Source organism: Telopea speciosissima, chromosome 1 (assembly GCF_018873765.1).
Source record: "Telopea speciosissima isolate NSW1024214 ecotype Mountain lineage chromosome 1, Tspe_v1, whole genome shotgun sequence".
NCBI classification, from domain to species: Eukaryota; Viridiplantae; Streptophyta; class Magnoliopsida; order Proteales; family Proteaceae; genus Telopea; species Telopea speciosissima.
The window spans coordinates 56,635,129-56,707,217 of record NC_057916.1 but is presented as its reverse complement, the minus strand read 5'-3'; the positions used below and the strand labels follow the sequence as shown (position 1 = coordinate 56,707,217).

The 72,089-nt window shown below is 38.9% G+C and overlaps 1 protein-coding gene and 1 long non-coding RNA gene across 3 annotated transcripts; one reads left to right on the top strand and one right to left on the bottom strand.

Annotated features, from left to right (window-relative positions):
• Positions 1-32,629: 32,629 nt before the first annotated feature.
• On the top strand, positions 32,630-43,003 carry LOC122646210. The gene is made up of 4 exons (XR_006330573.1): positions 32,630-32,642; positions 36,462-36,464; positions 42,286-42,354; positions 42,766-43,003. It is a non-coding gene; the product is annotated as an uncharacterized LOC122646210 (long non-coding RNA).
• A 2,376-nt stretch (positions 43,004-45,379) lies between these two features.
• On the bottom strand, positions 45,380-68,061 carry LOC122648634 (14-3-3-like protein). 2 transcript variants are annotated; one of them, XM_043841847.1, is made up of 6 exons: positions 67,993-68,061; positions 66,981-67,506; positions 66,759-66,881; positions 45,836-45,952; positions 45,612-45,712; positions 45,380-45,564 (listed from the first exon to the last, which is right to left on the bottom strand). In XM_043841847.1, exons 2-5 carry the CDS (start codon positions 67,464-67,466, stop codon positions 45,653-45,655), a joined length of 786 nt encoding a protein of 261 aa, XP_043697782.1. In that variant the 5' UTR covers positions 67,467-67,506; positions 67,993-68,061; the 3' UTR covers positions 45,380-45,564; positions 45,612-45,652. The 2 variants fall into 2 exon arrangements, with proteins under 2 accessions (XP_043697782.1, XP_043697781.1); XM_043841846.1 differs by having other exon boundaries at positions 66,981-67,505; positions 67,989-68,042.
• Between the last annotated feature and the right edge of the window lie 4,028 nt (positions 68,062-72,089).

Sequence of the window (72,089 nt, the reverse complement as noted above, 5' to 3'; positions counted from 1 at the left end):
TTCTCTTTGCTCTTTCTCCTTTTTTTTTTTTTTTTTTGATTCTTTTCACTGGGTCTTAATCGAAGTTTCAGAGGAAGAAAAAAAAAAAAGGGTGGTGGGTGTTTTCGTTGGGAATCGACAGTGGGTTTTTTTTTTGTTTTTTTTTGTTTTAAGTCAAATGGGTGGGGTGATTTTCGGTGAAAATTGAAGATGGCGTTGTTCAACAGCACGATACTGTATGCAAGAGCTTGTACAAACGTCTTTGGGGATTTTCTTATCTGGTTTCAGGGACAGACTGAGCACTTCTAGGGAGAAAGATCTCTGTAACACGGTGAGCATTGTTTGAGTTGGATGTTATTTCTGGTTTGTTCCCTCTTTCTAGCATTTGATTTTTTATTTTCTTGCTCTAATGTTGGTAGATGTATGAGATTATTTTAATTTGGGTTTTGATCAGACTTTGATCTTCGTCTAAGATCATTGTGTATATGAGAGGGCATGTTGGTCTTTGGCTATTTTGAAGAAGTTAATATGTTTTCAGAGATGGGAATTTTGGTGACTTTGAATCCTTTTGGTATATCTAACTCCTTTAGTTGCTATTCCAAAGGAGGAGGAACAACTCAAGGTGTTCAAGGGGCCCCAGAGGACCTTTCAAAAGCTTGTGATTTGAAACCAGTAATAGGAGCCCAAGTACAAAACAATTAGCTAAACATGCCTGAACTTTCAAAAGATGTTTCCATATCTATTGAGTATTGGGGCAGCTGAAGGGAATCCAAACAAGAACAATAGAAAAATTGGGAGTTTTGTGAGTCTCCTGCTTGTTTTGTAGATCAATGAAGATGAAGATGAATTGCTGATTCCGATTTTAAAACCCTGATTAAAATGTTCCTTATTTTCAAAAAAAAATTAAATTAAAGTCAAGGGTAGTTCAGGGACAGGGTCAATCAGGGCCAACTCGACCCTGCCCGACCCTATCAGGGTCCGGTCGGGCCAGGCCGGGCCAGAGAAAACCGTTGCAGGGTTGGGTCAGGGTCAGGGTTTAGGTTAAGGCTTCTAGGGTCAGGGTCAGGGTTTAGGCAGGCCTGGCCCAACCCGACCCATTGACACCCCTACCTCTAACCTTCTTCCATCTTCCCTTTCTCTTTCATATTTCTTCTAAATGTTCTATTGATTTCCGACATCCTTTCTCTCTAACCTTAATATTTTAGGCACTTAGCCTATCCATTAAAGCCTCTAATCATTCCAAGTTCAACCCCATCGATTGTAGCCTCTTTTTTTCATGGGTTGTTTTTTACGCCTCCCATTCTTGTTTCTTGCGATAAATGTCTATGATAAGCATGCTTAGTAATGTTGCAATGGGACCCCTCCAACAAGACGATTTAAGATGAGGTTATGTTTGGGGCTTTAATTTGTTATGATAGTACTCATATGAAGAATACAATGTGAACATTTGTTATATATAGAACATATGGCTGCTAGTAGCATTGACAATGTTAAGTGGACACAAGTTGAGTTAAAACTTATGTTCATGGGTGACTCATAGGGGTTGGTTAGAGGACACTCGTTATATACGTGTTGATGAACAAATTACAATGTTCCTTTGGATTGTTGGTAAAGGTACAAGCAATAGGGATGTACAGAATAAGTTCCAACATTCGGGAGAAACAATTAGCCATATTTTTCAGAATGTATTGGTTGCAATGCGGAGGTTGGCTAAGGAGAAGATCAGACCACCAAATTTTAATCGAGTATCCAAAGAGATTGAACACAATCCCAAATACTATCCGTATTTTAAGGTAAACTTGGATAGTATATATATGCTCAAATTCCAGACATTGCTTCTTATATTGATATGTAATTTTTTCTTTCACTTTTTCATTTTGCTTCTGTCTTAGGATTGCATTGGTGCCATAGATGGTACTCACATTCATGCGATAGTCCCACAGAAAGATCAAATCCGATATAGAAATCGGAAGGGGATCACTACACAAAATGTGATGTGTGTATGTAGTTTTGACATGCGATTCACATTTGTATATACGGGATGGGAAGGAAGTGCGAATGATTGCAGAGTCTTTGAAGCAGCAATGAGCAATCTAGATTTTAATTTTCCTCAACCACCTCCAGGTATTTTTTAGGAACCATTTCAGTCATACACAATACATTTGTGTATATTGTGTAATAATATAAATACTTCTATTTGTAGGGAAGTATTATGTTGTCGATTCCGGGTATGCAAGTCAAACCGGATATCTAACACCATTTAGAGGTGAGAGATACCATTTACCAGACTACAAAGGGTATAGGAGAAGACCAAGAACAACAAAGGAATTATTCAATTATAGGCATTCATCTCTTAGGAATGTCATTAAACGTACATTTGGAGTTTTGAAGAACAAATTCAAGTTGTTAAGACAAATGAATGGTTACTCCTTGCAAGACCAAGCTCACATTGTGGTAGCATGTTGTGGACTGCATAACTTCATTAGAGATTTGCATTTTAAAGATGAAGAATTTATGAGACTAGGCAATGATCTAGCAAAAGTAGATCCTGATGAACTTAACCCCCCTCAGCAAGACTATATCCCTCCAGTATCACAGACAAGTCAGCGTAACCGGGCTAGAGAGATTAATGAAACTAGAATTCGAATTGCCAATGTACTGGCAAGGAAAGTTGGAATGTCAAAGTTAGTAGATGGATGATTGTCTTATGTAATAGGAAGTTTAACAATACTTTCTATGGATATGATAATTTTTTTTTTATTTTGTCTTAATCATGGGAGTTTATATTTCATTTCAATATTAACTTGGGAGTTTATTTTATGAATTCAATATGCTATATTTATCTTTAATTTTATATAGTTTGTTTTAACATGATACAATTATATACAGATGACTTCTGAAGTGTCATCACACGTATTAGCAAAATACGAAATATGCAGTAACGATTGTGTTGTTTATAAAACAAAGCAAGGGAAGAATATGGGAAGGAATTTTTTCAAATGTCCAAGGCGCTGTGATTTTTTCATGTGGGTTGACCAACTAACACTTTGTAAATGTGGAAAAAGTCAATGTAAGGTTCGAACTGCGAAAACAATTTCAAATAATGGACGATGGTTTTGGTGTTGTCCTAAATCGGATGGGGTAATGTTTTGTCCTTAATAAGTAAACTTCGTAGTTCTACTTTCATATATATTCAACTATGTTAATCATGTTTAATTTTTCAACAGCCTAACAACCGTGGGTGTGGTATGTTCGAATGGATAGATGAAACAACGCCTAGCTCTTCCATACAACATACTCCTCCTACGCCACCATGTTCGGAAGATCAACATCTACGATTTCTTTCCCTGCATCATATTATATGAAAGGATATCTTGAAGGTAGAATTAAAGGGGCAGAGGAAAATATGAAGAGCTTGAAAAACGTTCTTAGTGCTATGAAGAAGTTGGAGTTAAACAAGAAAGAAGATTGATGCAATTCATGTGATTTTGTAATAAATTGGAAATACTTTTTAAAGATTTTTTGAAATATTTTTTAGTTTTAAAAATGATGTTTTTTTTTCTTAGGTTTTAAATTGTTGTATGTAATGCACCTCCGGATATTGTCATACGGTGGATGTTTTCATTTTTTATTTTAAGTAAGTTTAGTCAAGTAATGGTATTTCTGTAATAATTTATTAGTTTGGTAAAAGGTGTTTCAGAACAGATTTTACCAAACAGATTTGTGTTGTTTTTCTGTTCTAAAAATATTTCTGGAACAAGTTTACCAAACACCATTTTATCATCCAGAAACATGTTTCTAGCAAAGAAATAGAAAAAAATGATAAAGGTAAAAAACACCTGTTCTGGAACAGAAGTGTTACCAAATGGGCTCATTGTTTTAGTTATTGTTTCCGTTAGGGTCTGTTTGTTTGGCGGAAGAAAAGGGGTGGGAGCCATTCCCCTTCTTCTTCTTAAAGATTCCCAGAGAGCGACAAACTTTATATATAAAATCTAAGACCTAAAATTAAGTACCGAAAAGATTCACAGAGAGCGTCAAACCTTATATATGAAATCTAAAGACCTAAAATTAGGTACGATTAATAGAGTTATGTTTCTGGCGTTTCATGTGTTTTTTGTACCATAAATCAAAATTTATGGTAATTTATACTAACAGAAATAAATTTGTAGAAACATGTGCCCATTTGATAACCTTACGGGTGTTTCTGTTCTGGTTATGTGCTGAGAAATAGCAAACAGTTTTTTCATTTTATGTGCTGAGAAACCGTTTGTGACCCGCTTGTTAAACCTATTCTTGAAAACAAGCAAAATCCTTTTTTTTTTTTTTTTTTAAATTAACAAAAGGATATGTTTGGCACACTTTTCCAATTTTATAAAAAAGCATAGTGAACGAATATAGGAGTTTTTATCGGGCACACTTTTCCAATTTTTAGCCAAGAAACGACAGAACATGGGACATGTTCTGTCAAAAGTCTTACAGGGAGCATAAATTTTGATTTATGTTTTCAAAAACAGTTACAAAAAACACTTCGTTATCTAGCGATTTTTAGATGTTTTTCCGTTTCTCATAACAGAAAAATACCAATAACTGTTTCTCGTAAGGTTATTCAACAGGCTCATTGTTTTTACCATTTTGTTAGCAATTGTAAGAAACTGTTGCCCGATAAAAATCTCTATCACGCCCTTCTCTCAACCTCCTTCTTGAAGAAACCCTGAGAAAACCTCGCCCTTCTCTCCACCTCCTTCTCCTTAGCCCCAAATAACCAGTGAGACGAAAGTGCGAAAGTGAACTGTTTCTTCAACCCTTTGGTTTTGGGCAACTCGGTATTTCAGTTCTCCGACGATCTGTCCTTCTCGTTCAGAGGAAGCTTCAGTTTGTGCAACGACATAAGGTTAGTTTTCCTATCGATTCCACGATCTAGAACTTTTATTATCTGTGATTATTCAGTTTGACTCGTCTTAGGGATTTAGATTTGAAGCATTTATTTATAGTATGCTAGAAACCCTATTGTAATAAACAGTCAAGAAACCTATTTTCTCCCTAATCTTCTTAAGATAGATTTCAGTATCTTTTTAATTTTATGTTGTTATGTTTGGAATTGATACTCCAAGACAAATTTTTGGGAGTTCAATCTATTGGAGAAACACTCTTTAACTTGTGATTGTTATCATTGGAAACAAATGCAAACGTTTTAGAATTGTAATTTGGAACTGACAACTAATTTTTGCTAATGTTGTTATTTGATTTCCCCATGGGTTTTGTGGACATTCCCCAAAGCTTATTTATTTATTTATTTCGTGGAATTTTATAGAGGTCTTCTGAATCGTTATCGTCTACGGTTCCTTAACCGGTGCGGTTCCCTAGTGCCTCTCACAAGAGGGGGTGGGACCCACCCGGGGCACCTGACCAAACATTCTGCCCGGGTGGGGTCCACCCTCCTCTTGTAGGAGGTAGTAGGGAACCGCACCGGTCAAGGAACTGCATACGATAAAAATTCCATCTTCTGGGGATTCTTACATGGTTTAGGAGGAATTTCTGAAACTTTAGTTTGGGATATTGGGATTTTGTAGCCTTTTATATACTTTGGTTGCTTCTGGTGTGAGTGATCTCGATCATTTCGCTTTTGTAGTTTGGCATGAAATGGGTCAGCAAACCATTTTACTTTGGCAGATTGGATTCTTCTTGGCTATGGAGATCATGAATTGGTGATTAGTTGTATTTAGTATGCTGTGTTTGTAGTGCTTGATGGATTTACATTATGTGATATCTGAGTAGACATATTTCATGCTTTTACTATTTGGTTTGCTAGAAATACAACAAGTACAAAAGGGAAGAGAAGAAATAAAGAATTGGTGTACACATATATACCTTACAAACCATTAATGGGGGTGTTTTAATTACCCATTATAGATGAAGGATACCGGATACAACAAACAAAATATCCGGCAGCCAATAGACAACCATACTGATAAGAGGGATCGATAGCACCAGCAAGGGGCAACTCTGGCTAGTAAATAACAGTAACCAGAAGTGTAGAATAACCTTTGCTGATGGGTCCCCAATACTAGTCAGGTACAATAGGTAGATAGGGGAGAAGAACCCCATGATTCTAAACAGATCTAATGAAGAGATAATTTCCAGCAATAATATAAAGAAAATTTGAAATGATAGACCAGAATTTGGGTGATTTTAGACATCAGAATATCAACATGACAGATTGAGATCAAACCAAGGTTGAAGAGGCCTTTTAGACGGGCCGATAATGCCCAAAAATATCAGACAAATCTCTAAAATAGTTTCATAATTGATTCTGTCCAGAAACCCCAAAAAAACAGGGTATATCTAGCTTCTTGGAGATTTTTATTTCACCACATCAAAGGATTGGATCAGCTTCAAATCTAGGTCGAAGAACCTAAACAGGGGGACATTTAATGCCCCCAAAATATCAAGCAAATCTAATGGACAGATCTCAAATAATTTCATATGCCTATTCTGCCCAGAAAACTCAAAATAAAAAAAGGGGTACCTCCACCCTTATGAAATCAGTAAAATTCTGCTGGAAAACTCAAACCCGATGAATGGAAAACACCAAGGACTTACTGTTGCACATAATAACCTTCATATAGTTGATAAAAGAGATTAATGGCGATGCAGGGGAGCTGTTAAATTGGAACTCCAATGTCCTAAAACATTAATGGTGTAGAAGTAGATCGACAACCAAATTGGAGCTTGGATTCACTCACATTAGAATTGAATTCCCTGCAACTCAATGCCTCTTCCTTGCATCATGTGCCTTTTACTAAATCAAGAATCCGACATGCGCTTGTTGCTTTCTTTATCTGTTCTTTTGCTAAGTAGATAAGTCATACAAGATGTACCTGAGTGGGAAAGAATGTTGTAGTGGAACACTTCACATATACATTGTGCTTATGATTTAATGAAAATTTGGCACTAGATAAGGTGCTGGACAGGGTTAGATTAGTTGAGTTCTGGATGGTGTACTTGTTGCTCATCAGTGACTTGTTATCTAATGAAGAAACAATTGATTTTGATCTTCCCATGTAACAAAACAGGAAAAAATTATTGAAGAGGAAGATCAAAATCAATTGTTTCCTGTTTTGTTACATGATCTCTTATTTTGTTCAATACATGTGAGAACATTAGGAAGGGTTGTGGCAAGGTCCCCAGTGGGTATTATCATTGAAGCATGGTTTGTGGCATGGTCTCATGGTTACTTGTAAATTTCAAACTTTACTTGTTGGGTCTTTAGCTCAAATGGGTAGAGCACTTGGAACACGAGGGTGTCTCAAGCATGTTCCAGGGGGGTGGTGGTTCGAATCCACCAAGACCCTTTTTAATCAACTGTTCATAGAAGACAATCATGAGCATCATACAATGTCTACTTCTCTGTGTTTTTTTCTTCTTTTTTTGTTGATAGTTTGAATGAATTTTGTTGCTTCTCTGGTTTTGAAGATGCAAAACTGAATGAGACATTTCCTATTTGTATTCTTTAAAACTTTTGTATGTCTAATCAATCCATAAACTTTTGTAATTTATATTGTTAATGGCATTTTTGTAATTTATAGTAACCTAGTAGTGCATCTCTGTCTCTTTTTTTTAATATACACTTTATATGGATTTTTAATCGTTTTTAATGTTCTAACATCACTGCTTTTGTATGGATTATAGTATTAATGGTATTTCTATAATTTATAGTAACCATTACAAAACTGTTGCAGAAACAGGTTTTATCACATACCTTTACAGTACTAAAAGGGTTCTGGATACATTCCTGTAACAGGTTTATCAAACATCATTTTATAACCCACAAACATGTTTCTGCAAACAATAACACCAAAATATGTTTTTGGTGAGAAACGAAACAAAAACACACGTAACGTTATCAAACGATACCTTAAATCATGTAATCTTATCTTGAAACTTTAATTCATCGAACCCCATTCCGAAGGTAAAATTGAATTGTGAATCAAGTCGAAGGGAGAGGGAGAGGAGAGTTCATTGGTAAACTGCAACTTTTAAATTGAACCCCATTTTGGATAGGATTAGAGTACTTTGATCATTTGAAAGCAAAACACACCTACAATTGGATCCAAAATATGAAGAAACCTTTAGTTTTCAAATGTCTGTAATGTAAAGGGTAGAAAATTGTCTTCTAGAGTGTTCATGCAAGGGTCACATCTTTTCTTCTCCGTGAGATGGAAATTTTTGAATATCCTATACCTATTCGGCCGTGATCTAGACCTAGCGTGGTTAGATAATTTTCTTAAAAAACTTCCATCATAAGTTTTTTCCCTCATCCTTGTGAGTAAAATCATTATAACCATTGGAAATCATCCAAGCGAAGGCAAAGGTGAGGGCGAAATGAGAGCGAAAACAAAGACAAAGACAGAAGACTATTGGAACTCCTTACCGAACGTCAACCACCAATAATAGGTATAGTATTTAGATCTTGATGATATTTTCAAGGATAGAAATGATATAAAAGTTAGCGTTGCCCAAGCATGGGAGAATTGCAACGCCCCAATCCCAGGATAAGCGAAAGAGCAATCCTCATGACCGGTGATCGTAAGATCATAGTAACATTACAGCAATTATAGGCATATGGATCAATAAATAGAACATATCAGCTCTTCACTGAAATCAAAATAAACTGTCAGAGTATACAAGTCAGCAAAAATAAACTTCTGTGAATTTCTTACATGGTCTCACTCCCATGATGGCATTTACAAAAGTTACATGAATATCCCTTCCCATGTACAAAACAATAAATGCCCTTACAAGCATATACATCACTTGTACAAAATCATAAAAAGAAATCTTCATGTGTCTCCCTTCACCTAGCGAAGTCGCCACCTTCCAGTTCTAAAGACTCAGAAAAATAAGGTTTCCACGAGGAGTGAGCAACTACCGTCCAATGAGTAGAAAATTCTCTAAATATTCTACCAGATACACATAAGCAACCAAGAATAAATTTAATAACAGGATAATTACTTGGGAATTTAGAACATGATCAAGTCAAGCACATATTAACCTTTTATCATTCAATTATTCTCAAAGTGACTTGTTTAGCATTCATTCAAGCAAATCAACATCATCATCCAGAGGAGTATTCAACCCAAATTTTAGCATCATTCATGGAGTTTTTTTTTTTGACAAAATTCAGTTTTCTTCCTTATGGTCAATTTCTACAACTATCAACCTTTATTTTTCTGGTTCCTATGTTGCTGGCTGCATTACTTACTATTGGATCTGTTGAGTTATTTTTCTTATACTTGCTGGTTCTATTGAGCTTTACTACATCACTTGCTGGTTCTATTGCTTGGCTTCTGTAAGCATGACTAGTTAACATGTTACTGCTGCCCTGCTCTTGAGACTGAGTATCCTATTATTGGAGCTCGAAGTTCTTCCACAGTATTGAAGATCAAATCTCCTACCCTGGAGATCAGTTCATTTTGGATTACAACAATATGTTCATGGTTATTGGTTGCGACTACGAATCTATTCAGTTGTGTGAAGCTTTTCTATTGGTTCATAACCAGCTTACTTTGAGAGCTTGATCTTAGCATAGTTCTCTAACTTAGGTTTGATCCAAGTTTTTTTTTTAAGGTTATTATGTCAATTCTACCCAGATATCTTCATCAGTTCTATTAAGCATATGGGAGTCTATACATTGGAGTTTTGCACACTGGTTCTTCCTAGTTTAACGATTGATCAAGCCTTAAAGATTAGAGCCTTTCCTTGCTTCAAATCAGATCTTTTTTTCTTATATTAGATCAGATCTGAATATTGGAGTTTGGTGTTTCTCCCCTGTAGGAGTTTCCATCTAAGGAGTTTGTTTAATCTTTTGAAGATGGTTGAAAATTTATATGTTACATTGTTTTTCTCCATGATTCTTTATCCCATTGCCTTTTCCGTTACCCATCTCCCATACCATACCTTTGGCTTTTACCCAGAACCACTTTGGAAGTTCATGGTATACTCTAATTTGTCATTCCTTCTTTTTCAATTCCCATAGCACATTTGGAAAATTTTAGAACATTATACTGTTGGCATTACCTCTTATAAAATCTCTATTATATCTATGTGTGCTACTACACGTGAGGGGGAGATTATGTACAATACAATTGCAGACATTACAGTAACAGAACTTGCAGGAACATTTGTGGCAAAACATAGAAGACCAGATTTTTCCACCATTGCTAGTGGGTATTTTTTGTTATTATGTTGCACTTGTCGTAAGGGGGAGTTTGAAGTTTTGAAGCATATTGAAGATATTTTGTTGTTGTCTGCCTATTTGAGGATTTACAGTTTGGTCGATTTAGTTGTTTCGCTGTTTGATTAAAGTTATTCCGCTGCTTGCTGTCCTAGTTTTTCCTTCAAGATTTTGTGTCACTATGACAATCTGAGATTCATCGCTGGACAACTATTGAAGATTGGTGAAAGCTACCTTTTTTGGAAGACATTCCAGTCCCAGTTTACTGGTCAAGTCTGCCCAAGTTTTGAAGATCTATTTTTCAAGTTCTTGAAGGTTTATTTGGGAGCTTCATTCATCTGTCAAGCTGGACTCTGCTGCAACTCTATTTCTTCCTATTTTGTTCAAGTTAGGCATTAGTACTTTATATGCACCAACTTGAGGGGGAGTGTTAGAATGTTGGAGTTTTTTTTCTTATTAATTCAAGCTGGATCTTCTTTTTACTTATTTGTATAATCCAGCTTGAGGGGGAGTGTTGGAATATGTAATCCAGAATACCGTGGGGGTATTCTGGTCCTGTTGGGGGTAGTTTAATTCTTATGTCATTAGGTTTAAGTTGCTGCTCTTATAGAGTCAGTTAGTAAAGGGTATTTCTGTCCCTTTGTAATTTTCCCCTCTATTATAAATAGAGGAGTTACCTATCAATGAAGCTATTCTATTCTCTCATTCTCTCTTTCTAACTCACGGTTCTGCTAATACAATCATGAAGGCACCATCCACCAGGACTCAAACTAAAAATAATAGATGAATCCCACAGCGTCCCATACTACTAGGACAATTCATACATTAGATTCAGTTTATAGTCATGCAAAGATATATTGAGTTCATTTTATTATTATCCACCTAACAAACAGAATGCCTAAGTCTTTGGGGGTAAAGTTCTACTGCAACATCCCTTAGGTAGCATCCCTGGAGAATCAAACACGGTGACAATTCGACAATAGCAACCCGAGTTGCGATTAGAAGTCTGCGAGACCAGACCCCTTCATTGGATTATCCACAAGCCCCCAAGATAACCCTAACTCTCACCCAAATCTGGTGGTCTGTTGAGAATGACACTCCAGTCCGTCGAAAGTCACCATCGGTTACCCAACATCTTCCCCCTATTGGTAAGGGGTGTAGCACTAGGGGAAATATAATCCTAACCATGCATCTAAAAAGAAGGGTGCACGCTCATGTATAAGCTAGAGGTCGAGTCCATAGTAACGAATAACAGTCGGCCCAACTATCCTCTCGCCCCCTCTAGCTTACACGTGCCCATGCAAGGGTACGGTGGATGTTGTCACTCCCAAACCACCTCCTAGGAGGATTGAGTGGGTACCTGGATGTCAAACCACATCCGCTACTTCTCCAGGATCTAGAAGCTAACACCACTGACAAACATACACACACACACATGCACAATATAGGATAGCATAAACAAAGTACAACGGAAACTAAAGTTTTATACATAAAGAGCCACCAGTTACATTGTTCAGAAGTAGCTCACAAGCCTACAGTTCCATGTGTTACATTCATGACATTTTCTAAGCTTTACATCAATGTCAAAAGGTTAAATAAAAGATGCATCTATAAGCTTTACAAAAAGAAATGCCATCAAGCTATCCACAAAAAGAATGCTCAAAGAACAACAAAATAAGGATAACCCTCGATCAGATCTCTACCCCCAGCTCCACTCTAAGCACCCACATCAGAGGGATCACCTCCGTCGGGGTCTAACCAAGAAAGTCACAATCACCATCAACATCCTAACCGAAATGATTCTCCCATTCAGGGAAATATCTACCTGCAAAATCATCTAAAAGAAATATTCCACGAGGGATGAGCTCCACTGAGCCCAGTAAGTGAATAATAAATCATGCATGCAGATGCAACACAGCATCATTAATTTATATGCTTGGATTCAATTTTATTACTCTAGTCCACCTAGCATCACAACTAAGTCACTAAGTTGATGCTACTTGCAATAACTCGAGTAACAACCTGCGCCGCTTCACTTTTTCACTTTGGTTGTGGCCTCAATCACTGTGAATGGAACCCACGCTGGGATTAGGAGCACCAACTCCCTCCCTCGGCAGATAACCATGACAACCTATCCCGAATTCTGTCCTCCTCGGCTTTCAGGAGGCCATGATCACCCAACACATGTACCCCTATTGGTAAGGGTTGTGACATAAGGGTATGTTCAACCTAACCATATGATCTACTTGGCAAGCATGAGTCGAGTGGTGTCAACCATATCCCATTCTACGGGCTACCACACTCCCCATTTCTAAGTATTAAGTGTACAGTGCTCCCGTAGCCCATACTATGACTCACCATACCATTCATTTCCAAGCTGATAATGGCATCTAGTCTAGCAGTTCAATATCATGCATTCATCATAATGCAGCATTTCAATCATAAATGAATCAATTCCACATTTATATCCTTGGTTTCATAATTTCAAAGTAAATTTAAAGGAAAGAAACACATTTAATTATCTTTACAGTGTTTAGCAGCATTACACCTATAAGAATGATTCATCTCCACTCACCTTGGCTAGGATCTACTTGTTCGATAGACTGTTGGTTCTCAAAAGCACTCTGATACGCATCATTGGGCAAGTTGTTATAGCTTATTGTTAATTGAACCAAAAGTAAACATTAATAAGTGTTTAAATGGTCAAAGAGTCCAAGGGTACCCTTGGTCTAAGTTTTAGACTAAGGCCAGACTCAATTCTGGAATGACAACAGTAGTGGTCGATTTCAATGGTCAATCTAATCGACCTATGGGAATCGACAAGTAGTGCTGGCAGCAGCAAAACTGAATAGGGTTTATAGAATTTTACATGCTTTCTCACCATAGGGCTTTCAGGTGATTTGCTAAGGACTGCTGCATAGTTTGGTCAGGTTTTCATTAAAAGGTTTTGCACTGGTTGATCCAATCTACCCAAGGGAATCAACCTGTTACCAAAAGGTAGTAACAAGGCTAGATGATCATGGGTTTCCTAGTTAGTTTTCACAAATAGCCTTCTAGAAGGTGTCTCAGGCCATAGGATTGACCAGGTTCAGATCTGGTTCAAGTTTCTGGTAGTGGTCAATTCCTAGTGGTCGATCCAATTGACCTGTGTGAATCGACCAGTAACTGTACAACCTGAGAAATTTGAAAGCTTTCAGTGTTTAAGCTTGATTCTACTAATCTATGGCTAATAGGAATGATCAAGGAGCACAAGTAGGTTACTTCTATGGCAAACATCATATTCCAAAGGAAAGATTAATCGTGCATAGGGTTTTTGGGATTTATGGCCCACATAGCCAACATGCATGGATTTATACACATGAATCTATAGAAATCAGTCAAAGAAGAGTTTGATTAACTCAAAAATAGTACTGCCATACATGTTTGGTCATGGAATTGGCATGCTTTCAAAGAAGGATATGTCCTACACCATTAGCTAAAGTCTAGACTTATTATATGGCATGGCAACTTGCTATTCCTAAGCTAGAACAACTTCCATGGTAATCTGAGTTTAAAGAAAAATAGAGATGGGGTGTAAAGGGGTAGATCTTCACATGCATGCAAGAGTTTCTAGCACCTAAGCAAGAAAATCCAAGGAAATTCATATGTAGGCATGATGGGTCATGAGTGCATAGCAAGGTCATGAAGTTGGTTGTAGTCAACATCAAGGATAACATGGAGGTTAAGGAAAACCGGCCTAGGAGTGTTACCTTAAGTGTGCTATGCTCAAGGATGGGTTCCTAGCTCCTTCCTCTTTCTCTTCTCTTTCTCTCCTTCGTCCTCTCCTCCTTTTCTCCTTCTTCTCCAACAAAATGAATAGGGCTAAATTCTGACTTTTGAGTTAGCTTATATAGGGGGTCAGGCTTAGGGTCTGTTTGGCTAGTGTAGGTTTTATGAAAAACGTATTCTTTAGCTCATTTTATAGCATATAGGCCTATAAGTGGGCCCCGCATGGTCACATTGTCTGGGAAATATTTCCACGGGTTAGTTGGAATGTGGGCAGATAATTCAGGGTGCGAGATATTGGGCCCCACATGACAGAAGTGAAATTTACACACTTCAGCTGCACTGGTTGATCCAAGTGGTCGATTCAATCGACCAGTAGGTGATCTTCTATTATTTTTGTATCCGAACATAACAGAAGCTTAGGCCATTGTTTGGGCACTTGCCAAACATGATAATAAAGCTACTAAGAGTGTTCAATTATTTAGAAATCCTAATTCAAATAAAAGGAAAGGTTTACCTCAGGTTGTAAATCAATTGATGCACAGAACAACTGCATGGGGGTGGTGGTTTGCCTCCTAATTGGTATGTAAGATGTTACTATGGGACTTCCTTCCTCTCGAATTATTACCCGGTCAGTGCACCACAGGTTGCTGGTGGGCATGACCTTGGATTCGCCGGGTTTCGGACCTACATTCAGAGTTCGGGTTAGGGTTCGGGTACAGATATAACAAATGTGATACCGAATAACGATCGATCCGGTCACATACCCGTACAACTCATGGTGATCCCAAGTCTGGCGCCTACTCACGGCACTTGGATCTCATCACTCACACTCATCACATAAACATCGCATATAGAACACATAGCCAATATCCACTTTTATATTGCATCGCATAACTGTTGAAAAAAAACCACATCTCATATTCATGTCTCAATGCAAATCCAATTTTCACATTCATGATAACAGTTCAAGTATAATTGTAAATCCCTAAGCATCTAGCATTCAACATGATATACAACTTAAATCATCCAGTCCCACTCTAGCATTCAATAAAGTTACATAGCCAATCCCATCATTCATAATGATCGATCATGATAGGCACAAATAATATAACACATGCATGAATAGCATTCACAAGTTAAACACTCCATAAAATTCCAAGTATCTAATCCACTCACAATTATCATAAAGTATGCAATCTCGGGTTCTGTAAACTATATGCCTTCATCATAGATGTAAGTTATCCTATAAAGTTAAATCACAAGTGCACAATTGGTGAGAGAAGGCCTAGGAGTCAAGCCCTAAGTCAAAACTCCAAGACAACACTGATTTAGTCCTTGCGGATGATCCATTGTGGACTGTGTATCCATCATCCATAGTTTGTGGACTATGCAGGCAGTGCCTGCCAAGAAATAAAGCAGACTATCCTGCGGACTGTGTCTCATCGTCCATAGGCTATGGAGTCCCATCGTCCATAGGAGCCATTTCTGCTATTTTTCAGCAAGGCTCGAGTACATCCTTGTCCTATTGCCTTGGGGCTTGCAAGGGGGTCAATAGGGGGTATTCTAGCCTCCTAAAATGCTATTAAACATGGAGGTTCAATCCCATAATAGTCTCTATACACAAGGTTAGGTTCTAGCATCAAGATTCCTCAATTTTGGGGTTCTTCAAGTGGGTTTCATGGTGGTTTGGTCATGGACTTGGGAATCAGTCATTAGAGATCATCAATTGGTATTAATAATATTGAATATAAGGCTTAAATACAATAGAGCAAGAAATCCTATGATTTGACTAAAGATTGGATAGGTTCCAACATCAAGAATCTCCAAATTGGAGGTTCTACATGGGGCTTCATGGCAACTAGGCCATGGGGCTGTTGATGGTTGATTCTAGGCCAATAGTTGATGTCTTTAACATCAAATGGAAGGTCTCATTACAGTAGAGTAAGAATTCCAAAGGTTTAGTTAAGGCCTAGGTAGGGTTTCAATCAAATCCAAATGAAAATCACCTAGAATTTGCTTGAATTAGCTTACTTACAATAAGGTTAGTTTAGGACAGCAAAGGTGGCAAGCTTCTAGGCTGTAATGGGGCTGCAACTCTTCTTTCCCATGAGCTCTAAGGTCCAAGGGTAGGTTCTTAGCTGGATAAGGTGAGGGATGAAGTCCAAGAGCAGCTCCAATCGATGTTGGGGGCAACTATGGAGTCTCCTTCATCTTCTTCTGCTTCCTCCTTCTTTTTCTTCTTGCCTCCCACATTTTCCCTCCTCTCTCAGGTGTTGTAGATGGGGGAAATGAGAGGGAGGCTGAGGTTTACCTAATTTGTCTAAGGATTTAAGGGTTTGTTTCGTTGGGGCTTAGTTTAAGGTTTAATAGGTGTGAAAAACCTCAGAGTCTAAATAGGTCTTAGGTTAGTGGTCTTAGGGTTTGGTTAGGTCATTTAGGTCATAGATGGTCTAAAATAAGCTGGGGTTAAGCCCAAGCTTAGACATGAGGGAACCATAATCTAAATCCCAATTCTGGGCAATTTTTTGTCTCTGCGGATCATGCTGTGGCTCATGCATGCTGTTGTATCATCTGCAGGCTGCCAAGCATGATCTGTAGGGGCTAAATGCTGCTGACCTCTACCCACTATTTTGGCCATAACTCGGTCAATACCTAATGAAATAACACGATTCAAAATGCATTGTAAACTAGACGTAAAGGGCTATAATTTTCATGAAGAAACCTTTGACCCAAATTAGAAGGGATGACCCTAGAAAGTGGGTTCAAAGATGGCTGTAATGCATTGACAGCATACCAGAATCGAATTGACTCCGGATGGCATGCAGTTTTCCTCCGGGGTGTTTGTACATGGAAAGAGGGCATGCAAGAGCATTATCAATACAAATAGAAGCTAAGATAATGGTTAAGAACCAATTATATAAGATTTAATTACAAAGTCTAAGTCTATAGCTTACCTAGTCAAAATCTTCCTCCAGGACTCTGAAGGGCTGCCCAAGCTATGCTACAACATGCACACAAGTACCATAAGTATAGATTGGGGCACATGTATAAAATTCCCCACACCTTATAAGAACTTTGTCCTTCAAATTTGGCTATTCGGATGGGATGAAGAATTATAGGAATGTCGCCTGCAATTCGACCTCAAACTCTCGAGACGCTTCCTTATTGGAATGACTGTTCCAATGCACCTTCACCTAGGTAAACAGACGGTTGTGAAGGTGGAGTTTCTTTTGGTTTAAGTCCTTGGCTGGTTGCTTCTCATGAGTTAAGCCGGTTGAAAGTTTGGACTTCTCTTGAGTCAAGATACGAGTTGGGTCTACGAGGTACTTCTGCAACATTGATATGTGGAAGACATCGCGAACTCTTGCCAATGAGGGGGCAGTGTCAAATTGTACGCTACCTGTCTACTGCGCGCCAAAGCCTCATATGGTCCAAAGAATCTTGGGCTTAACTTTCCTTTCTCCGCACACTTCATCACCCATTTAGTGGGTGATACACGAAGAAAATACATGGTCTCCAAGTACATACTCTAGGTTTTTCCATCTAACATTGGCATAGCTCTTCTGTCGTGGCTGAGCCGTCTTGATACGATCCCTCATCAAATCTATCTTCTCACAGGTAGCCTAGATCATCTCAGGTCCCAATATACGTCGCTTGCCGGTCTCATCCTAATTTATTTCTTTAGGAGGATGGGCAACTGATTGACTCATCCACGATAAACCTGAGGAGGGTCCTCAAGTATCCAAGGTATGATACTCAAGTACTCATATCAACTCCAATTGACTTGCGATTTTCTCCAGTACACTTCACAAGCATCTCATGCCATTACTTAACAATCATGGTTAGGTGAAATTACTTACCATCACTCACCCGAAAGGGGCTTCAAGTATTTCCAACGGTCTTCCTCACACCACATCACGTACATGAGGAGTTGTTATTACTTCCCATTGATCTCTTGACTGTAACATCACACGAATCATTGGCTTCAACAGTCACTGGGACAACACCCACTATGAAAGTTCAAATTAGCCCCGGATTTTGGGCATGAATGTAACAATGATTATGAAATACGACCTTTAGTATAACATAATACGTAAATCATATTCAATGACGAATTAACCTTTGTCATCTCAGAGTTTAAATCGCAACGGAAGATAACATACACATAAATCACTAATTCAACCACACTCTAGGTAACCTCAGAGTATTCAACATAACGGAAGTAATGAAAACATAATTACATCTTAACAGTAACCCATCGACATGCTACACATATTTTTATTTATTGTAAGATTCAGTTATTAAATGAATGACATTGGTCTTTGTAGCAAAAGCTCTAACAGTCCAACAATGGTAAGTCCTTGAGGCAAGTCCTGCACAATACTAAAAAGAAAGGTCCCTGAGGTGTAAGCAACACAGCCTAGTGAGCAAAGCCTACTCTAAGACCCACTCACCAATCTAAACATTAACCAAAAATACCAGATGATTTAAAATAACCTCATGCTATTTTTTCTTTCAAAAACCATAATTTAAAATATCATTCTCACACCGAAAACCAAGTCTTTTGAAATCTCTTTTTCTTTCTTAAATTAACACCAACCCCACACTCACTGTGAGGTGGTCACACACTATAAATTTCTCACACATTTAAAACCTTTTCAAAATTAAGATAAACTCATTGCTCCATCTCCACACATTCATGGTGGAGGGAGGTCACATTGAACTCATTCTCAACCAATACACAACAGGCCATCACTTGCCATTCTCACATGGCTACACACAATCATAACCTCTACACCGTGAGGTGAATTGTTAACTTCCATCATACTTCACAACTTCTGTCGACGATCACGCAACCTCGATCCACTGTACCCACCATCCCATAACTTCCTCCGCTGGATGCGGTACATCATGGACATCATCTCATTCCATAACTTCCCCTACTAAATGAGGTATCCAAATAGTACTCCTCTCATCCCATAACTTTCCCCGTTGGATGAGATATCCACATTAACATCTCATCCCGTAACTTCCCCCGTTGTATTAGGTATCCTATAGTAACATCTCATTCCATAACTTCCCCCACTGGATGAGGTAGCATTTGTTACACATTGTATACATTTTCATCATTTTCATTCTCACTCCCTGAGTTAGATAAACCCACAATAACAATCATATCATCCACAAACATAAACAATAACACAATGCACACTTGCTGCCAGTCACAATACATTTGATACCTTCATAACCCTAATTCATTCACAACCATAAATAATTTATTTAATTTTCACCTTATAGTTCCCATCACATTTCCATACAATCCAACAATTGGCAAGATTTGAATAACTCACATGTTCTACCTCATAACAATATCATTCATACAACATATGCCCACAGTTGCTACACAGTATATCATACACAACATCAATTAACTCTTAAGGATTTGTACCATAAGAAGATAAATCACAAGATATAATCGTCAAGTATAGAGAAAAATCAATATGAAGGATTTTCTAAAATGAACATGACCACAATACAACATTTCATGATATTAAGTATTCTCACAACTGCATACTACTTACAAGTTAAAAACCTATAATCAAACTCACAGTATCTTGGTTAAGGATTCACATAGTTTATACATAACAAGATTGGGAAGTAACTCTCAAAGTAGAGTCTACTCACATTGGTTCCATCGCACTATCCGTGCCATTGCCATCTGTTCATAGAAAGAGTCCTTATGGGTGTCACCCACACCATTCCCATTAGGTTCTGCTTGAGAAAACAAGCAAAAACAGCATTCAGGTTCATAACGGACTCACCTGTAGCCTATCAGACTCGTCGATATGGCTAACGGACTCGCTAGTATGCGATCCATTAATCTTGTTTAGTTGGTGATCTACATACTTAAAATTCCAGAGGCTAACAGAGACCTCTGTTATCCTATCAGACTCACCGGTAGAGATACTGAACTCACCTTTAGAGCCCAGAAAGTGAATTCGTGCTGATTTTCAGCTCGAACTCCAGTAGGGTTTGAAGTGGGTTTTCTTCCCCAACCACGATGCGAGATTTCTACTACTCAAAGACTACTCTAGTATTCTAACAACTATTAAAATACATCCTAACCTCTAATTGAACACCTATCAAATAAACAACAAGGAAGCATCAAGATCAAGAAGAAATACCTTAGAACTCAGATTTTTATGCACAACTCACTTCAACCCCGATTCCAGGTACCTAAACATTTGAAGAATGGCCCTAAATGGTGATTTGATCATGCATGCAACACTTCCTTAACAAGGAGACTTGAAAATGCTAGATGCTAGCCTAGAAACTCCAAAGCTTTGGATCCGCTACACCCTTTTCTACAATAATCTTCTACCTCCTCTTGTTCTGCAACTACAACAACTTCAAGCCTCTAACCGAGCTGAACCCATGGTGAGAATATCTCAACACCAATATCACCCAGTGCTTTCCTTTCTTTTTCTAGTATGTGTGAGCACCTACAACAACTTGCACAACCCAAATCTCTCTATCCCTTTCTTATTCTTCACTTCCCTCTCTTACTCTCTTCTTCTTCTTCTTCTTCTTCTTTCTTTCTTGAAGAGAATCTTTTCTTAGGTAAATCCCCAACAGATCCATATATAGGAATAAGGTAAAACTCTAATTAGTGCTCTAATGATCCTAATTAGCCTACTAACTAACCCAACTAACTCAACTGAAATGGCACATGATGTAATTTCTCATATCCTCACAAATTTCTCAGATTTACCCATGGTGAATAGTACTCTCAATAGTGCCCCCACTCACACTCCCACCAACAGGCTCTTATGCAGCCTCACCTAACTCTTTCACTCTTAGTCCTACTCTTGGTCAACAGCCCCATTTACACATCCAACAAATGTCACTTAATTGAACCCAAATGAACCCAATTTACCCTTCACTCAAATTTAACCAAACAACTTCTAAGTTTTAAGTGAAGTAAATCCATTGTTGGACCAGTTCCATTGGTTGAACCATCCATAACTTAAATGGACCCGTTTCATTATCTACATCGGACATACTAAACTAAAAAGAACTAGAAGAAGAAATGGCCTCAGACTCGGACTTGGAATTGGAACTAGAAACAATGCTATTGAAACTAGGACTAGAACTAGAACTAGAACTGTCAATGTCTTCGTAGAGTGGTACTCTGAAAACTGGGTCCAATTGGGTATGGCTCCTTCAGTTGGGTAGATAATTACTTGCAGGTTTCGATTCCAATCTTCAATACCGTCCAGTGCAGCGATCACTCTTTCGAATAGGTCTTCAATATGGAAAGAAGCCGCTTTATCTTGCCAGTCTTTGTTGGAGTCCACATAATCTTCTTGAAAGACCTCCAACCAGTCCATTTGATCTGTAAAGAAGATTTCAAGACCTGGCATTAGTTTTTGGGAAATTTCATTGTACCATGGTTTGTTAAATCCACAATAAGGGAGGGTATCCCCTTCTTTGATGAAATACCCATTGAGGGTTTTGAGATAAGGTGTGATGACTCTTACCTTAGCCTTTGTATTCTTTTGATCTTTTCTCCCTCTTGTTCCCCTGTGGGTCCTCCTGTTGCAATTTCTTCAAGTAAGCTTCGCGCTTCTTCTGTTTCTCTTTCTGAACCCGCTTGAAGAGATCCTCTTTAGTAGGGTTGTAACCTAGGCCATAGTACTCGTTGGCGGAGGGTAGTAAGAGTTATGACATTCATTGGTGAGACTTTCCAAGGCCCATGTCCAAAAAGTACCCCATTTTCTTGAGCATGTTAGGGACTGCTATAATGTGACTGCTCAAGTGCATGAGAGGAAGCTTTTCCCTAAGGGGTTGTGTTAGGTATGTGGCACACACTGCATCGAACTTAAATCTTACTAGTTGAAGGTTTGTTCCTTTGCTGGCTTCTACATTAGCCAACATGCTTATCACCTCAGGGTAGACCAAAGTGGTGATGACCTTGTCATCGACTATGAATTTAAGTTTTTGATGGAGAGAAGATGCAACTGCCCCTGCAGCATGAATCCATAGCCTCCTAAGGAGCATATTGATGGATGATGGGATGTCAATGACTAGGAACTCGACTTGGAACTTGGTAGGACCCATAGTGATCTCAGTATTTAGGATCCCTATCACATTCCTTCTAGTGTTGTCATAGGCTCTTACTCCTTGTGTGGAGGGTTGTAGGTTCTTTGGGTCGATCCCTATATGCTTGATTGTTCGTACCGGGCAAACATTCAGGGCTGAGCCATTGTCCACTAAGACTTGTGGGATTCAGCTCCCATTGTAATCAATGATGACATAAAGTGCCTTTGTATGGTTAGATCCTTCAGGTGGGAGATCCTTGTCTGAGAACATGACAACCTTGACTACATAGAGGGCCCTTACTATGTTGGCTAGTTGGGCTGGCTCAGTTTCAATTGGTACAAGTATACTGAAAAATGCTTTTTGGACTACCTCTCTATGGATTTGAGAACCGGTTAACATACCCTAAATTGAGATTTTGTCCTGGGTTTTCTTGAGTTGCTTGAGAACCTCATTTTCTGGTTCAATGATCGCATGATTCTGGTTCTTTTGTCTTGTCAACTCTACAGGGTTGTCAACATTGAGCTGGGCTAGTTTGAAATTCTTCCCACTTCTAGTGTTTACATTGTTACCCTCCTCGTCATACGAAATTATAATTTTGAATCGCACTGGACTAGAAGGTGATCAACATCCTGATCTGATTTGTCCGATTCCCCATCACTTATGATGATCATGTTGATTTCGGGTTCATCGGTCATTGCTCTAAGCTCTTGTAACTTGTCATAAAGCCCCACCACTAAGGCTTTAATTGTTCATGTCTCTTCATCGAGATCACGAAGCTGGTCAAAGATGTCATCTTCCTAGTTAGGGAATGGTAGGCTAGCTTCTCGCCTCATGCCTAGGTTCAATCTATCGGGCACGTTTATGCAAATGTAGGCATTGGCTCCCTATACCAGCTAATTGATGGCATTAACTTGATCACGAACACTGTTCTAGAGGTCAGTATGCCGGTCCCAAAGTCTCCAATATCACTCATCTATCCTCTGATTCTTGTTCCGTAGGGTTTCGATCTGCTCCTTTTGAGCTGCGATTATGTTTTGACCTAATGGACTTATGTTCCTTTTTTTATCCCGTTGCTCTTTTTGGATTTCCTGCATGTGTGGCTGCACATTAAGCATGTCCATGGCACATTAAGCATGTCCATGGCATGTCCCCTGATGAATTGGGCCAAGTTCTTGAGTTCTTATGCTATCCCTGGCAAAAATGTCATGTCTTCTACACGCTCATATTATCTGTATGCACGTCGACTGTGGGGTCCAAATGGGTTAGGACTCCATGTAAGATAAGTCCGAATGGAAGCGTCTGCTTCTTTCATAACTTGATAGGTTTCCTCCCGAGTGATGTACAACCTTTTATCTTGGTCTTGATGATTGTGCCCAAGTGTTGTGATAATGTTTCTTCATTGTTGGACGATTGAATCAAGTTTGTCCCTTTCTTGGATATGGTGGTGATTCACTCCCAAACATGCTAGTAGTTAGGCTGTCAAGCTGGTCATTGTGTTGTTCATCAATGACTATGTCTACAAAGTCGTGGTCCTGATTCTCTTCTTCTTACAAAACTTTAGGTATGGATTCAACTCGAATCTCATTCTCGTGATCGGAGTGATCATTGTTTGATTCATGAGAGTCTTTGTCCACATCAACTCTTATGTTTATCATGATGACATCATTGAAAAGTGCTTCCCCTAGAACGATGGCGGTTAAAGCTTGGACCATCTCTTCAGTCCATTCTGTGACAGGGGGATCATGTTGACCCTCAACCGATGTGATCAAGACTTGTAGATTAGTGGGCGATCCTCCTCTTTGAGGTTGTTAATGGACTTAGATCTTCCATCGTGTGGTGGAAGGGGATTAGTCTTTACATTAGGTTGGTTTGGTTGGACTGCAAACTTTTCTTCATCCAGTAGGTCTTGGACTGCATGCTTGTTTGAGTTAAAATAATACCGCAAGCGTACGGGTCAATCGTAGCTACGGGTCGAACACGAGGAGATGTATGCCACTCTATTTCACTACCTTTAATGCAATGCAAAGTGAACCAAATTAATTAAAGTACTAAATTAAACTAATGATGATTAAACTAACACGTCCTAACTCACAAACTTCTAACAAAATTACGCATCTAAGGGATTAAATTGGCGTCCTAACACATGAGCATCTAACCTATCAAACTAATGCGAATTGGAAGGAATAAAAAATGCAGCCACAAACCACAACCATAAAAATAAAAAAAAACAAAAGAAGAAGAAGGAGAATGAGTTAGAAGAAGAGAGAATGAGATAGAAGAGAGGGAGAACGAGTTTAAGAGTTTAGAGAGTAAAAACCTGGATACTTGAACAAACCTTGCATGGCTTCCTCTTCTAAATCTCCAAGTCTTGTCATCAACTTAGGAACTTAGACTAGAAAGCTTGAAACTTAACTAGAATTATTACAACCATATTGAAGACATAAAATTAAAGCATGAATCAAAAGCATTACAACCATGAAATTGAAAGCATGAAATCAGCTAGAACTTAGAAAGCCAAAAATTAGAAGAAGAGAAGAAGATATTTCACTAAAAAACTGAATTAAAACTAACTAAAGTTGAACTAAAATTAAACTAGAACTAACTTCTTACAACCCAAAGGGCAAGGGGTATTTATAAGGGGAAGGGAGAAGAGAGAAGAGGGAAGTGGTAGGAGAAATATTCCCTAAGAAAAGAGAATATTCTCTTCTCCTTCCTCCTTTACATTGCCTTGAATCCCAAGAAAAAAGAAAAAAAATAGAAAGAGGGAGAGAAAAGAATCCTAGATACATAAACCTTCTATTTATTAAAAAGTAACTTTCTAATTCTAACTTGTGCTTCCTTTTATTTGTAGGTGTCTTCTCCAAGCAATGAGATCAAGGCATCTTTGACTTTTCAACCTTCCATAGATGAGAGAATATCTTTCAAAAAAAATCTATCCCAAGTAGAATTTCAAAAGTGCCCTTGAAAAGTTGGAGGAGAGAGAGAGCAAGGGTGATGTCTAGGATTCCACTCACAATTAATGAAATGTCAAATCTGTCCTTCAAAAAACATGAAGCATGGGATGCTTATATAGGCCTCACTGTTGTATTCCTTATGAAAAATCACCCAAAATACACCCAAATTTCGTCCAATTTGGAGTTCAGGAGCCCAAGATATCTCAAGTTGAAGTTGGACTACTCTAGAGCTTTCCAAATGGAATCTTTCTGTTGACAGAAAGATAACTTCTGACAATTGCACTAAGGCCCTAGGAATCCAAACTTTCGCTTTACTTTGTCCCTGACCGACTGTCAATAATTACAAACAAACCCCTACAGACCATTTTCGCGATTCGTTACGAAAACGACCGTAACTTCTCCGTTCAATTTCAAAAGTGCCCTTGAAAAGTTGGAGGAGAGAGAGAGCAAGGGTGATGTCTAGGATTCCACTCACAATTAATGAAATATCAAATCTGTCTTTCAAAAAACGTGGAGCATGAGATGCTTATATAGACCTCACTGTTGTATTCCTTACGAAAAATCACCCAAAATAGACCCAAATTTCGTCCAATTTGGAGTTCGAGAGCCCAAGATATCTCAAGTTGAAGTTGGACTGCTATAGAGCTTTCCAAATGGAATCTTTCGGCTGACATAAAGATAACTTCTAATAATTGCACTAAGACCCTTGGAATCCAAACTTTCGCTTTACTTTGTCCCTGGTCGACTATCAATAATTACAAACAAACCCCTACAGACCATTTTCGCGCGTCGTTACAAAAACGACCGTAACTTCTTCGTTTCAACTCAGAATCAAGTGTCATTTGAACCGTTGCAAAGTTAACTCACTGGGCTACGTATCCATACTATTAACACCTCAAAGTTATGCTAAGGGGCCCAATGTAATTACATTCAAATTTGATTGATTGGCGTGATTCTTTCAGTGCTCAATTCAGACTTGATTTTCTCAACTCCTGGGCGCTTCTTGCTATTCTTAGCATCTTTTTCTCTATTTTTACAAGAATTCACCTAAAACCTGAAAAGCACAAGAGAGCACCAAAGTAACTCTGTCCCATGTGGTAAATTGTATGCTTTATGCCCTAAGATTTCACACATAAATGTGCTCATCAATGCTTCAATTGGAAACACTCATCGGTTGTATGCCCATTTTGCTGATGGTACTCACAGTAGAGGTTAAGTTTGAACTGTTTTGGTAATGGGTTTGACAAATTTGTTGGCTGAATCTTGGTTGAAAGTCTTTTTGGATTAATTTCTTAAGGACTAGACTCAATGGCATGCCTAAGTTCGTGAACTACCTTTTTTACTGATTTGCCTCTACCCTTGGTGCATTGTTCTCCATCAGAAGTGGAGTCTCTATGTGTAATACCCCAATCCTAGAGCTGTCTATTTTAATTGATTGGGTTGAATTCACAAAATGATTGGACTGGACGAAAAGGGACCAATCCTTATGTACAATGTTGCTAGATTATGGTAAAATTCTCATGTATTTATGATTTTACATGTTTTATGATGATTTTTGGACATACATATGATTGAAGGTTCTATATAGACATTTATGTTATTTCATAGTCCATGATTTTATTTTATAGACTATGATGTGATTTTATACACTATGGTTGTATTTTTATACACTATGATTAATGATAAGAAATATGTAATTGGGTGACCTAGGTATATGTTATATATTTTTGGGTTCACTTATGATTATGGTTCAATGATTGGTTCATGTCTTGGTTCATTTTAAGTTATTTTGGTCTAGTTCAACATTAGACTAAAGAACCAAGGGCATAATAGAAAAGATCCTAGCTGGATATCCTATAGTGATTCACTATTGGTTGGGAGGCTTAGGGTAAGGATTATTGGATTAGTTTTATGGACATTCTCTTAAGAAGCCTAAGTATTTACAAGTTTGCCATTAACTATAAATATTATTTATGGAGAGCTATAGCCTCATAACAAAGTTTCTTCTCCACACTACCAAATTAGAATTAGAGAGTGAGAAGAGAGGGAAATGGTTTCAAGATGATGGAATGAAGCTAAAATTAAGAGATTGAAGGCTAATGACTGAAGATGTATATGATTAATGAAGGATTAGAGCAAAGGATTGAAGAGGTAAAGTCATTCAAGGGATTTTGAGGTAATCGAACCTTAATTTTCGTTTGGTTTTACCATAGGTCTAAATTATGATTTAGTTTCATAGATTGCTATTAGAATAGTTTAAGAAGGTTATTGGTTGTATTTGATAGGTATTGCAATCTAAGAAGAATTTATCCCATTTTTGGGAGGTTTTTGAAGTATTTCTTAAGGTAAAAGTCATGGAAGTGATTTGGTTTTGCAATCAAGTGAGAGTTCATTCTATTAATGGTTTGGATGTCTTATTTAGGTTGTATTGAAGTCAGAACTATATTAGATTGAAAAGATTCTACATTTTGATTGAGGATTCAAGTGAAGAACCCTAAGATTTGGGGGTTTTTTATTGAGGAAGAAGGTATAATCAATTTGGTTTCTTAAATTGATCATGCATGAGTTAATTGAGCATTCTAGGATCTTTAAAATGCATGTATTAATGGGTTTATGCTTTGAAATTCGTGTATGAAGGTTTGAAAATGAAACCCCCAAGTTTGGGTTGAGTTTCTATGGATTCTCAGACTTCCCGAGCAGGTTTTTGTAGGAAGCGATCGACCGATATGATTCAACGGTCGATCGGTTCCTGGTGGTCTATCTGGGGGTTGATCGGATATCTACCGTTTGCTTACTATTTCTGTCGGACGATGAAGTGGTCAACCGGTTAGGAAAAAAATGAATTTTTCAAAAATATTTTGCATGGTTTTGTTCCATAATTTGGTCAGTCCTTAGACATCAAAAACCACGTATTGATTTGATGTTTTAGTGACCCTTAGGACCACTCGAAGTTGACTAAAAGTTGAAAGATTGGAAAGCGTTTGAAAGGTGAGTAACGATACTCAATCATGTTCGGACATGTAGCTATTAAGCTAAGCATGTATGAATGATAAATGAAATGAATGAATGCTATAAATTAAGCTAACTATGAACCATGCACACATAATAGATTTAAAGTATGCATGTTAGAATGTAAGTTTGAGAATTCATTTTGGAAAGAAACGCTAATTATAAGTTTATGCACATGTTAAGTGGTTAGAATAACAAGAATGCAAATCGGAATGGATGAATACTATGAATTATGCTAACTACGAATGATGCACACATGATAAATTTAAAGTATGTATGTTAGAAAGTGAGTATGAGAACTCAAAATGAGAAGAGATGCTTACTATAAGTTATAAATTATAAGAATGAACGAATGATGATTGAAATACATAAATGCGATGATTCATGCTAACTCTGAATGATGCACGTATGATAGATATAAAAGATATATGTTAGAATGTAAGTATGAAGGCTTAATGCGATAAGAGATGCTAATTATGCATTACTTGTATGAAGAATGGTTAGAATGATAAAAATGTAAGAATGATGATTGGAACGAATGAATGCTATGATTCATGTCAATTATAAACTAAGCATGCATGTTAGAATGTAAGTATGATGGCTCAACGTCATAAGAGATACTAATTAAGTATTATATGTTTGATGAATGGCTAGAATGATAAGAATATATGATAGATTGACTATGAGTGGGAAGCTAAATGCTAAGTTATGATGATGATGATATAATATTTATCCCATATATATATATATATATTATAATGAGAATGATTGAATGGATGTCTGATTACATAGAACTATGAATGAACTAAGGAATTGAATGAATGTATGTGCCTTTGTTGTGCATACAATTATGATATGCTCCCTATGTATCATGTACATATTTATGGTAATGTTAAGGTTGATTATGAAATGGTACTTTTAGTACACAATAAATGTTCAAGGATAAAGAAAGAAAGTCATCCTAAGTCAATAGACGACTCGGGATAGTATGAAATGATATCATAAGAGGCATTGAGGCTAAGGCCAAAACATAACTCGACACAAATGATATGAGAGGCATCAAGGCTAAGGCTAGGTAATGACTCGATATAAATGCTATGAGGGGTGTTGAGGCTTTTGTCAAGACACAATCCAATATGAAAGGATACCACTCCCAAGGAAAGTTGAGACTAAGGCCAAGAATGGAATTGGGTAACATATGAATGATCTAAAGAAAGAAGGAAAGGATGCAAGATGCATGTTGTCCTAGGAATGGTTATGGATTATGTATATGTATACTTATGCATGATTGATTATCTTGCTCACTGGGCTTTAAAACTCATCGCATTATTGTTAAATATTTTTACAGAGTAAGGAGTTAAGGACAAAGGAAAAGGAACTGTGATCGAACAGGATCACTTGGACTGAGGAAGACCTTTCTATTCTTTGAAGTTTAGTTAAGGTTGATGTTATGGATGTTTAGATTTATGTTTGAACTATGTTTTAAGAATGTTTTAAAGGATGACTGTAAATATTGTGGATAGATGCCAACAGTGTTATTACCCAATGGATAGGTATTGGGGTTCATAAATGTTTATATGCTTTAATAGTTCTAAGTTTTATTACCCTTAACCCATGGATGTTTCTGCTAAGACTCTACACATTTTTATGTTCTGGATCTTAATTGAATATATACGATGGTAGCGGAGCTTTTGACTCCATGAATGTTTATGATCCAGGCATATTATGTAATTAAATGTGAATGCTTAAGTTTAACTTGCACGAACCCCAGCTAGATCTGGTGTCATGGGCCCCACTAGGTCTAGGCGTTCCGGGGGCATGACACTATGGTTGGTGCCACCACATTCACTTCAGTGTTCTTGTTTGGAAAGGTATTTTTTCCAGCCCCAGTTCCCTGTGTGACACCCTAGTTAGGGTTCCCTTGAATCAGATCGGGAGGGTTCAATGCATCTTCAACTTATTAGCCTGCTTCAAATAAGACCTCAAAAGTAGTCAAGGGTTGGGCAAACAAAGGAGTTTTGTAAGCCATCTGTAGGTTCTTGATTATCATCTTGAGTTGTTCTTTCTCCGTGGGCCGGTCCCACAGTAGTGTGACCTTTGATATGAACCTCACCAAGTATTGAGTGAACCTTTTAGTAGCTTCTTGCTTAGAGGTTTCCAAGTCTCGGCGGGTTAATTCCATCTTAGTGTTATATGAGTATTGGTTCTTAAAGGCCTTCACCATGTTGTCCCAAGTACGGATTTGTGAGGAATGTAAGGACATAAGCCATCTTAATGGGGGCCCAATCAAAGATATCTGAAATGCCTAGCCCATTTACGGTTCTAAAAAGTTTTTGATTCTCATATAGCCTACGTATACCCTAAGGTGGGCTCGTGGGTCACCAATTCGATCAAACTTCTCGAATTTCCACTTGAAACCCTAGGGTAAACACACTTTAGGAAAGAAACACAGTCCTTCAGAGTCGATCATCTGGTCTTCTATCCCTTTCACGTTCTTCATAGCATGCTCTAGTTTCTCGACCTTCTGCTTTAGGAGTCGGGTCTTAGTTGAATCAACCGATGGTTATAGTCCTGTAGTAATGACCTCATCATCAAGGGCTAGGTTGGGGTTAAGCAAGGAACTTCTATGGAGTTGTGCAAGACTCTAGTCCAAACTAGCTTGCGGTGCCAATGACGTAGTAATGCTCGATACTAACTTAGTCACTAGGCTAACTAGAAGTTGCATCTAGGCCTTCAACTCCTCCATGTTTGTACGATTGTTCTCTGTATCGCCTATTTTCTATTCAAAGGAACTCAAAACACGAACTAACCTTCTCCCAATCCTAGTCCAACTAGTTCTAGAACCAGTATTGTTACACCCCACTTTTGAGGACCAGGGTGGTGTGACTAGGATGCACACATGCACCCCAACAACCCCAAGATCACAAAAGTAGTAGTCAACTCTCACAATCCCTAACCCAACACATCTATAATCAAAGTAGCGGAAACAGAATATATAGGAATAAATCAAAACATGAAAGCTGAATTCGTGATAAAATATACATAACCATGTGTGAGTTATTCTTTAAACATCCAAGGTTTTCAAACAAACATAAGTAATAATTGAATACAAGTTATTACATTCAAGGTAAAACTAAAAATAAGGTTAGGCCAAGCCCACCAATACATCACAAAACTAGAAATAGATAGAAAGAGTCCTTGAGGATCATATCCTCGATTATAGTGTCACATAGGCATGCTCATTACATCCTCAATCATCTCTATGTCCCTCGGACTTTGGAACCCACCCATTGTCTCCATGATTGAATGTAACCATACCATCGACAGCGCCTATTGGCACAACATGCCTTGCATCAAAATCTAAAAAAAGATTCCTCAAGGGATGAGTTTCACCAAGCCCCACAAGAGAATTAGACTACACAAGCATACACGAAAATTCATGAATGCTAGCACATGATGCATGAATTCATTTTAATTATTATCCATCTTACAACAAATGCCTAAGTCTGGGTGAAGTGCTACTGCAACATCCCTTAAGTAGCATCCCTGGTCCCAAAACGGTGGAACCCAACGATGTAACCCGATATGCAGTTGGGAGCCTGTCATACATGTGTACATCCTATACAGCAAACCCCTGAAGGTAACCCTACTGCACCTCCCATTCCGACATTCCCATCAAACCTGGGAGTGCATTGAATGACATTCCGACATTCCCATCAAACCTGCCATGGGTTATCTAACACCTTACCCCCTATTGGTAAGGGGTGTAGCAATAGGGATAATCCAACCTAACCATCATGCATCTAACCTAAATGTGTCGCATGAATATATATATGTATAGGGGCCAAGATCATAGTACTGGCATTCTTGTCGGCCATACCATTCTCCCGTCTCCCCTAACATAGACATATACATACAAGATGGCACATGTGAATGTGTATGCCCATAGGCCGAAATCATAATACTAGTACTCCCGTCGACCACAACATCCTCCCATCTCCTATGGCATGCACAACCACATACAAGTACGACCAATGTGGCACCGAAGGCACAGCCGGTCCATCACAAACCTATATGCAGCTTAATGCAAGATACAATTATAGATACCATATGGCAAATCATGAGACCGGTATTACCCTCAGCTCCCAGATCCCATTGCACATGCATGATGCTCTACTATCAATGATAACATCAAACAATATACAAACAACCAATAAAATCCTTCCATGTACCTTGAACATATATTTGAAATAGAGTAAAACAATGATATGTAATGATACATGATTTTTATTCAATAAAAAATCCTAAGTATGCATGATGAGGAATTTTGTCGAACACTATGCAAGCATGTATCAATCATAACTAAAAATAGCATAAACATTCCATGAATTAAGTCAATGTCCAATCCACTTACAATTCTTTATCTTTGGTGATTTAATCCCGTACTTCACCTCTCAATAGCACCCGCTAGGTCTCATCGGAAGTTGAATTGGATCCTAATTAATAATTATAGAAGTATCATTTAGTTAACAACATTCTTAAGTTATTAATTCAAGATCATGCCCCCAAAAATCCCAAAATCGATCAAGGGTTTGGTCCCTCAAGGTGTGGGGATTGATAAGGACACAATGGACATTACATAGGGGTAGCAATGCACCAAAATGGGGAGGCGGCAAATGGGAGGTGGTTGATGGCCATCTGCCTCCAAAGTTTGAGTACCATGGATCAGCTTTGCTGTATTTTCAGCTTAGCTTGGTTGCAAACCATCTCAAGCTTTATGGAAGCTCTAATAATGATTCCTACACCTTCTATTGGGTCTAGATACACCTAAGAACTAAACAAATTGATGGGAAAGGGTTCAGGTGAAGGATTTAAGGCTTAGAACCCCCAAATAGGTAGAGGATCTCAATTGGTTTATAGATGAGGCATACCTACAGCTAGAAGAAGTAGAGAGGAGTATAAATCTACAATTAGATTACTAAATAGATCAACTATGGAAGCAATCAAGTTATTCTTCAAGAAATCCCCAATTAAAAACCCAAGGAAGAAATGAAAGAGTAGGGTGAATCTAACAAACCTTAGAGATCTAGGTCAAGAGGGCATAAGAAACCCTCAGACCAAAATTTAGTACCCTAATACCCATACATAACTACTAATTGGAATAATGGAAATTCATAGGAAACCCTAAGACCAAATTCTAGTACCCTAATACCCATACACAACCATGGTTTGAGGTATCGGATCGGATCGGCCGATTTTGGCCAGATTGGATCAGTATCGACTGAGACCGAGCCCGATACCGATTCGATCCAGCTGTACGGACAGGGGTAAAAATGTAAAAAATTTAGGTTTTTTTTATAAGAAAACAGGGACAAGAGTGTCATATTTGGCCGAGTTTGGGCCATCCCGATCCAATCCCAATCCGATCCGATCCAGCCAATACCGAGATCACGAACCATGTACACAACTATTAATTGTTCCATAGGAAAAACCCTAAGAACCCTAAGAATAAATACAATACACCTAACACCCATACACAACTACTAAGTACTAAGTACATATTGGAAGAATTCATAAGAAACCCTATGATTAGATTCCAAAAACCCTAATACCCATACAATTACTATAATTGTTCCATACAAAAAACCCTAAGAAACCCTTCAAAAAAATACAAGACACCTAACACCCATACACAACTTAATTGTTAACTACATAATGAAAATTAATAAGAAACCATGCGATCAAATTCTAGCACCCTAATATCCATTCACAACTACTGATTACGACCAACTATTGGTAGACTAGTTATCATAAATGGTCGACTGTTGACCAATTATGGATCGACTTATTACTTACTATATTGTTAACCGATAGACTGATTACGATCAATGGTTGACTATTTAGGAAATAGTAGAATATTCACTAACAGCAGTCGACTGTATTCCAACACCGGGTGACTATTTACCAAATTGGTGGATTGTTTACCAAGAACGGTCGACTGATGAGGACATAGTAGACTGTATATTTTTCTTTAAAACATAAATGTATGAATATGTACTGATCACGAGTGATAGTAAGGGTTTGGAACTATGAAGTGGTTCATTGAGATTTGAGAAGAAGAAAAAACAACTTTTTATTGGTTTGACCAAAGAAAGTTGAACTGACTATACATGTCAAGAAATCTTCAGCTTTAAACCCTTGTTAAAATGACTCTTGTCTATCGTTTAGATATCCTCCAGATATTACAATTAATTACAAACTACTATTTATGAAGCATTTGGACTCGGAAATTTCGGCCATATCCCAAAAAGTTATCGGCGTTGTGAAAGATGAGAGAGAATGGTTTAGGTTAGGGTTCGGGTTGGGTTAAGGTTGGATCTCTAATGACTGTTGGATTAAAAGTCTTCAAATTGAGAGGACAATAATCCCAAATGTTGTGTGGTCAAGTGACATCCTGACCGTTAGATTAACTGATAGGGTTTCACTAGTTTAGAGTCTAAATGAGACTCGTACGCAAATTCAACAAACAAGGATGCTTTTGGAATCTTATTCAAAGTAGAGACTGTATTATCTCCCAAAGATTGGTACAGGATTTACGGTTTCAATGTTTGGGAAAAATAAAAATTTTGGGTACCATCGTGCCAACCAGGGATTTTGTTTCTCTCAATTTGGAGATCTGTGATTTTTTTGGTAGTCCTACCCAAAAAAAAATTCCGTTCAGAGTACTCCCTTGCTGAGTGACATGTGGCAGAGACTAATCCGACGGCCATGATAGTATCCAACCTTAACCCAACCCCAACCCTAACCTAACCAATTCTCTCTCTTCTCTCACTGCTCCCCATCCCTCCCTAACCTTAACTTGACGTTGCTTTTAAACGTCAAGCAAGACGCCGTTCCAATGTGTCAATCAATTTCATAAATTCAAGGGGGTAAAGTTGCCTTTTCAAATGAAGGTGTCACCGATTCACTATCCATTCCCTGTTTTTTTTTATGTTTGTATATAAGTAGTATGTTTCCACTACCTAGTTTGCATAATTCTAGCTCCTTCTAAGTTTTTAGTTTCACTTTCCCTTTACTATTTCTTTTTTTCAATGGCTTCTTTCTCCTTGGTCTATCATTTCTATTGTGGTCTTCTTTGTGCGGATCTGTTTTAAATTGTGTCTGTGTTGTCTCGTTTTTGTACTTCTAAACTCCTCTCCATTTTGTTCATTATTTTTGCGTTTGACAGTTGGACTATCATTATATGTTTATTGTTTCGTATTCAGGGATGATCTTTATGCGACGTTGCTGCCTCAAGTCTGATCTGCATGCAACGTAGCGTGTCGTCTCATGAAGATCATAATAAATAATACTTCTTTTTACAATAGTTGAAGAAGGAAGGCGTTGTACAAATTGGTGCAGTAGATAATGAAGCCCAAAATCCATATGTTTCTGTAGCTCTTACATAGGTTGAAATGGTACCTCACCCCGGCCCTTGCCCACACCCATGCCCACGCCCATCACCAACGGATGCTCTGACTATGTTGATTTTCATTTACAAAGGAAATTTCACCTTCAATGTAGTCATCAATGTGTTCAACGTGTCCATGTTAATGAAGTATGTTTCCGATCCAACCCATGTGCTATCTCAAGAATTATCGGAGCTCACGGAAGATCTAACCTACAAGGAACAACCAATTACAGTTTTAGATTGGAAGGTACTTCACCTCTGCAACCGTCCTATCACTTATGTGAAGGTGAAGTGGAGCAACCATTCCGATAAGGAAGCATATTGGGAGATTGAATCTGAAATGCAGGCGAGGTTTTCAGAATTCTTCAGCCTATCAGGTACATTAATTTCGAGGAAAAAATTCTTATAAGGTGGGGGGAATGTTACACGCATACCCCATTTGGAGTGGAATTGGCCTGGATTTGCTCTCAGCGGATGATACAACAAGATCCAACGGATGATGCACATCGTCTGCTAGATGTAAAATACCCAGAATTTGTGTGGCTTGGTCTTGGATCATTATGGCTTGAGCCTAGGGCTCCACCCTGGGTTAGCCTAACCTACTTATGACCTAATGTGACCATCTAAGGCCTAAGACTAAAACCCTACACCCCATTTGGGATCCGAAGCATCGAAAACTCTATTTTGGCCTTAAATCAACTTCCCAACCAAACACACCCCAACTTCCTTAGCTAAGCTGAGCCAAACCCTACCCCTCCTCTCATTTCTCTCATTTCTAAACCCTAAGGAAGAGAGGAAAACGTGAGCATAGCTTGAAGGAAGGAAGGAGGAGGAGAACAGAAGGATTCCAAACCCATTTTGAGCTGCCCTTGAGCTCATCTCACTCCCTCCACTTAGCCTAACACCTATCTTTGACTTAGAGCTCGTGGGAGAGTTGGATTGAAGCCCAAATCCAACTTAAAAGCTTGTTCTGTTGCTGTACCAAGCTCACCTCATTGTAAGCAAGCTAAACTATGAAGCTCTAGTCTAATCTCTTAGCATTTGACTGAAATGTCACTTAATCTCTAACCTAAGCTTAGGGCTTCTAGTTCTACAGTAGATGGAACTTCTATTACACTATTTTAATGTCAATAGATGACCGCATGTGGCTGGTTCTCTAATCCATAGCCAAGCCACCATGAAACCCCAAGCTAGAACCTCCCAAATTGGGGATTCTTGTTGATTGGAACCCAAACCCTTTAGGGAACTCTAATTGGATCAAATCCCTAGAAATAGTAGCTTCTTTGGAGGCTAAGGACTCCCCCTCATGGACTTCTGCTAGCCCCACGACCATTGATCAAGGACTGGTTCGAGCTAAAGAGTTTTGGCTTGAGCGGACGATACAGTCAGCACATGATATATCGTCTGCTTAGTAAACAGAGCATCGTCCGCTCTATCTCAATGGACTTGCTGACTGCATAGTCCGCTGGCTTGCGGACAATGCACATAGTCCGCTCTGTCCCATCGTTTGCTCAGGCCAATGGAAGCTGACTTGGTACCCAAACCTTCTCTCACATATTGTATGCTTGTGTAATGACCTGTTAGGGTAACGTACACCTACGGTGGAGGGCGTGCACTACATGGGACCCATGATTGTTTACGCTTCGATGATTGTGAGTGGATTAAACATTTGAACTATTTTATGGAATGTTTCTCATTAAGCATGTGATTAGGATATGCATAATGATGTGATGTGCTTATTATGCATGCTATGCCTTATGGAATGATGCGAACATGATGAGATACAATTATGTTAGATGATACTAGGCTGAAATTTTATTTTGAATGTTATGTGATTGATGGTATGAATGATATGGAACGTGAATGAGTTATGGAATCCAAGTACCGTGAGTGGGCTCCAGACTTGGGATTGCCATGAGAGTGTTGTGAGGAGAGTGATGTGATATATATTGATTATGATTCATGTATGATGGATTGGGTTGGGTTGTGCCCGGTTGACCGGTATTTCGGCATCACACTCGACATATTACTATTATCTAGCGTGTGTGTGTAAGCTAGAGGGACGAGATGGTAGCCGGGCCACCGTGATTGGCACTACGGACTCGACCTCTAGGCTACACATGTGCGCACCTATGCATCTCAATAGTTGTTTGCTGGTTAGGATATAATTTATCTAGTACTACGACCCTTACTGATAGGGGTTTAGGTGTCGTACAATCCCATGGGTCCCGACCGTGTTTTTAGGGTAGCCCATTACGAAATCCAAGCACCGATAGTGGTTCAGGCTGGGCATTAGGATGGGGTTTGTATCGGGGTTAGCGGACAACCTAGGGGAGAGGCCTGGTCTCGCTGGTTTCCATTATAGTATGGGTTTGACATTGTCAGAATAGCATCCGGATTATGACACTATTTATCGATGATGCTATCTGTGCTATAGTAGTACTTGACCTAACTTAGAATCTTATTATTAGGGAAAAAATGAACAAAAGCATTCATGCATCATATGTGATGTGCATATTTTAGCATGCATTACTGATGTATCTATTGACGTATGTTTATGTATGTTTTAATCGCTCACTGGGTTGTGGAAGCTCATCCTTTGGGAACCTTTATTTTTAGATGATGGTACAGGAATTGCTATGGAGACTGATGAGGAGTCCCAATGGCCATACTTGGTTGGACTGGACATCTGGGGAGTTCCTGGTTGGACACTTATGCCCGGTGATGATATTTGCAGCAGGCCGACTGAGGAGGGGCATGATGGAGGGCAGACTTGTGAGATGGGTACTCAGGGAGCATAGTAGTTTGGGCTTGAAGCCCTGTGGTTCTGAAACTTTATTTTGTTTTGTCTTGAGAGGACTTGTTGGATGACTGTAATTAATGTTAGATGATACATTGTGGAGTTCTTTATATTTTATCTTACTTGTTTATATGATATTATGGGATTTGAAAACATTTGGAATGCTTGGGATAAAATGCCACATATTTATTTATGATATCATTTAGAATTCCAATAGTATCGTAATATTATTATCCTCATTTGCTTCCGTTGTAACTCTGATTCTACCGTTGATTTTACCTGTGGATTTACGGTGAACATGACACTGCAAAGTATCGATCCTGTGGTTTGGTGTGGAATATAGGGGTATTCTCATCACATTGTCCTTGTTTGGGATAGGGGTGTGACACACTGCCTAAATTCACGGGGCAAGTGGGCCCCATAAATTCTACTCTCTTTGGAGCCTTATAGTATAGGTGGTTGCATGGGCGGTTGCATCAACAGCTGTAACTGCTTGATCAACCACCCCTGCTAAAAAGGGCCTTTTCCACATCCAACTCTTCTAGGCCTTGGCTCAAACTTCAAGGGCTTCAAAGAGAACATGTATACAATACATTTAGAGTGTGTTTGGTAACGTTCAGAACAGCGTTCTGAACAGTTCTTTTGTTCAAAAAGAACAAAAAAACATGAAAAAGTGTTTGGCTTTGCAGTTCATTTTTTCGTTCTTTTAGAACGAACCGGAGGTCTTGAGCACCAAAGAACAAAGAACGACGCGCGACAGACAAAAGTCACAAAACCAGTGATTTTTTTAGAGAAACCACGAAACTCATCTCTCGTTTTGCTAGCACCAATTTGGGAGACGACGAATGAACTTTGGAGACGATGAAACTCATCTCTCGCTTTTGCCCGTGGAAGTTTGGAGACGAAGAAGAAGCAGATCTCGCTCTGCAACCCTAAGGTGAGATGTCTCTCTCTCGCTCTCTCTCCCTCTCTATCTCTCGTAGTCTCTGCATCTCTCTCTCGCTTCCTCTTCCTCTCTCTCTCGCTATCTCTTTCTATCTGTCTCGCTCTTTCCCTCTCTCTCTCTGTTGTAGTCTTGGTAGGGTTAAAATCGCAGCCTCTGCAACTCTCTCTCTCTCTCTCTCTGCAACTTTGGGTTTTTTTGCTCCTTAGCCAAAGTGGATCGATTTTTTGGATTAAAATGCTGGCTACAGTAGAGACCTTCTCACAGGTATTTACCACTTTCTTTGGATTTATGTTTGATTTGTATCGTTGAAGCGTTTGATTGGTAGAAGGAGATCTTTTGAATAGGGTTTTTTTTTTGTAGGATTAGAGTGATGTATATTTTTTTCTTTCGATTTCCTGTTTCCCTCTCTCTGTTTCTCTCTCTCCCTCTCTATCTCTCGCACTCTCAGCACCTCTCCCTCGCTCTTTCCCTTGCTCTGTCTCTCTCTGTCCTTCTCATACTCTCTGTGTCATTTTTTGGCTCTTTTCCTCTCTCTGTCTCTCTCTCTCTCCCTCTCACCGTCTCTGTGTGGAGATTATGGAAGATTGATCCAATTTGTTTCAGATTTTGTCTCAGGAAGTGGATCAGCACCCCTTTAATCAACAACCTACAAGCGAAAAGGTATGGAGAACAACCCCTTTGTTTCCCATTTTGTCTCATGTAATTTTATATCTCAGATCTAAAACTCAAAACGGCACCAGATCTTTGTATGCAGTTTGGTTCCTTGCTTGAATGTGTTTCCAATTTTTTTTTTTAATGAACTCATGGATTAGAGCCTATTGGACGACATACCAATTTGTTTTCTGTTTTCATCATGTCAAGAAGATGGATAAATGACCTGATGAATATTCCATCTTGGCATAGTTCCCTTTTGGTTTGTTTGGTCCCTATCACATACAGCAAACAGTATGTGGTTGAAGATTTGTAAAAAACAATCTTTGTCATGTCACTTTTTCAAGAAATCAAGGAAGCAATCATCAGAAAATCTGCAAAAGTTTGATATATATATATATGTAAGAGAGTTCTATATCCTAGCCATTTCTTTCATCTTTAGCATTTGCAACTCACATGAATCAATCTAAGATCTAAAAGGTTGAATAAGGGTTATTTTGAGGCGGACTTGGTGGTTTGGATTTTCATCTCCTTAGAATTCAAAGAATTTTCGAAATGTTTCCCTTGCAATTGCTTTAAGATCGTCCCCCTTTTGGTCACTGCATGTGCTTCTTCTTCTAAAACTTTGATTTGCTGTTATTAAATTTATTTTTAAATCTGGTTTCTAAATCTGTCACTATGAAAACCATCCAAGAGAATTTGAAACAGGTCAGATTTTAATAAGATATTGATCATGAGATGTGATCTTCAGCCCAAAAGGACTTGATTGGATGATATTGATCTGGGTATGACAGGGGAGAATGGTTCAAAAAAAATTATAAGTTGATTCAACTTTCATATCCATACCTTTTCTTCCTTTACTTTTTTCCACTCACGTAGGAGAAAGGGGATTGGGGAAGACAAAGACATTACTGAGAAAGGAAGCAATGAATGGCAAGTAAGAGCAGGGCCCATCTATGTTATCTCTTAGGACGAATTTCAAAAGGTTCTGGCATTGGCACCACCATTTTTCTGTTTGTACTAATTGCCTTTTCTTTGAAAAACAAAAAATTTCTTTACTTCTCATGTCCAAAATAGCCAAGTGCTTCAGTTAGTTAAGATCATTCAGTCTATGGAATCTCTTGGCTTTCTAGAATCCAAAAGAATGGAGAATATAATTTGGTTTAGTCTGTTGTGTTAATTCATTGACAACTTGATGGGCTTTTAGCTCAAATTGGTAGAGCACTTGGAACATGAGCATGTTCCAAGAGGATGGTAGTTCGAGTCCACCAAGGCCCTCTTTATTCAACTGTTCATAGCATAGTTAGTTATGCCACTAATCCACTCAAAAACCCAATTTTAATGGCATCTTTGAAATTTGACATCTTTTTATACTTACTTTGGTTATGTTAATGAGATATTTTAATTTTATGCTAAGGTTGGTAAGAGAAAAGGATTTTACAAGTCTTTTTTTGGTATAATTGACAAAGAAATGGCATTATTGTAATTAATATCAAATAGGGAAGAACAGATTTTACCAAACACCATTTTCGTTCTGAACAGCATTCCTGAGAACGTTACCAAACGGTCATTTTCGGTCTCAGAACGCTGTTCTAGTCCAAGAACGCAAAAGAATGTTTCTAATCAAGAACAGACGTTCTTTGTTTAGACCGTTACCAAACGCAGCCTTAGAGTGCGTTTGGTAACGTTCAAAACAGCGTTCTGAACAGTTCTTTTGTTAAAAAAGAACAAAAAAACATGAAAAAGTGTTTGACTTTGCGGTTGGTTTTTTCGTTCTTTTAGCACGAACCGGAGGTCTTGAGACCCAAAAGAACAAACAAAGAACGACGAATGACGGATAAAAGTCACAAAACCCGTGATTTTTTTAGAGAAATCACGAAACTCATCTCTCGCTCTGCTAGCACCAATTTGGGAGACGACGAAGGAAGGACTCGCTTTGCAACCCTAGGTGAGATCTCTCACTCTCTCTCGCTCTCTCTCCCTCTCTATCTCTCGCATGCTCTGGTAACGTTCGCTCGCTGTGTCCCTCTCTCTATTTCTCTCTCTCCCTCTCTATCTCTCACACTGTCTGCACCTCTCTCTCGCTCTTTCCCTTTCTCTGTCTCTCTCTCTCCTTCTCATACTCTCTGTCAATTTTTTTGGCTCTTTTCCTCTCTTTGTCTCTCTCTCTCTCTCTCTCTCTTCTCATACTCTCTGCATGTATGTGTATCTCATATTTTGTCTCAGATATTGGTAGAATCACCCTACTGTGGTAGATTGAAGAAATCTGAGGTGGGAAGGTATAGATTTGATAGGATTCTTGATGAAAATTTCACGGCTTTTGAAATAGATAACTTCATCTTCAATGTAAAGTACAAAATCTGCAGTTATCTCTCTCTCTCAGCCTCTCAGGTTAGGGAAGATGGAATCCCTCCGTTGGTCTCTCTCTCAGAGTTTGGAAGTGCTCGAGCGAAGCACAAGGTAAGAATTATAGTTTGGGGGCGTCGGAATACAAATCTGCCCTTTTCTTACTCTCTATTTTGGGTCTCTAAATACTGAAATTTTGATAGCGAATAGAGATTGAAACTTGAAAGGCTATGGGTTACAGGCCCAATTTGATGATATAGGTTATCAGGGCAATCTCTGGATATCACAGAGAAGTGGGTTTGGAAGAGGAGACCAAGGCTTTAATGGAAAATAGAATCCAACCCATGTCTCTCAGGTTCGATGAGAAAGTCTCAATTGAATCCAGGCTCAATGGGTTCAATGGATTTCGTGAACATGAACTCACATCTTCTGATGATCTTGCTCTGCTCACAAAATCCTTTTTTTCTTCCTTGTACTAATTCAGAGATGAGTTGATTCTTTGAGTTTGGTTGTGTGACTCCACAGGCTGAAACATTACTTGGGTATCTGAGAGAACCAAGGCAAGAGGCATCCTCTTCTAACCCTTTGTAGAGGTAATGAAATTCTTAAGTGGGTTCTTGTCTATTTGACTCTGTACATAGTTGAGTGAGTGTTCTTCTCATGGTTTTGTTTGTACAGTCTGTGAACTAACTTAGGTTATGTCTAAACTAAAACTAGATGTGGAGTGTGTTATGTCTTGGTGGATTAAAAAGGGTTTGGGTTGTGATCATGGGTTTTGTATGGGAGATCCAAATTTCTACTGAAACACAGAAAAGAGTTTTGTTTTAGGCCTTACAAGATCGATCTTAAAACCACCATAGCCTTCTCATGTGTAGAGCTAGTGCTTTGTTCACGTTGTACACTAGACTATTTTCTTCTTCCCTCTCTGTCTCTCTCTCTCGCACACACACACACATAAGTTTGCTGGTTCTTGAATGTAATAACCCCTCTTTGTTGTATTGGTTCTTAAGGAACCCAGTAGCAATTTTTCCATTGTGATCTCTCATTCTATAAATTTCCTACTGTGAGCTTATTATCTCTTCTGTATGTAGTTTGGTTGTATAAATTGCTTGAATGTGTTTCCTATTTTTTTTTCCAATGAACTCATGGTTGAGAGTGGAGACTGTTGCAGTAGATTTTGGAGGAAAATTTGGTTGCATAAATTATCAAGCTAGTAGTTCTTTCTTTAGCCACATTGGTCAGTGCACCTTTCTTCTCCGCATCCAATAATATGGCATTGGAGGAAAATTTGGTTGCATAAATTCCTGTTTTAGTTCTCCAGATTCTAGTCCAATCTCTTGGATGAGGAGAGAGTCCAAACCCTCTAAGATTTTGGTTGCAAGATCAGAAAGTATTGCTTCTGCCATCCTTAATTTCTTGGTTAATTAGGAAGGCCAAAGAGCTCTTGGGGAAGACAATTGTGAGAGATTGCTCCTTAAGCTTATTACAGAGTGTCATTTGGGAACCTAGAGTCAGATAATTAGGGTATTTTTTTAATTTTTAGCAGTTAATCCTTAGTTATTTGTTTCCAAACTATCTATTATTCCTATGAATCTGACTGTAATTCCATTTTAAGCAGTTAATCCTTAGTTCTTTCTAGAATCCAAAAGAATGGAGAATATAATTTGGTTTAATCTGTTGTGTTAATTCATTGACAACTTGATGGGTCTTTAGCTCAAATTTGTAGAGCACTTGGAACATGCTTGGAACATCATGAGCATGTTCCAAGATGATGGTGGTTCGAGTCCACCGAGGCCCTCTTTATTCAACTGTTCATAGCATAGTTAGTTATGCCACTAATCCGCACAACCCAATTTTAATGGCATCTTTGAAATTTAACATCTTTTTATACTTTGGTTATGTTAATGAGATATTTTAATTTTATGCTAAGGTTGATAAGAGAAAAGGATTTTACAAGTCTTTTTTTGGTATAATTGACAAAGAAATGGCATTATTGTAATTAATATCAAATAGGGAAGAACAGATTTTACCAAACACCATTTTCGTTCTGAACAGCGTTCTTGAGAACGTTACTAAACGATCATTTTCTGTCTCAGAATGCCGTTCTAGACCAAGAACGCAAAAGAACGTTTCTAGTCAAGAACGGGCGTTCTTTGTTCAAACCGTTACCAAACGCAGCCTTAAGGACCAGAAGTGTATCTTTGGATGGTCTCGTCGCTCATTAAGGTGTACTTCCCGTCCTTTAGATCAATAATTCTATCCTTGATTGCTATAGCCCAAGGTCACCGTTGTCGACAGTTGCCCATACCACAACACTTAATATTAAAATTCCAAATTAGCCCGGATTTTTGGGCATATGTATAACACAGCATAAAAGGGATGTTAGGCCTATTAGAGTTTTAGGGTTTCTTGACCCTATCTATTTAGGTACCATTCCTTTGAGGCGAAAGAAGATCAACTCCATCTTGGGTTAAGTATGGAGATAGACAGGTTCATGTTTCCCTAGTTCTACTCCTTCAGAGTCATGGATGAATGATCCCACACAGAAAGGTTCAAACATGGAGCAATTGAAAACCCAAATGTAGATTTTGGTTGGGCTAGAAACTTAGTAGGTTCTGAATCAAAACAGACCTCCTCCACCCCAAGTTAGTACGGATCATAGCCACTCGTGCAACCTACATTGAAGCCCACATGACAATCCAAACATGGTCACGAGGATACCATTTTCACTGGCCTATAACAGTTGACCAAGTCAACAGAGACCCACCTATGACCTAACAATATCCGATTTCGTCTCCTTGAAACACCATACAATGTGGTATTCATGGGGCACCCAATTAAAACATGATCCCACTTTTCAATTCTAACAAACACAATGCTGAATTAGCTACCGCAACGAATATGTATTCATCGACAAATGTTTACACCAAACAAAAAAAAAAAAAAAAAAAAAAAAGACATGTTGAAGAGGCACAATAAAAGTATGTTAGAATAACATAAAATGACTACTGCTCACTGTTCTATAGCTCACAAGGATCAACGATATTGTTTTAAGGCTAATCATATCATCACTGCCAGCTTTCCATGCATTGAATGCCCATCCTGACTTTACACCAATTATGTCAAATTAACACGGAACCAATCTTCAAGCCAAATACTCTTGTTCAATAATAAAAAGGCAAAGTTTATAATCCATACAAATGTTCCAACCCAAGTGCCACAGAATTCATGATTTGTAAGTCGACAAAGAAATCTTTGCTACAACAAACCAATTTGGCATCTAAAAACAACCGCAAAAATACAGGGACCATCTGCACAGCAAACCTGTCTAAAAACAACCGGAAAATACAGGGCCCATCCGCACAGCAAATCCAGTCCTTGAATATTGCTTCGAGTCCAGATGGATTCATCACTACTGCCCATCTTCTGATTCTTTCTTAGTAGCTTCTTTGATTTCGTCTCCGGCATCCTCCTGAGAAAGTCAACATCAAACATATTTTTTTAAGTTAGAAAAAAAGGAATATCTGTGTGCTTGTGTGATTTATGTTTGTGTGCATGCAAAGAGAGAGAGAGAGAGAGAGAGAGAGAGAGAGACTGTGATGTCAGAGGTCCACAATGTCAAATTATCTCGGAGAAGTTGCATGATCAATGTGCTATCCTTGTAAGATTCCTCGCCCAAAGTATCCAGCTCAGAAATAGCCTCATCAAAAGCCTGCCAGACAGATTTGTATGATGAACGCATGCGAAATACAAGAAGATTAATTCTTCAGTTCAATGTTCAAAAGAATTTTGTTTTCCCACTGTATTCTGCTTCACCAGAAGCAAACTTAAAACACTGATTTATGGCCAAACTCACAAGTGATTCAATATGCAGGCATATATTTATGGTAATGCAACAATGAAGCACGCTTTGAGGTCATATAATTGAGGCAATATCTAACAACAAAAGAAAAGGGAAAGTGAAAACAATAAATGGGTAGAAGGGGAGTGAGTGAGTAACCTTTCTGCCTGTACAATAACATGTAAAGCAGGTAATGGTTAGACTGGATCTCACAATTTCAGAGTCTAACACAAAGTATACATATAATTTTTAACTGGCCAAGATGAACTCCAATCAGCAATGGTATCATCATAAACACATATTTAACTATTCTGATTTAGAGAAACTCCATTTAAGGGAGTCAAAGAGGCACTAGTCCAATATATCTGTACAAAACATTTTGCTTAATAAAGGAGCAAGATTTTATGTAACACCCCGAATGCAGGTCATGAATATTTTTTATTATTATATTAGGTGTCCTAGAATATTCTAATGCTTTTATGAATATTTTGATAGTATTTGAATAATTGAGAGTATTTTATTGTTTGATATTCTGTTTTAGTATTATATTGGTGGTTTGTATAATGTTTTATATGATTATAATGTGAAGAGAATTATTTCATTAATTTTAATATAATTTATATGAATTATGTGAGTTTTATATTATATAATATACTATGGTGTATGTGTGGTTGATATAACATATAGTTTGTAATGGTATAATGTTGGAATATATAATCCAGAATACCATAGGGGTATTCTAGTCCTTTTGGGCTAGTTATATTCCTATGTTATTAGGTTTAATTGGCTACTCTTATAGAATCAGCTAGTTAGGGGTAATTATGTCTACAGTTGGTTATGTGGGTTTAGTCCCACAACGCCTAGTTCAATCCTTTGTAATTTTCCCCTCTGTTATAAATAAAGGGGCTTACCTATCAATGAAATATAACATTATTATTCCATTCTCTCATTCTCTGTTTCTAACCTGTGATTCTTCTAACATGGTATCAGAGCAGGTCTGATCTAGGTTAGAAAGAAAGGAAAAACCCACCTTCTTCTCTTCAGTCAATTTCTCCCTTCTCTCTTTCTCTCTTTCTCAGCTTCTCCTTCTTCTGGTTTTCTTCTTCTCATCCTTGTAAGGGGCAACGCTAATGAGGTAAAAACCTTAACCAATGATTTAGTTGCTGCCCCCCTCCATTCAATCTCTTTTTTCAATTAAAATTTTGCTGGAACCATCTTTGCGAATTGGAGCTTTCCAGAATTTTTTGGAGATCAACTTCCTATCACTATTGAAGGTTGGACCTTCCACCATTGGAGCTCCCTTTGCTCTCTTTTCCAGCACCTTCCAACCCTATTTAAATGGCCTCCTTCCCTTTTTTTCTATTTCTCCATCATTCATTAACCTTTCCAGCCCCTACCCTAATCGATCTCAACTTGTCAAGGTTTTTCAAAACCCTGACTCCAATTGATTTTAGGGTTTCCCTTTTCAAATGCAGCTGATTTTTTTAGGGGTGATTCCCTACTACTACAAACCCTACTTGACTTAAGTTTGGACCCTTTCTGATGGCTGGATTTGTTTCTACAGCAAAAACTTTCTTAATCTATTAATTTGGTTACCTGCTAAAAACCTTGACAATACCTTGACTCCAATCGAAATTAGGGTTACAGGTTTCAGCTTTTGCTGATTTTTGGAGGCTGATTACTTCCATTACTAGGACCACTCGACCTCCATCTTGCACCTATCTAAGTTTTCTAGAAGACCCCTCCCCAATCGATCTCTATTTTTCAGGGTTTTCCAAAACCCTGACATTAATCGATTTTTTAGTTAGGGTTACCTACTACTACTGGAGTTTTTGGAAGTGTTTCTACCATCAAGAGAGGCAATCTACTTCAATTATTCATGGCTTAAAGAAGTATTTTACCTAAGATAGCTGCTGCCCTATTTTTTCTGCATTTTTTGGTGTTTCTCTCACTTGAAGATCAAGTCTCAAATCCTACAAGAGATTGGGTGTTTGTAACTTCGTATTGGAAATCCATTCCAACAGCTGTGGACAGCATCTATGCCAAGAAATCATCACTTTGACAAGCATCAACAGATTTTTGAAGTCCCCTTCCCCTAATCGATCTCAATTTCAGGTTTTTCCAAAACCCTGACAAAAATTGATTTTAGGGTTAGGACTGTCCTATCAAGCTAATTTTTTGAGGGGAGTCTTATACATACCAGAGGAGTTCTCAACCCAAGTTTCACCATCATTCATGGATTTGATTTGAAAAAAATTCAGGTTCACTCTTATGGCTCGATTTCTTCAACTATCAACCTATTTTTTTATAGTTCCTATATGGCTGGCTGCTTCAAATACCTATGGATCTGTCAGGTTATTTATCTTATATTTGCTGGTTCTATTGAGCTTTACTAAATACATTGCTGGTTCTATTGATTGCCTTCTGTAAGCATGACTAATTGACATGTTACTGCTACCTTTATGAGGACTACAGCTACCCTATTATTGAGATTGAGTATCCTACTATTGGAGATCGAATTTCTTTCATTATTGCAGACTCATATCTACTACCTTGGAGATCAGCTTATTTGGGATTACAACAGTGTGTTCCATGATTATTAGTTGCAATTACGAACCTATTCAGTTGTGTGAAGCTTTTCTACTGGTTCATATTCAGCTTACTTTGGGAGCTTGATCCTAGCATTGGTCACTAATTTAGATCTGATACAAGTTTTTTGTTGAAGCTTATTACGTCAATTCTGCCCGGATATCTTCATTAGTTCTATTTAGCATATGGGAGTTTATAGTTTGGAATTTTGCACACTGGTTCTTCCTTGTATGAAGCTCGATCAAGTTTTGAAGAATGGTGCCTTCTCCTTCTAAAAATCAGCCCTGTTTTTTATAATTCAATTCTGATCATTGGAGATTGGTGTTTTTTGGAATTAGTTTGATCGATTAAAGAAGGTTGGTGATTACTGTGTTGTATTGTTTTTGTCCATGGTTCTTTATCCCACAACTTTTTTTCACTTCACCACCTCCCATACAATACCTTTGGCATATACCCATAACCACTTTGGAAGTTTATGGTATTCTCTATATAGCCATTTCTTCCTTTTCCATTACCCTTAGCACTTTTTGGAAAATTCTGGAATATTATACTTTTGTACTATTTCTTACATCATCTCCATTATCTATCCATGTGAACTACTACACGTGAGGGGGGGGATTATGTACACTACACCTGCAGCCATTGCAGAAAGTAGAACTTGCAGGATGTTTGGTGCAAAATATAGAAGATCAGTCTTCTCCCCCATTGCTATTGGGTATCCTTCATTATTGGGTTGAGTTTGCCGTAAGGGGAAGATGAAGAGTATTGAAGATGTTTGGTTATTACCTGCCTATATGAGGTTCTACAGTTGGGTTGATCATTTTTGCTGCCTGATTTATTTATTTCCACTGCTTGATGCCCTAGTTACTTATCTTCAAGATTATCAGTCAGAGATTCATCACTGGACAGCTGTTGAAGATTGGTGAAAGTTTGCTGATCAAGGCTGCCTAGGTTTTGGAGATCACAATTATTTCAAATTCTTGAAGGTTTATTTGGGAGTTGCATTCATATGTCAAGCTCGATTCTGTTGCAACTTAGTTTCTTCCCATTTTGTTCAAGTTGGGCATTAGTACCTTGTATGCGCCAACTTGAGGGGGAGTATTAGCATTAGATTGGAGTTCTTTTTTTTATTTAGTCCAAACTGGATTTTCCTTCTTCTCTTATTTGCATAATCCAGTTTGAGGGGGAGTGTTGGAATATGTAATCCAAAATACCCCCACTTTGGTCCTTTTGGGGTAGGTTTATTCCTATGTTATTAGGTTTAAGTGGCTGCTCTTATAGAGTCAGCTAGTTAGGGGTAATTATGTCTACAGTTGGCTAAGTGGGTTTAGTCCCACATCGCCTAGTTCAGTCCTTTGTAACTTTCCCCTCTATTATAAATATAGGGGCTTACCTATCAATGAAATATTACATTATTATTCCATTCTCTCATTCTCTCTTTCTACCCATGATTCTTCTAACATATAATATACTAAGTGAATAGTGAAATAGGTGTAAATAGTCAAGTAGAAGGTGGCTTGGTCTGGTCTGGTCTGGTTTGGTTGGTTTGGCTTGGCTTGGCTCATTTGAACCATTGGTCCAACCATGGGTTAGGTTGAACCCAAGGGATGAGGATGGATTGAGTTAGGCTTGGGCTGCTGCCAAGTAACAAGGAGGAGGTGTATTAGACTATTAGTAGAAGTAGGAGGTGGCTGATAAAGCTGCCTAAGTTAAGCTGGAGGTGGCTGATTGATTGACTAAGGAAAGAAGAGGGAAGAGGGAGTCCTACGTTAGAGCTGGGAGAGTTAGTTTGGTTGCCTATGTTGCTGTGGAGCTAAGGAAAAGAAGAAAAAGGAATCAGTTAGCATACTGCAAAGTTTCAGACTCAGAAGAAAAAGAAGAGGAAAAATAAGAAGAAAGGAAGAGGATGAGAAGCTGAGGTTCAGAGAAGTTGTTGGAGTTGCTGGAACTTATAGAAGAAAGAAGAAAAGGACGAAGAAGGAAGTAGAGGAAGCTGGAGTTCAGATTTTAAAGGGGTTTGTTGCTGGAATCCTAAGTTGAAAGGAGGACTGGGCTTTATGTTGCTGGAGTTCTGATTTGAAAGAAAGGATTGAAAGAAAAGAAGAAAAGAAGAAGGGAAGCTGGGTTATTATATATTACTATGGTTTTGGTTAAATTAATGTTATTATATAGCTAGATAAGTAAAGATTAAGGCTTAAGAAAGTCTCAGCAAACACAATCGAAACTGAGAAGACAAAGAAGAACAGAAAAGGATGAGAAGTTGACGTACAGAGGTTTTGCTGGAGGTTCTGAGAATTCTGGACTCAGAAAGAAGAAGAAGAAGAAGAAGAACGTGGAAAAAGAAAATCAAATGGGAAGTGTAAATCGAAAGAGGAATGGAGTGGCTGTGTGCAATTGGTGCTGGAATTGTTAATCTGAAAGTGAAACCAAGTACAGAAATGATAGGAATTGAAAAAGAAATTGCAGAAGAAGGAAGAATAGAAGAATTATAGCTGGTTCATCAAGAATTGAAAAAGGAAATCAGATTGGGTTTGAAGCTAATCTACAAAGGATACTGAAATTAAAGGTCAGTTAGAGGGTTAAAGATGCTGGAGATACTTTAGTGAAGTTGGATTCATAAAGAGAATAAAAGAAGAAGCAGCAGCAAGGTCTAGGTTCTTCAACAAGTTGGACTACTGAACATTAGATTAAGAAGAGTTGCAGAGTGCTTCCAAAGCTTGCAGTAGAAACAAGGTATTGGGTAAACACTTTTGGTCGCTGAAACCATTGAAGAATATACGCTCTTTGGAATTTTATAGAGTCAAGCATTATAATCAAGGTGAGGGAGCATGATTATGTAATGTATAATGTTATATGCGTTGATTGAATGATGTGAGGGTTCATGGCAATATTATGTGATTGCAATGTATCTAAGATACAAGTAATTATGATGTGTAATAAATTGAGAGATGCTCATGGAACTACTGATTTAAGAGATTGTGTGGGTGCTTGCCAATAATATATGAAATGCTGAAATGTACAAATATGTTGCGATGTGAAATGATACCTTGTAGCTATTATAAAATGCTTTAAGTATTTTACGGTGTAGAATTCCGTGAATACTGGCTTGTCTCTGTGACAGTGGCCATGCCTTAATTTATAATCTTAGATTTTTACAAATCAATATGGAACGACTTGCTCAACACTCAACTAGCACATTTAACATGTGCATAATGAACCTAGACACTATAGGTACAAGGACAATATTATCCCTAAACCCATATTACAACACTCCCCTTCAAGTTGGAGCATAAATGTCAAACATGCCCAACTTGCTAACTATAGGACAAAATAGTTTACTACTAATTCCTTTGGTAAGAACATCAGCCAGTTGCTCACTTGACCGAATGAATGGAACACAAATAACTCCTTGCTCCAATTTCTCCTTGATAAATTGCCGATCGATCTCAACATGTTTGGTACGATCATGTTGGACCGGGTTGTGGGCAATGCTGATTGCAGACTTGCTGTCACAGTAGAGTCGCATTGGAAGATCAACAGTCATACCCAAATCTTGGATAAGTCCCTTGAGCCAGAGGAGTTCACATATACCCTGGGCCATAGCTCGAAATTTAGCTTCAGCACTCGACCGAGCCACAACTGCTTGTTTCTTGCTTCTCCACGTAGTTAAATTTCCTCCAACAAATGTGCAATATCCAGAGGTTGACTTCCTATCATCTGGACTTCCTGCCCAATCTGCATCAGTGTAGGCTTCTATCCGAAGATGACTATGTGTAGAATAAAAGACTCCTTTTACAAGAGATGACTTCAGGTACCGAAGTATTCTGTATGCAGCCTCCAAGTAAGAAGAATGAGGATCATGCATGTATTGACTCACAACGCTTACAACAAATGTATATCCGGTCGGGTATGTGAAAGATATATCAACCGGCCAACTAATCTCTGGTAGCTACCCTTATCTACCGGGTCACCTTCCTTACTCTTCAAATGTGTGTTGGGCTCAAGAGGAGTATTTGCCGGTCTATAACCAAGCATCCCTGTCTCACTCAATAAATCTAGGGTATATTTTCTTTGGGAAAGAGATATGCCCTTGGCTGAATAGGCAACCTCAATCCCTAAGAAGTACCTTAACCGGCCCAAATCATTGACTTCAAATTCGGTGCCCAAATAAGTCTTCAGCTTCTAGATCTCCTATGCATCGCTGCCCGTGATAACTATGTCATCAACATAGACAATAAAAAATTGTCACTTGCTGTCCTATTCTTTTAACAAACAAGGTATGCTCAACATTGCTCTGTTTATACCCATACGTAATCATAGCCTTATGGAACCGGCGAAACCAAGCCCTTGGTGACTGCTTCAAACCATACAGAGCTTTCTTCAACTTATATACCTTTCCCTATGTATCTGGGGAAGTAAAACCAGGAGATATCTCCATGTAAACATCTTCCTCTAGGTCTCCATGCAAGAAGGCATTCTTCACATCAAGTTGTTGGAGTTCCCAACCTTTATTCACAGCACAAGAGATGATGACTCGTACGGTATTCATCTTTGCTACAGGAGCAAAGGTTTCTTGATAATCAATTCCTTGGGTTTGAGTAAACCCTTTGGCAACTAGTCTTGCTTTGTATCTTTCCACTGAGCCATCAGCCTTGTGTTTCACAACAAATACCCATTTACAACCAACGGGTTTCTTCCTTGGTGGAGGTTTCACCAAATCCCAGGTCTGGTTCTTCTCAAGGGCAAGCATTTCTACGTTCATTGCATCCTTCCATTTCTGTTCAGCTATTGCTTCCTGCCAATGTTAGGGATGGAAACAGAGGCTAAAGAAGATACAAAGCCATGGACAGCAGGTGTGAGAGAGTTGTATGACACAAAGTTGGAAATAGGATGTTGTGTACAACTCCTCTTTGGTTTTCGAATAGCAATAGGTAGATCGAGGCTGGGATCAGGAGGAAGCTTACCAGAAATATGACTAGGAGCAGATCTTGTAGGAACAGATATCGATTGAGTAGGAGCAGTGGTGGTGGTCTCTTTGTACCATGGGCCATGTAACAGAAAATCATTTCCCCGAGAGTAAGTCTGTCTGTTGTTCTCCCCCTGGATCGGTTGTTGCTCAGTCTGCACTTCTTATTCCTGACTTGTCACTCCATCTTCCAACTCAACAGGGACATCCTCTATTGTAGGAATCTCAATATCCAGAGGAACAATCAGCGGGACCTCTTCACCACTTAAAAATCTCCCCCCGCAGAGGTGTCGGCTGTTTGAAATAAGCTTTAGATTCCCGGAACACCACATCCATAGTGACGAACACTTTCCGTGTAGGAGGATGATAGCATCTATACCCCTTCTAGGTAGCAGAGTAACCAAGAAAAACACATTGTAGCCCTTTAGGATCAAACTTGCTGTGTACATGGTGCTTTCAGGCAAACACGACATAGCCAAAGACCTTGGGAGGCACCACAAACGTAGGTTTCCCAAACAGAACGTCCAAAGGGCAGCGGCCATCTAATACTCGGGATGGAAGCCGATTGATAAGATAAGCAGTTGTAAGGATAACATCACCCCAGAAACTCGCCGGAACAGCTATGGTAAACATGAGAGAACGTGCAACCTCCAAAAGATGTATGTTCTTGCGTTCAGCCACTCCATTTTGTGTCGGAGTGTCAACACAAGAAGTTTGATGTATGATTCCATAGCTGTCCAAGTATGAGAGAAAGGGAACATCCATATATTCTTTTCCATTATTGGAGCGGAGAATCTTCACTTTGGCATCGAACTGGGTCTGGACCATTTTGTGGAAAAGAGTGAAACATGTGAATACATCACTTTTGCTATGCATCAAGTACACCCAAGTCGTCTGGCTAAAACAATCAATAGAAGTTACAAACCATCGAAACCTAGAGGTAGAAACACATCGGGCAGGGCCCCACACATCAGAATGTATCAAACCAAATAGAGTCAAACTTCTATTATCAGAAATAGGAAAAATACTTCGAGTCTGCTTTGCCAAAGTGCAAGCATCACAAGAAAAATTATGTCTATTATACCGTTTCACTAAGCTAGGAAATAAAGTAGATAAAACACCAATCGGTGGATGACCCAAGACGATGCCAATTATTCAAATCAAAAAGTGCAAAATCAAAATCAGAAGATGTAGTCTGAGATGTCAATGCTGCTCGGGAACTATCAAGCACGTTCAGACCACCAACCATGTTACTACATGCAATCGTACTGTTCGTTGCCAAGTCTTGAAACAAACAATGGTTGGGAAAGAAGGTTACTTTGCAGTTTAAGTCCTTGGTTAAGCTACTAATGGAAAGCAGATTAGTAGTAAATTTTGGGACATGCAACACAGAGGAAAGGCTCAGAGAGGAGGTGCACTGCACAGTTCCCTTTCCCGAGATAGGAGAAAGAGACCCATCAGCAACACGAATCTTATTATGACCAAATAAAGGAAAATATTTGGAAAAAAGAGAGGAAGAACCTGTCATATGGTCAGTTGCCCTTGAGTCAATTACCCAAAAATCGGGCATGACCGAGGTGCAGTTCCCACCAAATGAAATACCTATGGGAGAAGGTGTAGTGGGGTTGGTCGGCAGTGACATAGTCGAGGCAGCCATGGAAGGAGATACAAATGCCGAAGAAGATGTGTCCAAGCGATTCACCATATCCCGTAGACTTTGTAATTCAGCCACCACTTGCGAAAGAGATTGATCAGGCTGGTCTTCAACATAGTTGTCAAGGCGTCACCTAGGCGCCGCCTAGGCGTCCAGGCGCTTTGGTCGACTTGGGCGCCTTGGTCGCCTAGGCGGTCGCCTTGGACTCCTTGGCCGCCTACTTGGTGTCGCCTTGATTTTTTACCCTCTCCAACGCCTTGGATCGCCTAACCGCCGTGACAACTATGGTCTTCAGTAGTTGCCAGATGAGCACGGGTGTGACTGTGACAAGGCCAACTGGACAAACCCTTCCCACGCCCGCGAGTATCTGCAAGGCGGCCATGCAGCTTCCAACATTGGTCCTTGGTGTGCCAGTCCTTCCCACAGTAATCGCATTTAATAGGAGGGCGATCACTAGATGTCCGATCGGATGCAGCAGAACGGGAAGAATTCCCACGAGAAGACTATGAACCGAAAATAAGTGTCAACCGTTCCTGAGTAATAGGATGAACGATGGTTGTACGCCGGCTGTCCTCAGCCGAAAGAATCGCATAGGCTTGCTCCAGAGTTGGAAGTGGATCCCGATTCAAAATATTGACTCGGATCGGATCAAACTCAATATTCAGTCCAGCCAAAAAATCAAAAACACGTAGACCATCCTCCCATTTCCGGAAGGCTGTTACATCAACATCACAGGTGGCAGTAAAGGTGCCCAAAAAATCCAACTGCTGCCACATGGTACACATGGTATTATAATACTGAGAAAGGGACAATTCCAACTGCTTGATAGAATGGATCTTCTGACGAAGCTTATAACATTGGGCGGCATTCCCAACTTGAGAATAGGTGTCCTGAGCGGTCTTCCAAATTTTCACAGCCGAATCAAGGAGGAGATAACGCCTGGCAATTTCTTGTTCCATGGAATTAACCAAATAGGACATAACTAGAAAATTAAAATTTGTACATCGATCAACTGCAGTACCAGCCGTAGCAAGCCTAACCTAAGTGCCCGTGATGTAGCCAGAGAGACCACGGAAACCAATCGCAAACAAGCAAGAGCGAGACCATAAAAGATAATTGTTGCCATTCAACTTTATAGGATTCACCGGGAACGGAATAAAGTCACGTTGCAATAAACCATTAGAACCAGAGGAAGCAGAAGAGGTCTCGAAAATGTCAGGCATGGTAGCTGGTAAAAAAAACGTTGAAATAAACCTCCAAAAAAATCAGAAATTTAGAACATATGGAGGGAAGGTAAAAAAAAACCCTCAGCGGGAGTCAACTCACCACCAAGGGGATTTATAAGAGGGGCAGCAAGGGAGAAGCCTCTCGCACAAGATCAAAAAGAGGCGAGAGGCCTACAGGGCTGGAGGAGGTGGCAGAAAGGGAAGGAGACGCCTGCAGGGCCTGGCGGAAGTGGCAGAAGGTAGTAGAGGGCCTGTTGGGGGCTGGCGGTACTGGTAGAGGGCTTGGCGGGGGCTGGCGGAGGGGGTGGAGGGCCTGGCAGTGGCTGACGGAGGTGGCGCTAGGTGGTGGAGGGGCTGGCGGAGGCTGGCGGAGCTAGTGGTAGGTGGTGGAGGGGCTGGCGGTGCTGTTTCCTTGGGGCAAAATCACGATGGAGAAGAGAGGAGAAAAAATTGAAAAAAAAAAAATCAATTCCCATATTTCCGGAATATTTTTGGCACTGATGCCATATAGAATTCCGTGAATATTGGCTTGTCTCTGTGACAGAGGCCATGCCTTTATTTATAATCTTAGATTTTTACAAATCAATATGGAATGACGTGCTCAACACTCAACTAGCACATTTAACATGTGCATAATGAATCTAAACACTATAGGTACAAGGACAATATTACCCCTGAACCCGTATTACAACATATGGGAATAACATTATATGGTATGATGACTGAAATTGGAAAGGAAAGATGGAATGAAATAAATGAAATGAGAAAGAAAGGAATGCAACAACAATGTTTATGATGTATAATTTTATTATGATATATAAATGATCCATGGTGAAATGATCGAATGTTGTATGTTAATGAATATTATTACGTTCCATCTAAACTGAATGCTTATCATGATAGTACATGTATATTGATTAATGTACAGTATGAAATGTTCATATGAAATGATAAGATGCATGCGCCAAATGAATGTGGAATGAAGTTCTGATTTGTACTATGTATTGATCTATGTATGAGGATGATTTAATATATATGCCATGTGAAAGTAATGAATGAATATGGAATGAAAGAGACAGAAAGAGAAAGAAAGAAAAGAAGAATGTGAATGAAAAAGAAGTATGCATGCAAGGTTATGGTAATATGCAATATATCCTTGTGGCTACCACCCCTTTCCAGTAGGGGGTTATGTACTGGATGAGGGTTTTGAAAAGGAAAGAGAATAGGCGAGAGGGGTCCTCCCCCAAGGCTACGGTGCCTGGATACATGGGAGTAGAGCGCGTCTATTATGATGTTTAATTAGACAAGGGGTCCTCCCCCAAGGCTACAATGCGTGGACACATGGGAGTAGAGCACGTCTAATATGATGTTTTTATAGATGAGGGGTCCTCCCCCAAGGCTATGGTGCCTGGACACATGGGAGTAGAGCGCATCTATAATGCTGGGCTACAGTGCCTGGGAATGTTTGTAGTCGACTACACCCTCAACTGTTTGTGCACTATGGTAGTTCACTAAGTGGCCAAGACCTGACCTAATTAAATAAAAAGTGAAGTTTTATGAGGTGCTACTGTGCTATGTATGTCTCCATTCCATTTATTGTTCTTTTGAATGCTTGTATGTATAAGATCATGTGTACCTCACTAGGAGTAAGCTCATCCCTATATATGTTGATGTTTTTCAGATGACGAGTCAGGTGTGGAGTCTTCTACAGCTCCGGAGTATTTGAACTATGGTAATGTTAGAAGATAAGAGAGAAATATTTTATGAACAAAGTTATTTCAGAATATTTAATGTTGATGAATGAATGAACAAGATTTTAGTTGTACGACATTGTAGATAACTGCCAATAGTGTATACATTTGACTTGAACTGTTATCCAATATATAATGCTTCCGCTACGTTGTAAACGAGACTGGGATTTATTTATTACTATTAATATAAGATTGTAACCTAATGGGTCGGCACTTGCAAGAGCAGTGCCTAGAATCCTTCGAGTTTGGGACGTTACATTTCAGTACAGGAATAATCGTATATCCTTTTGATATTCGTGGATATCAAGCAACAGCAATCTTCCACACAATGAAAATGCTGTCGTTCATTCCACCAAAATCATGCACAGGCAATCAGTTAACAATGTTATGTTCCATAAAGCTAAAAAGATTCAGTTATTCCTCATAGCATGGGCAGTATAGAAAATCTTAAGAACTGTGTGAAGAAAGATGCTATAAACAAAACTGATGATAGTGGGAAACTTCACCATGTCCTACCCAGCTACCCTATCCAAAAGTCAGAATGGTCTACACATGGCCTAAAAAAATTATTCCACTAAAAATGAGTCGCAAACTACCAGTCCACAAAACCATTTTAATAATAATAGTACTACTAGTATAAAACCTAAAATACATATAATAGAAATAACCAAGAGAATCCCTTCCTTTACATTTTCACCCCATTCATTTGGTTCACCCCTTTTGTACTAATACATGATTAACTTGCTTGATCAGTTCCTTGTTTCACAAAGAAAAAAAGCTCAATTTACCCCCAAAATAATGAAGTAGCCAAAGTATCCTAATGTAGAAGGGGTTCAACTAAGAACCACTCTACAAGAGGATCGTTAATAGTTGCAGCATATCATCAATAATGGAAGCAAATCAGAACAGAAAATAGAAAGGCTGACATTAGAAAGTAGGCAATTCTAAGCAAACCGGCCAATAGAACTTCACTAAACTTAGGTCGAGTGGAGGTGAGGTTGATCAGGTCCTGTGCTTCAAATTACAGCCAATTCTGATAGCTGAATGTTAAGTTGTGAGTTGGACTTGAAATTAGAAGGTAGGTCTCCAAAATAGAAAGTACGTGTTACAGACAAAACCAACCAGCAGCAGGTGCTCAAACTGGAAACAAGGCCTAGGCAGCAGTAGAAAACCCTCCAAATCTCAGTCAATTCTGACCCAGGATTGCTGAGATATAGGACAGATTCAAAAATAGGAAGTCTGTGGAGATCTTGCAAACCAGGGGGAGTTTTGGACACCAAGTCAGGATCGAGTGTAGCCCTGGGTTGTGAGATCCAGTCCTCCCTGCCGAAACAGAGTACAGGTTGCAGAGAAATCAAGGCTCAAAGTTTGCAGGAGAAACTGGGCTGAAACTGCAGATCCACAGGTGTTCTAGGGCCTCCTCAAGTTGTATAACAACAGCAACTAATAAGAACTTGACAGAGGCTTGATTCAGGTCTTCGACGAATATTCTCACAGTGATTAATTGCAGCCACAGAAGCTGCACAACAGTATTGATCGAGTAGGGAGGGAGGAAGAGAAGATAGAAGTGAATAGAAGAGGGGATAAGGAGATTCGGCTCTCAGCCCTAGGGATTTTGGCTCTCACCAGCCAGGCCACTCAGCCCTTCATTCACACAGGGGATAACAGATCTTCATGCTTCAAAGTAAATTTCATTCAACTATTCAAATCATGGGTGGAGGGCCTCTAAGGCCTTACATTATATAGGACTCATAGCTGAGTCAAACAGTAAATAGAAAGTATAAGAATTAGAAGCTAATGAGACTGGCAGTCTCCTTTTGGGATTGGACTTACCTTACATGAATTAGAAGCCTAATAAAATAGAAGGTAACAGAATTGGAAGTCTTTGGATTAAATTTCTTAAAAATAGATACTTAAGCTTGCAACATAAAAATAGAAACTAATTTTTAGAAACATGAAAATAGAATAAAATATAATCTTCTCAAGTGCAGCCGATCCTTTCCTTCTTGTCAAAACTGGAGTCTCATGTGGTCCCCACATAGATATAATCGGCCAGTGTTGAAGAAAGATTAAATGATATTGACTAAAATACCCCCACGATTATCCTTAGAATATTCTCACCAAACCAAAATAAGGGGAAGTGACACTGTTCACGTGAACAGTGTTTTGGCTTCTTTTTCTTCATGTTTTGTCCAACATCATATCCACTATTCACTGTCCTCTCTAAACCATGTGGATTCAAATATGGATCCACCAAAAGAAGATTTCTTGCAGACAAGTGCCACTCTCTCCTAACCATGTAGACTCATAGTATGGTACTTGGTTCCTACCATTCTATATGGATTCTCAGAAATTTCTTCCTTTTTTCTTTGAACAGGATATACCCAATGTCCCTACCGATTGACCAACCACCAAACCTCTGTTTCTCTTGGAACCACCAACCCGTCAAGCAATTCACCCAAAACAGTCACCATTATCCTTCAATCCTCGATGCTTTTATTCTTAAAGCAAGAACTTGGAGATAGCTTTATAAAATTCTCACCGTAACTTAGTTGTATCATTCAAATTCCCACATCATTTGTGTGTTTCATGGATTTTTGAGCCTTCCAGCCCTATTTTATGTATTTTTCTGTTGAAACCATGTCTCAAAACCCCACTAAAATTCCAATCTTTAAGCTTCCTTTCAAAACATTATTTCTTGGAGATTAATATCAAATTATCAGCAATGCGTATATTCCTTGTTGAGACTGTAGAGTTGTCTCAGTACATAATGTATCCTTTACCAAAACCCCATCACCCCACAGATTAAGATGAACCCAGCCAAATGATTGAGAGAGCCCAGCAAGGCAGCAATACTAGCACTTCCTTCAAAGGATGTGGGCAATCACTTGGAATGTCTCAAGCTGGCCAAGACCCGATTACAATTCATGAAGCTAACCAATTTTCAGACACAGGATCTACTGCTACATTGAAACAAAAGAAACTCATGGCCTATTCAGAAATTTTAAGTATTATATCAACCAGTTGAATGATGTTGCTTTGCATGTTTTGTCAAAATAGAATATGACAGGTAAAATTTCATTCAATCACTCTAAAAAAAAGTTCACTCAATCAACCAAAACCACAATGTCCATGTGACACTTCATGGTCAAAAGGTGCATCTGTATCTACCAAATTTGGTCAAACTTCCTTGATGATGGTCTTCACTTTGAAGTATTTGTGTCAGGAAAGACCGTTCTGATCTTGAGTCAAGCAATTAAGATGTGCAAATTAACATTTGAAAGCACCAGTGACCAGGAGAAACAATAAATTGATATGGGGCCCAAACTAAGATTACAGATTTACAGTTACGGATAATCAGTCAGGTTAGATGGGTTAAGAGAAGTTTTGGGGTAATTTCATCGAAGTTTGGGTTAAGGCGTCCCTTGGTTAATGAGTCCGTGTTACGTTAGGAAAGGACTATAAACCTCAGTGATGCACGCAAGTGGACAATCAGGACCCTAATACCAAACTCATAGGATTTATCAAGAAGGTTTAATAACTTCAGTTCCTGGGGTTAAAGAGGTTAGGAATTTAAAAAACAGCTGTGATGAGGGAAGGATGAAGATCCAAGATTTACTGGAAGATGGAATACATGGGTGGTTTAGCATAGGCAGATTGGTTAAGGGCTAGGGATATCCCAGTTTGGAGGCTTCAGGACAGTATACGTGTATAGGCAATGGTTGAAGGCATCACTGAAGTTCCTTGTTGATTGAGTTATAGATGTGGGGGGGGGGATTTGGATATGGTTAAGGAAAACTTAAGCAGACAAAATAAAATAAAAGGAAAAAGAGACAGATGGATTCACCTCTAGGAATCACATTTAAAATCCTGAGGGTATCACATTTCCACAAGACTAGGATTCAGTAGTAAGCACCAAATCGGTTACCAAGTTTACAATAATCTTTGCCATCTTTATTAAAATATCAATTAAAATGGATTTATATATAGCTCCACACAACCGTGGCTGATATTTCAGTCTATGATAGCTTCACATCGTTTTTGCCATGTTTCCAAAATCACATAATATTTGCTTTATTTGGATTCAGTAAATTGGTAATTGAAAAGTCTCTCTAATCAAACAAGTAACCCAAACAAACACATTAAGCATAAAATACTGTACAGTAACTATTATACCCGTGCCCAAAAATCTGGGCTAATTTGAATTTTTGGTTGTAGGTCCGAAACCCGGGATCATAGCTACCAGTGCCTTGTGGTGCATTGATCGAGTATTTGAGAAGAAATGTTGTAAGCCCCTTGGTAAGGTCCTACATACCGGTAAGGAGACAGATACCCTCCCCTTGCAGCCGTACAGCCCACCATCAAATGTACAGTCTAAGGTAAGAACCACCCCCCTAAATATTTGAGATCCTACCCAAGTGCATAACACAATTGACCTAAGAAACATGTAGGGAGGGTTGACATGCAAAGGCATTGACCCTCAGAGTGATTTGACACAAAAACAGCAAGGTAACACACTCTGGTCGATCCACTCTGGTTGATGTCCTATCAACCACTCCCATCAACCAGAGTGTTGTACAGGACAAATCCTTGTCCCGTGAGTGCAGGGACTGGTGTCACAAGTCGGGGATCTCGTTTCTGTGTCCTAAATACCTATTAGAGGTATTCCCCCGACGATGTGGGTAAGCGGGACCCGCGTATCGGCCCATGCACACAGGAATTGGGAAATAAGCTGTTTTGGGCAATTGGACTCCTAGCCAAACGGGCCCTTGGGCCACTACTATATAACCAAGACTTCACCTCTAAAACACATTTCCAGCCCAAATCGTTGAGAAGAAACAGAAGAGAAGAAATAGGAGGAGAAGAAGAGAAGAAGAAGGAAGAGAGGCTTAGGCTGCCAATTGAGGTAAGAACCTCATCTTCCTCACTCTCTCCTTCATTTCTTTTGTGTTTTTCCATGAACCTTTACTGAATCAAGGTTCTCTTCCATTGCTTAGCTTGGGTGTGAAGAACCAAGTTGGAACCCATCTCTTTTGCTTCCAATTCCAAGGTAAAGCCCTAACCTAGTCAACTTCCCATCTTCCAATTCTTTTCTTAGACCTAGAATCAAGTAAATTTCTGAAATTAAGCCATAAATTGATCATCTAACTTATATACCTATTAATTCGAATGGTTGGTGTATTTGTAAACCAAGTTCCTTTCATACATGCCTAATCCAAACCTACTAGTTTGAAACTAATTCTGTTTTTAAGCCAATTATAACCATCCCTCATATTGTATGATGAATTGAAACAATGGAAAACCCATTTCCAGCTTTGCATGCTTATTTTGATGAGTTTGAAACCCAACCCACATGCCTACCCCAATTCCCATCTTCAAATCATCAATCCTCCATCCCATAGACCAAATTAGGGTATCAATTACATGGATTGGTTTGATTAAACATCATCCCTAAGGTCAATTGAATGAATCCATGCAAAATCCCCAAATTTTCCCTTTGAAATTCTGCAGTTGCAGACTCTGATCAATCCACTCTGGTTGATGTCCTATCAACCCCTCCTATCAACCAGAGCTGTTGTCAGCTCTGTTTTGAATTTGAACCCTATTCAAACCTAAACCTAAGTGAACCCTAGGACTCTACCCTTGCCCAAATCCTTGCATGTATAAATTGGCATGATGAGAACTCAATTCCATGCATGCATGATAAATCCCAACTCAAATTGATTTTTGTAAAATTCTTCGGTTCTGGCAGAATGATCTACTAGTCGGCCTTCATACCAGGTAGAAGTATTTCAGACAACATCCTCCTTTGTAATGAGATTGTTAGAGGTTTTGAAAGATCTAGCCATTACCCAGCAACTCTTATGAAGATTGATATACACAAGGCTTTTGATTCTCTAAGATGGGACTTTATTATCAGTGTGATGAATAAGATGGGATTCCCTCCTACTTTTGTTCACTGGGTCCATGCTTCAACTCTACTCCAAGACTCTCTGTTCTTGTAAATGGCAGCCCGGCAGGCTACTTCTCAACTTCTAAGGGAATCAGACAAGGGTGCCCCCTCTCCCCTTATATCTTTACCTTGGCGTTGGAAGTTCTATCAAGGAAAATTCAAATCTGTACGGATCAGAATCTCACATCTCCCATCCCAAAGTGCAAAGCTCTCAAGCTCTCCCACTTGGCTTTTGCAGACGACCTCATGATCTTCTCCAAGGCCTCCATCAATTCCTTTGAAGCCATTATGTCTTGTTTGCAGCACTTCCAAATGATCTCGGGCCTATGTATCAATCCTTCTAAGTCCCTTCTTTTCCTTGCTGGGGTTTCTAACTTAGATAGAGCAGCCCTTATTGAGAAAGTGGGATTTTCTGTTGGCCAGTTCCCTGTCAAATATTTGGGTCTCCCGCTGATTCCTGCTAGGCTCTCTGCGCACCACTGCACTCCTATGCTCGACCTTATTAGGAAAAGACTTCAACTCTGGAAAGGAAAACTCATGTCTTATGCAGAACGCTTGGTTCTTATCAAATCAGTGTTGGAATCCTCTTATATCTTCTAGTCTGGTATTTATTGATTGCCTCATTCTACTATCAAGGCTTTGGAATCCCTAATGGCCTCTTTCTTCTGGAAGGGCACTGACTCCTCTAGATTCCTCTACCCGATTGTTTGGGCTTCAGTTTGCCTTCCAAAAAAAGAGGGTGGCTTGGGTATTCGAAGAATTAAGGAGGTAAACTTGGCAGGCATCATCAAATTGATCTGGAAGATTGTCTCTAAAAAGAGAAGTATATGGGTCAACTGGATCTACTCGAGGCACCTTTAGCAAGACTCTTTATGGACTGTTGCTCCGTCTACTGATGCTTCTTGGGCCTGGCGCAAGATCTTAGCTGCATGTTCTCCTGTCCAAGGAGCTATTTGCTCTCACATTGGAGATGGATCCTCTACTTCCCTCTGGCTGGATTATTGGCACCTTATGGGTATCCTCCTCCACCTTGTTAGCCCTAGAGTTATCCATAGATCAGGCCTCCCTAGGCATTCACAAGTTGCTGCCATCCTTAACCCCATTGGTTGGGTTCCGCTGCCTTCCTCTCGTCGGACTCGTTCCAACATTTGGTCTGCTCTCCCCTCCATCATTCGTAGCTCATCTGGGAGAGGTGATTGTGTCATTTGTTTGCCTTCCAAGACGGGTTCCTTCACTGCAAAAGCTGCCTGGGATCATATCCGCATCGAAAGCCCCCTTGCACCTTAGAGAAAACTTCTTTCATTCAAGCATCACATGCCCCGTCACTGCTTCACAGCCTGGCGAGCGCTCTCCAATTGCCTTCCAACGCAGTCCTTCCTCCGCCATCGCCAAATTGCTGCCTCTCCTTCATATTGCCTTTGCTGAAACAATGTGGAAGATACTGAGCACCTTTTCTTTGCCTGCCCGTTTTGCCTCGGCTATTTGGAAGGGAGTCTTAGAAAAATGCTGGCCTAGAAGTCGAAGAATTCTTCCCTTCAGCAGAGAGTGGCTTTGGATAGATATGACTTTTGCTGGTTCTTTAATTTGCGACACAGTTGGAAAGTTAGCTTTTTGTGCCGCCATCAATCACATCTGGATGGAGCGTAACCTTAGGAAATGGACCTCCAAATCTCGATCTCATCAGTAGTTTTGGGATTCCATCTCTTTTGAAATCAAAGCTCGTTTTTCTTCGGCTCCGCCCTCCTTTTGTAACGACTCCCCAAGGAACAGGCTTATTGTTGTCCCTTGGGGTTTGTCCTCCTTTTCTCTCCAACCCTCCCCTGTTTGAGGAGTTGGTCCTTCTTTTCTTTCCTTTTTCGCTCCCTAAGGGAGCTGCTGTATTTTTCTGTCCTTGGTAATGAAATTTTTTTATTCAGCCAAAAAAAAAAATATTTCAGAAATTTTCTGCAACCGGAACCTGGCGGACAAGGTAAGAACCAGTAATTTAGATGTAGGACTAGGTTACTACTCCTAAAAAACCCACAAAATTAAAAAATTAGAACAAACTCAGAATTAGAAACTTAGGGTTTCAATCCAAACCAGCAGTGTGATTGTAGCCAAACCTGGATCGAGTGTAGTAGTAGGCAAGGGGGATCTCTACCCTGATACCAAATTGGAATTTAGGAGATGAAGATAAGCAAGGAAGAAGGAAGAATATGAGAGAAGAAGAGAGAAGAAGATGAAGACAAGGAAAAGGGGAGAAAGAGAGTTCGGTGGAATGTGTTGGGAGAGTATTCTCAACTCTCCCATATATTGATTCACTTAACTTAGAAAGAGAAATTGCATCCTTGCCCCCCATGCTAATATAAGATAGCTAAGAGAGGTAAAAAGTAAAAAACACATTACATCAAATTACAAGCAAGCAAATCCAACTAAAATTTCATTTGTTAACTCCATTTTCCAAGCAAGCAAATCCAGAGTAATTTCTTTATAAGCATGCATATAAAGTTAAAAGTAGTAGGGGGTTTTTCTCAATCATAAGCATATGAGAGTACCAACCTGCCTTGCAAGACTGCAAGCACGATCAGGTGAGTTCAGAATTTCGTAATAGAAAACTGAAAAATTAAGAGCAAGCCCCAGCCTAATCGGGTGAGTGGGAGCCAATTCAGCCAGAGCAATGTCCTAAATGAAAGAAGACGAATAACAAAGTCATGCCATGGCCAACAAAGCAAACCGTCACTCAAAGCAAATAAGTTAACAAGGGCTCATTAACCAGCCCACCTGAGCAGACTTGTAACCCAACAAAGTGCTCTCGGCAGCTTCCTTCCTCTCAGCACCAGTCTTAAACTCAGCCAGGTACCTGTGGTAATCACCTTTCATCTTGAGGTAGAAGACCTTGGACTCCGCAGTTGTCGATGATGGTATTAAATGCAACTCCAGAAGTCCCATGATCCCATCACAGATCTTGCTGAGTTCTGATTCAATCTTCGCCCTGTATACCTTGATAGCAGCCACATGCTCTTCATTTCCGCGGCTTTCTTCTTTCTGCTCAATGGAGGAAATGATCCGCCATGAAGCCCTCCTTGCTCCAATCACGTTCTTGTAAGCCACAGAGAGAAGGTTTCTCTCCTCTACGGTTAGTTCCTCATCGTCCACCGTCTTTGCTACGCTCTCCATGAACTCCACCATCTCCTCATACCGTTCAGCCTGCTCAGCCAATTTGGCCATGTAGACATTTTCCTCCCGAGACGATTCGGCCGGAGACATCTTTTTTATAGAAACCTAATATTAATAATAATAATAATACCTGGTGACACCAAAAAACCTCCCTCAATCATTGATAATAGAGGCAGACCGAAATCATAAATAAAGTGAATTTATTAAGATTCTATAAATGGAATCCGTCATGTGAATCATTAAAGCATAAACAACAACATTTTTTGGTTGAAGCAGTAACAACAACATCAAAAACATGAATAAGGAGAGAAATTAATAAGAGGAACGGGTAAAGGGAAAAAGTAAAGAAACCAAGTAAAATCCAAGTTTGGAGCCGCAACTAGGGAAGAAGCTCATCAGATTGGGGGAAAAAAAGATAGCAGAAGTAGAAAACAAGCAACAACAACACAGAAAGATAAAACCTCTCTTGAGTTTCCGATCCATCGTTCATTAGTCAACAAAGACATATCTGAGAAGAGAATTAATCAATAAACTGTCTCGAGAACAGATTGATCATTTAGATCTAACCTTAGTGAAGCGAGAAATAAATGACAATTTAGGAATGAAAGGAACACACCAAACAGGTTTGGGGCTGACGAACCAAATCTAATCTCTCTCTCCTTCTATTACTCTAATAAATGAAGGGGAAAATGGGGAAGAAGGGGAAGAAAGCAGAAACCAGGCTAAAACGGAGAGGGGCCACGACCTTAAAATGCTACGGTACAGTCAAAGCAACCAATCCTAACCCGACACGTGGTAGATTCTCGGAGTTCTTAGGCTTAATAAACCACGTAGGCGCTGACCGTCAAACTTAAGTGCTTTTTTTTTTTGTAAAAATCCTAAGATGTTGTAACTAAGATTTTAAAACTCGGATTTCAACAAGGTTTCGATCAGCCAAAAATTGAATTCGTCTCAATTTCGATCATATCTCGGTCGAAACCTGGGATTTTTTTCCATTGATGGAAAAACCAAAATTTCAACCCTAAAACAAGGTTTTTTTAGCCTTATTTTTTACAGGTTGCCTATTTTTCACATTTTAAACATAATTCATTTACATTGACAAAAAATCATTGAAAATAATACTTGTGATTATTGACCCAAGTTTACTAACGTACGCGCTGATACGATATAGACACTACACTAGTATTATAAATTTATAATTAATTCACATAATTATAAAGTACTTGAACCCTAAATAATACATTGAATCCAAATAAAACATTAAAATTTTGGAGTTGGCTTGATGCAGTTTAAGTAGTTATCCCAACTCATGAAGGATATTTTGGACCTTTGTTAGTAAAGAAATAGGAGTTAATGATGAGACTTCAAATCACTGTGGATGATTGGGTAATAAAAAAAAAACTTAAAAACTCTTTTTTTTTTCTTCTTTTAGCTGAGTTGAGAGTGAGATGAAGAAATACTTAAATTGGAGGGAAACTGATTAATAAGTAGAACCGGGGATTAGCTGGAAACCATGATGTTTGCACTGTAATCCGTCTAAAATGCCTTCTGGATGAGGAAACGGAGGGTGGGGTTAGGGGATTGAAAAGTGGAAGAGGTTGAAAGAGGAATTACTGGAAAGTTCCTTTAGCTTCTATATATGGAAAAGTAAAAATGTCTTTTACTATGTAAATATAGTCCTGCCCCTGATTGCTAGTATATGCTCTTTGGTTTCTTCATTAAAGTTGAGTTCCAAAATCGAACAACAACTTGAGAGAGAGAGAGAATTGGTATAGGCTTAAAAAAAAAAAAGTAAAAGCGGCTTATCTGAAACAATCGGAAGAGGACACTTTGAGTCGTTCATGAATCAGGTGGGGGTGGGGGTGGGGGTGGGGGTGGGGGTGGGGGTCGGGGGGGAGTGGGGGGGAGGTGTGTGGTGGAGTGAGTGAATGGGGCATGTAAAAAGCTTTGGTTTCGACAGGTTTTGCAGTGGTTTCGATCGAAACTAGTACAAAACCATCGAAACTAGTCGAATTAATGGATTTTTTAAAGTTTAGGTCTAACTTGTCTCGAAACCTGTCGAAACCGAGTTGTCTCGGTGGTTTCGACAGGTTTCGATCGAGTTTTGATTCCATGATCGTAACCACAGTTAATTCATGTTTTAAAATGCATTTTTTTGCCATCCCGTAATTTTAAGTTTTAAATGCTGAAATTCACAATACTCAGTAATGCCAAAAACAAAGGGTTTTACTATTTGTTAAAACAAAAAACTTCATACTAAATATTACCAGTGTTGACCCCTTTTAAATATACTAAGTTCGGTTCCGATTATTCGATTCGGTTCAAGATACAAAATGTAGAGACCAAAAGCGAATCGAACTGAACCAAGAATAGGAACAACACATGTTCAAAACCATAGCTGATTCTACTTTGTTCGGTTTGTTTTCAGTTTTATATTCGGTTTTTTAGTGGGTTTTAATTTAGTTTCATATTCGGTTTAGATCCTATTTTAAGTGTTCGGATATAAAACTCTTATTTGTTAGGATCATAGGCCACCAAAAATTTTCAAACATTGAAGAAGAAATATAATTTATCATCCACTTTTTTATTGTAAAAATAAAAAAAAGAATATAATTGTATCCGGTTCCTTATTCAGTTTGAAAATAGATAATTCGTACGATTTAATGGTTTTAGGCATGAAACCGAAATTAAACCAACAAAAGATTCTAGCTTTTGAAACCAAATTAAACCGATTTATTTCGATTCGGTTTAAACAACCGGTTTTGTTTTCGCTTTTGAAACCAAATCAAACCGATTTATTCCGATTCGGTTTAAACGGCCGGTTTTGTTTTCGATTTCGATTCTAAATTGATGCCCTTACTTCCATGGAGCTCGGATCACATTCTCACACGAGATTGTGATCCCATACGCCTAACACTAGCCAAATGGAATCTACTCCTCCTAGGGATGAGGAGTGGATTCCATTTGACTGGTGTTGGGCGTATGATATCATATTCTCGTTCGAGAATGGGATCTGGCCTCCTTTCCAGTTTCCATGCCGAGTCCCACAACATCATCGAAACATACGATTGTAAGATCTATTAGTTCTGAAAGATACAACTTATGATTACCAAAACATCCTCCTTCGACCAAACTTATTTGCCGCCGCCAATTCAACGTCTTCATTTTCTGTCCCTGCATCTCTTTCTTTTACTTCTTTTCTCTCTAACCTCTACAAAGTACAAAATGTCATCTCTTCCTTCTCTTCTATATGTTTTGGATCCCTTTGTTCGTTTGTATCCCTTTCACTTCAACATTGGCTATACTAGGGGTTTTATTTTAACAGAAAAAAACCGTAGTTCTAATCAGATTTATTTTATTTGATCTAGGGCTGATTTGGTATGATTTCAATTGGAAAAAAATCCCCTGCAGTGTCTTAATCTTGCAGTGTCTTGCAGTTAGGGCCTGGGATCGAGCTCAACACGTGGAAGATGTGACATCCAACGATGCTAAGTTCGAGAAGAAAGAAAAACTAAACTAGGTCTAACAAGCTTGCAAAGTTGGATGAAGCATTTTCCATGTGTTAAGCTCTGAGGCCCGAATTGCAAGGCACCACAAGATGAAGGAATTATAAAGGATTTTAATCAATTTCAATTTCAATTTTGAATTTTGAATCGATTTCATGAAATAGTCAACAAATAGATTTTTTGTCAGTAAATTGAAATTGTTTTGGTTGCATCAATGTAAAATATTTCAAGAATTAGAAAACCGTTTGATAATTCAATTTTTTCAGAATACATATAATAAAATAAGGTAGGAGTAAGAGGTACACCCTTCACCCATCTCTTTCTTCTTGTTCAATTTTAGGTTAGATTCCATTTTCTTTAATGTAAAAAGAAAAACAAGAGTTTTATTGGAACAAAAGAAAGGGAAGATATAACATCGAAGGTAAAGCTCTGGCGGCGGCTCAAACTATATCAAAAAGTCTATATCAATCTGATGAAAGTTGTGCAACCCCAAACCTGCAATCAATTTTAAAAGTAGAAGTCTATTCTCTCAGTTCGCTCCAAAATATCTTCTTTGTCTGATCAGCCATCCCTTGATGGCCTTCAAAATAGAGAACAGGTAAAAGGTTCTCAATCACAGATCAAGCGTATAGAAGCTTTGAATGGCCTGTGCTCATGCGTAAGGCAAGGAGGGCTCTACCTCATTAAAGGTTCTAACACAGAGCAGTTCTTTGAGAAGGGAATTAATCAAAACTGGTTAAGCTCGATAAGGATCATACCCGTCGGCGGTCCGCTTCGGCAGCGACCAATGATCTCTCACTTCAACAAAAGACGATCACAGCAAAGAAAATGGCCTCTTTGTTCCCTTTCCCTTGTTCTTTTATTCTTTTGTTATAACTGTTTGCAATTTTACACTCTTGACCCTAGATTCAGGACATAATAACATGTGTTCATTAAAGAGCGTGCAAAATAGAACCGATGCAATTTCAAGTTTGAATTGAAAGGGCCTTTGACCTGTTTTAGAATTTTTCTTTCATTTGATTTCTATTTTAATAAGGCACAAAAATCAAACCAAACAATTTCTGAAATCAAAATCACCCCATGAAATTAAAATTGAAATCATACCAAAACAGCCCTTTGAATTTTTCCAATTTTTTGTTGGGAAGGGTTTGTTGTCAAGCTACGTGACCCTTGCGCCAATGCAAGGCCAATAGGAGTGCACACATGC

Bases quoted from the DNA above. Each gene is read 5' to 3' on its own strand.
- LOC122648634 (XM_043841847.1), bottom strand. From the start codon at position 67,466: ATGTCTCCGGCCGAATCGTCTCGGGAGGAAAATGTCTACATGGCCAAA. The intron at 66,882-66,980 runs GTGGGCTGGTTA...TCTTTCATTTAG, and splicing joins TGGGTTACAAGTCTGCTCAG to GACATTGCTCTGGCTGAATT. The intron at 45,953-66,758 runs GTTGGTACTCTC...TCTGTCTGGCAG, and splicing joins CTTGCAGTCTTGCAAGGCAG to GCTTTTGATGAGGCTATTTC.